Source organism: Orcinus orca, chromosome 16, assembly GCF_937001465.1.
Source record: "Orcinus orca chromosome 16, mOrcOrc1.1, whole genome shotgun sequence".
Lineage (NCBI taxonomy): Eukaryota > Metazoa > Chordata > Mammalia > Artiodactyla > Delphinidae > Orcinus > Orcinus orca.
In genome coordinates, this window is record NC_064574.1 from 70,263,889 (window position 1) to 70,335,977 (window position 72,089).

A 72,089-nucleotide genomic window follows, 5' to 3' on the forward strand; every position below is an offset into this window, starting at 1 on the left:
ACCCTTTCCTCTGTCGATGGACGCTTAGGCTGCTTCCGTGTCTTGGCTCTTGCAAACAGGCTCACTCACTCTTTCTGAGGCTCTTCCTCCCCTTGGCTTTCATGGCACCACAGTCACATGGTTCTCCAGTTTCTTCTCCCTGTTCCTTCTGCAGAGTCATTCCCCAGTGCCTGGCCGTGAAATACTGAAGTTACTCAAGACTTGGAAGTAGGCCCTCATCTCCTCTCATTATAAATCTCCCGAAGTCATCACATCCACACCCATGGCTTCACTTGCCATCTCTGTGCTCCACTGGGCACACGCTTTCCTCTCAGTCAGTAACTACGGCGGAATGGGATGGTCATGGGCCACGTGTGGCCTAAGCTAATCACGGTCTGTGACCTGGGCCTGAGCACATGGATCCTCCAAACACGGGGTCGTGACATTTAAAAAAAGGGAGGCATGACTCTTAGGTTGGCAACTAACTGGACAGCCAGAAATGAGGATACCATCCTTAACCTCTCTCCCTATAAACAATCCCTTCCCCTACCTAATCCATTACTGAGTCTGGTGTATTGCCTCCTGAGCATCCCTCAAATCCACTCCCTTGTCTCTTGCTCCATCTTTAGCACCTATTCCAGGCCAATTTTGCCCCTTTCCTGGATGAAGGCGGCAACCTCACAACTGCCCCGCCACCCCCGCCTTGATCTATGCTACCTCCTCCCGCAGGGCCCCCTTGATTCAGCAACCACAAACTGACCCAGGTGTCTTCCTGCTGAAACTCTGAGTGCTGGCTGCTCTCACGAGGAAGCGGGCCCTGCCCGGACTGCCTCCTGCTGGCAGCTCCTCTGTGCTCCCCCTCACTCTCTCCACGGCAACCAGTTACTAACATGGGCCACACTGCCTCCCGCCGCAGGTCTTTGCACATGCTGTGTCCTCCTCCTAGACTGATCCCATTTCTCCTTTTATCTACCTAACTCCTTTTCATTCCGCAGATCTTAGCTCAAACATTACCTCCTCAGGGAAGCCTTCCTTGATCTCCTGACTAGGTCAGGCGCCCATATAACACACTTGTAGCCCTGTGTAACTTTCCTTCATGAGCACTTACTTTTACTGTCATCTCAATGTTCCGAGTATGATTCTTCGAGCAACAAGAACAGAGATATGCCACTCGATCACACTTACTTCTTCCTTGAAACAATCCCAGGATGTAGGTTCGACTACCCTCAGAGGCGAAAACTTGTTCAAGACTCACAGCTAGAAAAGACTGAGCAGAGATTTGAACCCGGGTTGATCTGACCCTAGAGTTGAACTCACTTCCTTTCATCAGTGGTTGTCTAACTGGACTCCATGAGGCCCTGGGATTCAGCAGGTGTAAAGCCTCAGGGAATAAGGGAAAGCTAAGCAGAGTCAGTACCCTGTACTTTTTGTCCAATCTTTACCGACCCGTGTCCCTCCAAGAAGCATGAGCCTTTCTTTCCTCTCCTTATCCAGAGCCTTCATCCTGCACCATGTACCCTGGTTAATCTTGAACTTGGCTTCCCAACTTGTTCTTGGCTTCCCCAGGTCCTGTCCCCGTCTCTGGTCCAAGGCCTCCTGCCTACCCCTTGGATTGGAGATTCTTGGTACCAGCTTCTCAGCTCTTCTCAGAAGCTCTTCTCAGCTTCTCCTTCCTGGCCCAGCACCCAGTGGTCAACACACTCCCTTGGTTCACCTTACCCTGTGAGTGGGACTGGGGTACATGGTGGCTTTTAATAGTCAGTAATAACTTTGGCAGCTGAATTAGTCTTTCTCTCCACTCCCAAGTCCTTGGGGACTTTGATGTCCATTGTGAATGAGCCAGTCAACATCTTCAACCTCTCCAACTCCAATGGACCTCACTTTCCTTCCACTTCGACCACCCACACCCATGATTATGACGTGCCAACTTTTGCTTGAACTTGAATCCCAGGCCCCTACTTATCAACCACAACCTCCTATCATGGCAACCAAGCCCTCCCCTTATGTTACTCTCTATAGCTTCCATCTCTTCTTGACCACTCTCCATCAGTTATCCCCTCTAACTTGTTTTTCAACCCCTCCTTCTTATTCATCCTCACCATTCAATCATGACGGATTCTGTTCAGTCTGGAAAAATCTAAATCCCTCCTGGAGCAGATGCTCTTGGTGTCTGATCCAGTCCCCTCAGTTTTTTACTATTGGCATCACTCCAATCCAACTTCCCACTGCCACCACCTTTGTCTCTTTGCCTGAGGACTCCATCTGGCTGCCAGAGCCCACTCTCCCCATGCACACGGCAGGCCAAGTGTCTGGAAATTAATGCTTCCTCAACCAACGAGGAAGAGTCCTCAACCGATGACCGTGGGAATTGGTGGATAAAGACCCCAGCTCCCTCGCCTCTTGCGGACAGTAACTCAGGTGCATGTTCTGAATTGCCTTCTCTAGTTACCCAATGGGATTAAGTTCCATTTTCCCTCAGTGGTTACTTGCTTGCTGGCACACCCCTGACTGATTCCCTTACCTTTACGTCTCACTTCTTCACTCCCCTACTCGTGTTTCCTGGGATCACCTCCAAAATAAACTACTGGCACTTAATCCTGTCTCGTGTCTGCCCAATCCAACATCTCCTCTGGGTACTGCTCCTCTATTGCTTCCCTTTCTTGGACCAGCACCTACACCTATACTCTTCTCTCTTCCATTCACTCTGCAACCCACTGCAGTCTGGCTACCACCCCCAATGTCCCGTCAAAACCGTTTTTTCCTAAATATACAAGAGGCCTTCCATTTTATTTGGCCTCTGCACAGCTTTCAACATGTTGCCACTCTCTTCTCAGAACTCTTTCCTTCCTCGGCTTCGTGACATCACTCTCTCTCTGCTTTTCCTTCTACCTCTCTGCCATTCCTCATCAAGTTCTTTCTCAGCTCCTCAGAACTACAACTGCCCTTTAAATGCTGAGATTCCTAAAGGCCCCACCACCCTTGGCCTTCTCCTCTTCCTCTGAGGTTACACACTCTCCCGGATGATACCTTCCAATTGAGTCCCAGTTGACTTTCCAGTTGCTCCGCCCACACAGAGCACAATTCCAAGGGTCAGATCTCAACTCCAGCTGCCAATCAAATCTCTCCAACATGTCCTAAACCCAAATCATTCTTTCCCCGCCCCTCTCTGGTTAATGTCATAACCATCCAACCAGTCACCCAGCCCACTTGGAGTCCTCTTAAACTGCTTCCCCTAATTCGGTCGGGATGCATGATTGACCACCCAGTCGTGTCGATCTGGCCTCCTGAATCTCTGTCCTCTCCATCTCCATGATCATGACCGTGGGCCCAGGTTTCTGCAATAGCCTCCTTGCCAGTTTCTCTGACTCCGGTTATCCCAATCCAACCCATCCTCTACACCGCTGGCAGAGTAATTCCTTCTGAAGCACAAATAGGAGGCCCTCCTTCTCCTGCTTGAAACCCTCACTGCCCTCAGATAAGGTTCTGATCCCTTAACAGGATTCCAGGACCCTGCATGACCTAGCTCCTGGCCACCTCTCCAGCCACACCTCTCACCACTTTGCACGTTAGTGACTCTAACCTGGCTGAATATTAGCATTATCCGGAGAGCTTTAAAACAAGATACCAAAGCCTCGACCCCACCTCCAGAAATTATGACGTATGTGGTCAGCGACGAGTTGCGGGCACTGGTATTTACCACGCTGATTATTAACTGTCTCACCACCTCAAATAGGTGGTGACTTTCATAGGGAGTCTTTCATCACTCCAACAGCAGGCTCGATACAGGTTCATTGAATGGATGAATTAATGAATGATCCCCAGTCCCCTGTGGCCATGGGAATAGGAACTTGTCTTTTCACTGCTTCCTCCTCCTCCCATAGTTTGATGCCAAAGCACGTAGTAAGTGCTCAATAAATATTTGTTGAGTGGATTAATAAATATCAGACGTGGAGAGACGAGCATCCACGCTGCCCTCATTTTTACAGGAGAGCTCTGGGGAGCAGAGACAAATCAAATTAAACTTCCTACAGTTTTGCTAAAATGGAATTTGCCAAAGACGTCCTGAGAAATGGATTTAATTAGGTCTGTTAATAGGGGAGTCATTGGTGGCTAAGATTTAAAGCTGAGGCTGAAAAAGGTATCAATAATTTTACCGTTTTAAATTATACAGGAGGTTATTTCTCACTCCTGCCTTAATTATGACAATGCAACTTGATGAAACCTCAGCTTTGGTTTCAGAGGCAAGACCTGATATTTCATTGAAACGGAGCATCAGAGGTATGGCAACTGTACTCGACTGGCTCAGCCCAGGTGTGCTGACCGTGGAAGAAGTGGACAAGGGGCCCTGCACAGCCAGATCTCATTAACTAACGACTGTCAGTACAACCCCGTGTGGCTTTTAATTGCAAGAAATATCCAGGAGAGGGAAAGGTGCGGCCGGCCTCTAATGATGGAGTGAAATTCTGCATAGGTTTTCAGAGCCCAGTAGATTTCTTGCATTTCATCCCCTCATTAGGCAGTTTTAGAGACCTGAGTTCTAATTAGTTCCACCGTCAGATCCTGAAAGGGGCACACCCTTCTTCTTTAGCTCACCACTATCAGAAATACTCAGCTGTCGCCAAAGGATGGAGCCAAGTAAAAGCAGCTGTTTGGGGTTCTAGCTTCCTTCAGATACAAAGACCCTTGAATACCCACTGGAAGACAATATGTTCTCTGGGGACTCAGAAAATGAGCCTGGATACATGGTAGGGCATCATTCATTCTACAAATCTTTCTTGAATGTAACTATGTGTCAGGCACCCTTCCGGGCAGAGCTGGGACTAGGGTGAGGCAAGCGAGGCTCTCAGGGGCACAATTTGAGAGAGGGACCAAAAAACGCAGGCATCAAGATAATCAATATTTTAATACAATATTATTAAAAATAAAAATTAATGCAGGGGCTTCCCTGGTGGTGCAGTGGTTAAGAATCTGCCTGCCAATGCAGGGGACACGGGTTCGAGCCCTGGTCCAGGAAGATCCCACATGCCGCGGAGCAACTAAGCCCGTGCGCCACAACTACTGAGCCTGCGCTCTAGAGCCCGTGAGCCACAGCTGCTGAGCCCACGTGCCTAGAGCCCGTGCTCCGCAACAAGAGAAGCCACCGCAATGAGAAGCCCACATACCGCAACAAAGACCCAATGCAGCCCAAAATAAATGAATAAAATAAATAAATTTCTTTTTAAAAATTAATTCAAATATATATATATATAATGAACAAAATATCAAATTTTTAACTAAAGACAGGATCTAAGGACCTACGCCTAAGGCGGTCCTCGCAGGACCTGCCTCTCCTGCCTCACCCCAGCCCCAGCCCTGGTGCTAGGCACTGGGGATACAGCGAGGAATTGGTCAAAACCCCTCCTCACGTAAATGTTCAAGTGGCTAGGAGACAATGAACAAAATAACCAAGTCAAATATATAAGGCTGGTGGAGGGTGTTATGGAGAGATATAAAGCAGAGAAGGGGAAAATTCCATAGCAAACATCTCAAAACCCCCTCCCCAGTCCGGACTTTCTACTTCCTGGTATAGTAGGAAGAACAGGGACTCCCAGCCCAGTCCGAGGGGCAGATCCCAGACCCACCAGCCACCTGAACTAGGTCTTAGGGCACTTCAGTCACTTGCTTTCCAGGCTTCACTCACGCTCTACCATCTGAGGAATGGAAAGGCGGGAGTTCATAACAAGGGTCACAGTTGTGAGCAATCGCTCTGCATGGAGCCCTGTGCTGAGCTCATGAAGTTCATTCCCTCATTCACGCCTCACCACGATCCAGTGGCAGTGGGTATTTCTACGGTGTGGAAAGCAGACACTTCACGTTGAACCCAGGGCAGGGTGAGGCTTTGAGGCTCTTCAGGCCAAATTCCCAGCCGTGATGCTGCCCACCTCAAACTGCAGCAGGGTCTGCGCCTGAGTAACCGGGAGCAAGCCCCTGGATCCTTCTGAGCCTCGCTGTCCTCATCTGAAAAATGGGGATAATGATGCTCCCCCGACCCAGGACCGATGAAGCCATGCGTCTGGCATCCAGTGGGTGCCCCTCCTCCCCCTGGCCCCTGCCCTGGGCAGTGATACCAGTCTCCAAGGCAATGGGGCAGAATCAACCAGTGAAGTTCAAACGCGGCCCATTTCCTATTTTCCTGACAGCCTATTTCATGGATCACAGAGACCCAAGCACAGCTGCTCATTCAACGGAGGAAAGAATGAATTCATTTTCATTTTCATTCCTTAATAACTGATGTGACCTATTCTCTGCTGATCTCTCCTCTCCGAGGCTGCAGCCCTTCCCTTTAAATTTGGCCAGAGAGAGGGAATGTGCATCAATGACAGAACGTGCTGCCCGGAGAATGCTGGGAGCCACATCAGCGCCGTGCAGTTTTAAGTCCAAATGAAAGATATTATGTCACGTTGTTTGAATTAAACAGAATTAAACTATAGTCCTAGATCATTAAAAATGAACCAATCTGCGGGACAGCTTCCAAGTGCTTGGCACTCAGTGCCCCAAAAGGTGCCCAGCTCCCCCAGGGTTGTTTTTTTTTTTAACACCTTTATTGGAGTATAATTGCTTTACAATGGTGTGTTAGTTTCTGCTGTATAACAAAGTAAATCAGCTATACGTATACATATATCCCCATATCCCCTCCCTCTTGTGTCTCCCTCCCTCCCACCCTCCCTATCCCACCCCTCTAGGTGGCCACAAAGCACCGAGCTGATCTCCCTGTCCCACAGGGTTTTATGTCCTCATTTTCTGCCAATAATTCCTCCTCTCTGTGAACGTGAGGGAATAATTTGCTCAAAAGGCCATCACCCATCAGCGGTGGCCACATTCCGCAGGCAGCCCTGCTGTGCTAACTCAGGGCCAGCCCTGCCCTCGCTGGCGCTCTCCCCCCGGGCTCAGGCAGGCAAGGCAGCCTGGCAGCGGGGATGCACTGGTCGGCCCCAGCATAGGGACCAAGAGAGACTTTCAGAAGGAGGATGCTGAGCCAAGCCCCGGCTATTCACGTGGTCCTGCTGCATCTGCAGGTACCAATCCTGAAGTTACCTGTGCTAGAAAGGAAGAGCACTCTGCTCACTGGCGTGCTCTCTGCCCTTCACCCTGGACACATCCCCAGGTGTTCCCTACAGTCCTCAGGCCCAGAGTGCAGGTACCTGAGGCAGGTGGGGCGGGAAGCAGAAGGAATGTGAGTCCCAACAGGCTCACCATTAATTCCCAGCATCGGTGCACCTGCCCTGTTTTGCATTCGTGAAGGGACAGAGACAGTCTCGAGCCCCAGACTACCTGCTCGGTGTCCGCCCCTGCCTCCCTCCTGCCCGTCCCCTAAAGCTAGACCTTGTCCCTGCTTCCTACAAGAGCTGGCTCCCACCACGCCCCTTCCTCTGGATCACCTCCAAGCCACTGCTCTGTCCCTTCCCTGCCAGTCCCTGGTGGGGAATGCAGGATTGTGGGAACAAGAAGTCAGACAGCCGTGAGATGCCCTCATACCCCGGAAGGATCAGAATTTCCGAAGCAAAAGAGATGCCTCTGTGTACAGCAGAGGGAAATGGCCCCGGGCAATGGGAAAGGAATTCATAATAAACACGACAGTGGTGATTGGCCCTGCTGACAGCCAAGGGGCGGGGCCGCTCACTCTCCAAGGAGCACCTGCCTTCTCCCCTCACCCTGCATCCCAAACAGAGCCAGCCAGCCCTCTCAGACCCATCACAGTCAGGCTAAGCACCAGGGCCATCCCTCTCCCAAGTGTTAGGCAAGAGTTGCATTGAATCTTTATGCTTCTTGATCTTCTGAGGATCACGGACACCCTGGAGAATTTGATGAAAGCTGTGACTCCTCCCTTAGGGGAGAAATAAGCATACTTGTAGCTCAGTGCAAATTCTGTACACAATTTCAATGAATTCCCCGAGTCCTTAAAACCCACCTATGAACGCTTTGGGGGGGGGGGGGTCAATGAATTTCTCAATTCAGTCATTCAGTGAACATCTATTAAGTATCGGCTAATAAGTGCCACGCTTGGCGTTCTCACAGTACTACTTAATCAGATTTGCACACAGAATCACCTACAAAAAAGCACAGGTAGCCAAGCCTCTCTCCCAGCACAGCAGTTCTCAATGCTGACTGCACGTTGGAATCATGTTGGAGAGCTTTTCAAAATTCTGATGCCAAAGTCTCACCCCAGGCCAATTCATCAGAACCGCTGCGAGTGGGACCCAGGTGATCTCAGGTGATCCTGAGGAGCAGCCAAGGGAGAGCCACTGTCCTCAACAATCCAAACACTTATGAAAAGCTCCCTGCGTGGTTATGATGTACATCTGAAGGTGGTCGATTCACTCACTCAGTAAATGCTTAATGAGCATCTATTACGTTATGTGCCAGGCACTAGGCTGGGTATCAGGGGCAGAGCAGAAAGTAAGAAATCAAAATCTCTGCCCTCATGAGGTTGACATTGCAGCAGAGGGAACCAAAAGCAATAAATAACCAGTACGTAAAAATCATCGCAAATCATAATTAAAGCCACAAGGCCCATAAATTAGGATGTGGCCTGAAGAATAATAGAGGGATCTTCTTAGGGAGGCCAGGGAAAGCTTAATGAGTGATACTGGAGCTGAAGCCTGAAGGGACCAAGGAAAGAGCATTCCAGGCGGTGGGAACTGCCAGTGCAAAGGCCCTGTGGCAGGTAAGAGCTCGGAATAAGAAAGCGGCCAGTGTGGCTGGGTATCCGAGGTAAGGACGGGGTAGGGTGTGACGTGGGATGAGGCTAAGAGCAGGAGCTCCACCAGGCAGGGCCATGGAAAAATTGAGGTTAGACTCCTGACTGTGAAATTCTCTGCAGTCCTCACAAGTGGCTCAGCGAGGAGTAAGCGGCTCAGAAGATGAAGTGACGTGAGGAAACACAGCACATAAGGGCCTCAGCTGGGATGCACGGCCAGGTCTCCTGACCTGGCAAAGCAGAGGCCACAGGCCTCTTTGAAAGTGGTTCCCACCTCTTCTGGCCATGATCCCTTTATGAGAAGATTTGCCACTAGGACCTCGAAAAATGCAGACATGAGGACCCAGAAAACCCAGACTTCACCCAGAGTGGTTACTGCCAACAGAAGTAAGAAAGATCTTTAAGAAGTACACACTTTGTCAAAATCATCGATGGATAGCCCTATCTGCAGCAACAACCATCAGCAGAAGAGTCACACGTAGCCAACTACACCGAGAATCAGCAATGGATGATGAGACCATCTACACTGAAAACCATTCTTGGGAAGAATACGATCGAGAGCCGTCAGTGCTGGGTCCACCTGTGTTAAGACCACCAGTGGCAATAACATCAGTCCTGTGAACCCCCGTGACGAGCCATCCCTGACAGCATCCCTCCATGGCAAAACCATCTCTGTTGAGAACCATCGTTGGTGGGCTCACCTGTGCACAAACTCATCAGGGGGGACAACTGTTCCACGATGAAACCATCCTAAGTGGGGAACACCATCTACAACCAACACCAACCATGATGAGCTCAGAAGACACAACCACCAACCACAGATGGGAATGTCCACGTCGAGAGCCAGCTGAAGTGGGTGCTATCCAGGGAGCTCTGTGCCAAGCACGCTCTGCGGCACGCGCTGCCCACAGGAGCCAGGAGCATCTAGAGAGGACAGCTGTGATGACTGCATCAGTGGAGCCCCATCCCTGAGGAGCGTCACCCAAGGAAGCGTCACACTTTCACTTTGAACACTGTTTCCAGACAGCTTCAGGCCAGGATCTTCCCAGGAGCAAATGCTCCCTGACGTCCATCCATGTCTCTGTTGCGGGGGCGGGGAGGGAATGAGTGTGTCCTCGGAGGGACAGAAGCCAGAACAGTCATGAAGACATCCACTGGGTACCAGAAGGAAAGCTGAGGGGGCACCAAAGACAATAAAAGGTGTCTGGAGAGGCTGTGTGTGTGTGTGTGTGTGTGTGTGTGTGTGTGTGTGTGTGTGAGAGTCTGTGTGCGTTCCTGGCACAGCTACCATGACAGTGGGCCACGATCGTACTGAAGAACCGTGGAAGGAGTAGGGTTTAGCTACCAACTCTGCTACTTCTAAGCAAAATCCTCACACTTTCTGAGCCTCAGCTTGCTCATATGGAAAATGAGACCAGTCACCCCTATTTCACACGTGCATAGGATGGTTACGTGGATTACACGAAAATGTATTTTAAGTACCTGGCTAGTAATAGACATCGTTTGTTCCCTTCCCTTTTTTGCCCATCTGTAAAATGGGCACAGTGGTTTCTGCCTTGTTTCACTCACAGGCACAAATTAGACTGCTTAATAGAGCATCTGCTTAGGAGTCAAGACGGTTCAGCAGACGGGTTTGAGGAGGGGTGAGTTTTTCTGGGTTTGAGGGTGCCACGTGTCTGGACGGGTGGGTTCCTTCCCCTCAATCATGAGCACCCCTTTGGAGGACAGTCTCCCTGACCTTCCTGGCTCTTCACAAAGTGACCTAAATATGTTTTCCCTACCTCAACTCCGGCTACTTCCTCCTAACCCTCTAGGTGCTGTCACAAACCTGAGTTCAAGCCTCTGGGCCTTTGCACACACTCTTCCCTCTGCCTGCCATAATTTGCATGCAGTATAATTTCCATACAATATAATTCACCCTTTTTTAGTGTACAGTTCTATGCTTTTTGACAAACACACACATGCAGTCATGGTGATTCACCATCACCCCCAGAATACCAACTAGTTCCATCATCCCCCGCAAAGTCCCCTCATGCCCCTTTGTATCCGTCCTTCCTCCCACCTCCACAATCACTGACCAGTTTTCTGTCCCTACAGTTTTCCAGAATGTCACGTACATGGAATCGCACAGTATGAGCCTGGCTGCTGTCACTTAGCTGACGCCATTTGTGACCCACCAACATCGTTTATGTTCGTCCTGAGTAGGGTCCATGGTTTACCAGTCCTCTGGCTGAGAGGCACTCTGCTTGTTTCCGTTTGGGGAGGTGATGAATCAGCTAATAAACGTTTATGTACCGGGTTTTGTGCGAACATAAGTTTATCATTTCACTTGGGTGAATGCCTAGGAGAAGAGGGCTGGGAGGCATGTGAGCGTGCTTCACTTTGCAGGAAAGTGCCAACTCCTTCTCCAAAGGAAGCTCTGCTTTACCGGAGCTTTGTATTTGCTAGCGCTTCGGTTTTTCATTTTAATGATCTAGCTCCCTGTTCATTATCGTAACAACACGAGGAAGTTTGTTTCAGCCTCCCATTATTAACTCCATTTTACATATGGGGAAACTGAGGCCCAGAAAGACAAACACTGTGTGGGTTAGTTGGCAGGGCTGGGATTTGAACACAGGCAGTGTGGCTCCGGAGTCCATGATCTTAACCATTGGCCTCTCTGCCCTCCCCTCTGTGCCTTGGACTCAGCGGGCCCCCAGCAAACCCAGGCCACAGGCCACACCAAACACAGGGCCCCCAGCCAGCTGTTTCTTGTCTCAGGCCCCTAAATATGATGCCTCCCCCTGGATGTGTCTGTCTCCCTGAGCGGAGGCGCCACTCCCACCCCATCTGATTTTTTTTTTTTTGGCCGTGCCATGGCTTGTGGGATCTTAGTTCCCTGACCAGGGATTGAACCCGGGCCCACGGCAGTGAAAGCATCGAGTCTTAACCACTGGACCGCCAGGGAATTCCCGGCCCCACCCCATCTATATCCTTGAGGCCCCATTCCTGTCAGCGGCACCAGTGATCGCCGAATGAATGAATGAATGAATGAGTGAGCAGGCAAGTGAGTGAAGGATGCGTGGCTGAATCAGAGGAAGAGAGCTGGGTCCTCCAAGGCCCGTTCTCCAGCGACTACAGCCCCCTGTCCCAAAACAAATGTAGCTCAGGATCCAAAAGTTAACTACCGCTTACTGTGCGCGCCCCAGCGCCCAGGACGGCTCCCTCCTCCTCTCACTGTCTGCCCGGCAGATGTGTGTTGGCCCAGCTCCCTCCCACCCCAGCACTGGGCACGCAGCAAGCACTTGAAGTGAGGATCATTTTTCATGTGGGCACAGTGATTTTTTTCTTTCCTGTCCACTAGCTCGGCGTTCAGGGTGCAACAGAGTTGGAATGATGGGTCGGCTGCAGGCGCTGGCTCCTGAATTATTAACTGGGCTGGGGAGAGAGCTGCTTACAAATGCTGTCTGTCCAGCAGACCGCGGCAGCCCTCAGACTTCAAACAGGCCTGGAGTGGGCAGGCAGGACAGGTTGCTGGGCCTCACATGCTGACCAAATCCAGGACCTCTGTTCCCCTGTGCTCCCTTGGCCTCCGTCCCCCAGCCCTGCCCGGAAGGAGGTCATCTTTCACGCTATGATGTGCCTGTTCTGTTGGATTCAAGCTCCTGACCTCTCCTCCTCTGCCCACTCCAAAACCAGTGGGTAAAATGGATGGAGTCTGGCGAGTATGGTTCTTTCTGAGCCAGGAGCTTGCTGGGTAAGCCGGATTCTCAGTCCACGGCTCATAATGGGCAGGGAGGGGGAGTAGGGCGTCCAAGGTCAGGTCCCCTAGAAGCAGAGCCTGAGCTGGGGGTTCTTGTTCCAGGGAGAAGGGAAGAGGAAAGCAGGTTGGGGAAGGGAAGGGCCTGGAGACCGGCCTCAGGCTGATCTCATGGTGAGGGGGAGGGAGTGGGAGGGGGGCAAGGGGCAGTGTTCTACAGTGTCAACTGCAACTCAGAGCTGGTCCCACCTTCAATCAAAGGGGAAGGGCCCTTCATGCCTCCATGCCTGGGTGAGGGGAACATAACCTCCCTGGTGGAATAGCTCCCATCCAACTAAGAGCAATTCTCCAGAGAAGGGACAGCTGTGAGTCACTAGTGGCAATGCCAGGCAGGCAGTCAGGTTGGCATGGTGGCCCCACACAGTGATCAGGAGCTCAGCTCCTTCCAGATCTCCATCCGCCATCCTTAGGATGGGACGCTCGTGCTCATGGTCCAAGATGGCTGTCCAAGCTCCAACCAACACATCTCCATCCAACACATCGAGGAGAGCAGGGGAGGAAGGAGGGAAGAAAAGCTTGGCCCTTCTTTTTTAAAAAAGGCTTCCTAAAAGTTCCATACAACAGGGCTATGCCTAGCAATAAGAGAGGTGAGGAAATTTGGTCTTTATTCTACGAAGCAATGTGTAGAAATGAAATTGGCATTCTGTTACTGGTAGGGGAGGAAGGAATGGATATTGAGGTACAAACTGCCCCCGATCAATTCTCCGCTTTTTACCTTCTAATAACATCACCCTTTCACTTAACACCTTTGGGGTATCTGGCGAAAATGGCCCCAATACCTAGCAACCCCTCCCACTAAGAGGAGGAGTCCATTTCTCCATCACCTGAATCTGGGTTGATCTTGTGATCTGCTCTGACCGACAGAAAGTGATGCTCCGCAGTTCCAAGTCTAGGTCGTCAGGGCCCTTGCAGTTTCCGCTCACACACTCTTCACTCTCCACAGCTATCATGGGATCAAGCTGGGCCAGGCTGGTACATGATGAAAGAATCCCCAGGTCCCCCAGCCGTCCCTGTCAAGGCCATCATAAACCAACCAGCCCCACGTGACCCACCAGTGACCACAGACACACGAACAAGCTCAGCCCAGATCAGCTGAGCCTGACCCAGACCAGAACCACCACCCACTGAGCCAAGTCAAACTGCTGACCGACAGGCTCCTGAGCTAACGTGGGTTTTTGAAGCCGTTATCTTTGGGGCTAGTTTGTTACACAGATAAAGCTAGCTGCTACTGCTCTGCTACTGGCCCCTTGCTCTCAGGATAAAGAACAGAATTCTCCCCGTGACCTCCACGGGGCTGGCCTCTGCTGACCATTCTGGCCTCATCTGTTCCTCCCTGTGGCGCCTTCACTTCCTCAGACCCCCTCACCCTGAGCCTCGGCACCAGCAAGTCTGGGACCCAGAATGTTCTCTGCGCCCCTCACTTGGTTACTGCCCACTCTTCCTTCAGACTCAGCTCACGCGTCCCTCCCCTGGCAGAGGCTTCCCTGGCCCCTGGGGCACGCTCTCAGGCCACCGCGCCCCTCCCGGTCACAGCACTTCATTCAAGCTGTAACCTGACCCTTCCCTGTGTGACTCTGATCAAAATCTGCCTTTAGCTCCACAAGGACAGGGACTTGCTCTTCGTTGGGTCTCCAGAGCCCAGAACAGCCTTTGCACAGTCGGGGCATCTTTGTGTCCCCAGCACCTAGAGCCAAGCCTTGCACACAGTGGGTGCTCAATGCATACTTCTGAATGAATCAGTTGAATCTGAGCATTGCAAGGCCAGCCAGTGGAAACTTGTCAAACCTCGACTGTAATGTTAGTTCTTAAAACACGAAAGGTCAAAAGTGAGAGCCATGGAGGTTGAAAGTGTCTCTCTCTCTCTCTCTCACACACACACACACACATGCACGTATGCACGTACGCACGCACACACGCACACACCAAGTCTGGCAAGGTCAAAAAAGTGACTGTTGACAGAGTCACCTCTCGGGCTCTAATGAGTCCCTAGGACCACCTGCTCTCCTCAATGGACTGTCAGTTGTGGTTTACGAAAACTTGCCTGGAATCCCTTTCTTTCTAAAGAAAATCCTTCACTTTCATATCACATCAGCTGTATGAGCACAAGGTGGCCTCATTCTAATCCTAGAATTCACAGCAACTTAGAGGACAGACGGGGTTCAGCATCCCTGGGCACAAGTCTCGGCTCTGCCACACACCAGCTCTGTGCCTCAGAACATGCAATTTAACCTCTCTAATCCTCAGTGTTCTCACCTGTAAAATGGGATGGAAATAGCACCTCCAGGGTAATCTGTGTCAAGCACATCTGTCTCAATGCACGGTCGGCCATCAATAAATGGTGACTATTTCTGCAGCAGACCCTGGGGCTGGCCTGACTCTCCTCCCAGGCAGCTCCCAGCTCAGGGTGTGTCCCGCTAGTTGCTAGTTTACATGTCTTTCTGCCCACCTCCCACCCTCCACCCCACCTCCAACCCCAGCCCTTAGCTCAGGGCCTGGCACAGAGCAGATGGTGATAAATGTCTGTTGAATGATGAAGTAAGAACCTGAAGAGGAAAGACGGAATTCAACTCATTCACACATTCAGTATTCACTAGGTGCTGAGCCCTGGGCCAGATGTCAGAGAACCAAACCAGAATGAGACCATTTCTGCCTTCCGGTTGCTCCTGGGCCGAAAGTCAGAAAGCACCAGCATGCAGATTTCACTTAAAGATCCAAGTGGCCGTCGGCCTGAGATCTGGCCACGTTCCCACCTGGCCGCAAGCTGCTGGAGCAGAGGTCCCTCTACTCCAAACTTGTTTTTTGCATGGCCTGTAAGCCGTTGAGTTTGCAGCCCTGGGCTGGAGGGAGAGGCAGATGGGTAGACAGTGCAGCAGAGGAGATGACGGAGCCAGAGGCGGCGTGAGGCCCTCACTCAGTCTGGGAAGACAGGGAGGCAGGCGAGGGAGGGACAGGCCATTTCTACTCAGACCACGCAGTGACAACGGGTAGGTCAGTCGCCTTCTCTGGCCTGAGTTTACTCCAGAGTTACATGACGGGGCTCTGCTAGATCAATGGCTTTTATATATATCTGTAAAAGTACTTGAAACCGTTCTCCCAACCCCACCCCAAAAGAAAGGAGACACGTGCGCAGATAGAGGCTGAGCTTGCACAGCAGGGGGGCAGTGGGCAAGACCCGAGCCATTTGTCCCCCACCTGGAGCCCCAGGCCACAGGGATCTGGGAAGAACAGTGGAAAAGATGGTTCTGGCACTTGGGATTCTGAAACCACGTCTCATCAGTCCTCTGAGGCTCAAACCAGGGGTCAAAAACCCACGAGTGCCAGGCCCAGGCCCAAGCCAAGCGCGAGGGACCACAGGAGTCCCCGTTACTTGTCACGGCATCTTAGGCTGTGACATCTTGGAAGACAGCATCTTCCAACCCAGATAGATAAATCTGGCTTATGTATCAAGTACTTATTTTTTATTTCCATCAAGAAATACGTGCTCTTCCATTTGTCTGCTAATACATGGCCCTCTAGGTCTATCTTTGACTTTTTTTTCTGTTTTTGATTAAGATGTAATATCAAAAAATGGCTTTCTTCCTTGGTTGGTAGAAGAAAAATGTGGTGCAGGGATCATGACAGACAGAAGCTACCATCAGCCTCAGGACAGGAAGGTGACAGGGAACAGTCGGGACTGGGGTGAACTGGGACCCGCCGAGCCCTGTCTCAGGAGCAGTTACCACTTAGCACCAGCCAATGGCCGCTTCGCAGGAAGGTGGCGCCAGTATTGCCGAGTCTGCTATTTCCAGAAAATTGGAAACTGGACTTTTTGTGAGAAATCTCCTGATTTTTAATGATTATTTCCTTTTTTTTTCAAACAACACACTGTTCTGGCAAAACATGTCCATAGATCCAGATTTATCCTAGGAGTCACCAGTTTCTGACCTCCACTCTAATAAGTCTGGTTTATGAAGCTGGTTCTCCTTGGAGATTGGCTGGCTTCCCACACTAAACTTGGCAGTGTCCCGTTTGAGCTGACAAGTTGGCAAAAGAAGTGAGTGGAGGTCCTTCTTGGGAACCCCACACAAACTCCCTCCCGTCCACACCCCACCCCCTCCCCCGAGAACAGATGTAATGGATGAACAGAAACAAAAAGGCAGCTTGAGATTGGACAGACTTTAGAGACATAAAGAATGATTCTTTTCCTGCAAAGGATGACAGGCAATCAGTTTGACCAGGGTGAGAAGTGTTTAAACCAATGCCCTGAGGGTTAACTATAGAAAACAAGAACGACCAAGTGCTCCAGCCAGCAGTCCCAGTATCTTTTTAAAACAAATCCAATCGCATTTCCAGCACCTTGCTTAAACCTTCAATGGCTTCCCCCTTGCCCTCAGGGTAAAGACCAAATGCAAATGCCTTAACTTGACCTTGATGCCTTCCAGGATCCAGCCTTTTCTCCAACCCCTCCCACACAAGCCCATGACCCCATGTAGTCCCCACAAAAGTACCTTTCCTTCTCTTCTGGGGATTTTTACAAATTTTCTCTCAATCTGGAACACCCTCCTTCCCTTCTTTTCCTCCCCAACTCTCTCCAGAGGACTCAATTCAGGTGTCCCCTGCACCTTCCCTGATCTCACCCCAGGCTGAATTTAGGTGTCCATTCCCTGTACTCTCATGACCTTCTGCTTTGCTCCATCTTTGTCCAAGTCTCCTGGGTTGTAATTGTCCACTTCCTTGGCAGTTTTCTCCTCTGTGGGGGCAATATCCCCAGCACTTAGCGCAGAGCAGCCACTCAAATGTGTGCTAAAGGAAGAAAGGAGGGAGGTCTGTAAATGGAATAAACCCCTTCCTACAAAGGCTTTGGGGTACAGATCTCCCTGGAAACAGAGGCCTCAGTGGGTGCTCAAAGTCCCTTCCATCACGTGGATTTCAAAGCATCAGAGTCAGTTCAAAGATGGCAGGACTTCTACTCAGAGAGGGACAGAATTTATCAATGATCACACAGCAACATGCAGGCAAAACTCCAATGAAAACTCAAATCAGGACTCTGCTGTGTTCTTGGCTCTTATTTACTTTCTCAAATGCCCCTTCCCCCACCGAGGGGTCAGGAAAAAGTCGAGGTGACGGGGCTGGTGGCAGTGGTGGGGAGGACAGAAAATACAGAAGGTATTTTCTCTTCTAGGTCTTCGTAGGCACTGGCTTCATGAATTATTCATCAGGAAATCTGCTTGAGGTAGTATCTTAGCCTTAATTTTCAATTCCCCTAAAGCTGGCCAATTCTCTGCTGAAAAACCTCTCAATTATTAATGTTTCTAAAACAATATTTGTTCTCTCTGCATCTAGCAACAAGCCAAGGCCTCATAGCTAGTGATCCTAACCCGAAAATCCCAGAGAGAGGCTGGACTTGCTGATGAGGCATTTCAAGGGGGTCAGGGGGGTGTTTGGCTGCAGCAACAGCCAGACGGAGAACATTAAGCCCACGTAGAGAACAGGTACTTAACAGTTTCCTGTTATCAGGAATTCCCAGGACAAAAGAAACTACAATAAAAGCAAAAACAATTACTATGTATTGGTCGCTTATGTGCCAAGAGGGAGGCTAAACACTTTACTTTTACTTATTTAAGTCTTACAAAAACTCCACGGGGTAATATTTCTCATCCCCATCTTACAGATGAAGAAACTGAGGCTCAGAGAGGCCCGTGGTTCCACAGTTCACAGCTCAGGAGAACGCGATTAGGACTCAAGTCTATATGACTCCATGGCCAGTACATTCTCTATCTTGACACAATGGTGTCAACTGGGATTTTAGTTGCATACAAGGAAGAAGTTTCTGGAAGCAAATTATGTTACTTTCAAAGAGCATTTGCAACAAGGCACTGATGGAAGGGCGATATGGATGAGATGAAATTCGGTTGGTGTGACAGTGGAAGTGGGGAGATCTCTGGAGCCCCCGTAGGGACTGCTCTCCTTTACTGTAATACAGCCTAGACTGCCCAGGTCTCGTTGGTGGCAGATGGGAGGAGGGGTAGGAGACAAACTCAAAAAGCAGTGACAAAAGGCGTGTGTGTGCCACCTTTAACACTCAGACTCAATCATGGACAAAGGGCATGGTGGTGGTGCTGGAGCCTGGCTGAATAGAGGACCCAGGCTGCAGAGCCAGGCCAGCCTGGGATGGCGTCCCCAGCTGAACTACCCCTATCCTCTCTGCCTCTCATTTGCCACATTTGTGAAATAGGGTAATGCCAGTCCCTCCCCCATGGGGTTGTGTGCCCATGACGAGACTGACACACAGTGAGAGACCAGCAAATGCCAGCCCCCCTTTCCTTTTCCCTCTGCTGAGCAAGAGGCTAACATTTTCAAAAAGACTTGCTAAGGAAAAGGGGAAGGACAGAAAGGAAACAGAGAAAACACTTCTTTTTCAAGCCTCTTTAGTTGCAAGGGGAAAAAATCCACTCAAAAGGGATTGAGGCAAAAGGAGGAAGTGAGGGAGAAAAGGAACAGCTTACTGAGCACAAGGCGATCTCTCACAGGATGCAGGACCCTGGGCCGGGTCTAGCAGAGCCTCACGGGCCAGAAGCACCGCTTCTCTCAATGTCTGCTTCTTCTCCAGAACTCCAATATCTCCTCTTCCTGTCCTTTCCTGCATTTCTTTCCCTCTCCTCTCTCTGCAAACCTGCTTTCTTGGCTTTTCTGCGGATAGAGTTGGACACTGCATGGCTCCCTGGTTTTCGAGCTCTTTTTCAAGGTCTCAGCAGCCTGATTGGCAACGCTTACGTCTCAATTCCAAATTCTGATTGGCCCTGCATACTGTCAGGTATACAATCTGATTGGCTGGGCCAATCAGATGTGGCCAGCAGGGAGGGTGTGGCTTAGTAGAAACATTGCGTCTGGGGCCTCTGTCCTTAGGGAACTTAAAACCAAACTAAGAATCCACTACACCCCCACCAGAATGTCTGAAATTAATGCCTTACAATACCAAATGGTGACAAGACTCTGCAGCAACGGGAGCTCACATACACTGCTAGTGGAGTGTAAAACGGCACATCCATTTGGGGAGATTTTTTGATAGTATCTGCCAAAGCTGAATATATCCCTACCCTTTGACCTGGCAATTCCACTCCTAGGTATATATCCAAGAGAAATGATTGCTACCTCCAGCAAAAGGAATGTACAAAATGACCATAGCTCCAACTGGAAAATGTTCATAACTCCAAACTGGAAAAAAAAAAATCTCCACCAACAGTAAAATGGACAAATTGTGGCACATTCATATGATGGAATATTGTACAGCAGTGAAAAAAGAATGAATATTGCCACACATAACAACATCGATGAATCTCATAGGAATAACGTTTAGCAAAAGAAGCCATACACAAGAGAGTATATACTATAGGATTCTGTTTACAAAAAAGTTTATCCATGGTGATAGAGACCATAGTATGAGTTATCTTTGGGGAGTATCAACTGCAAGAGGGCACAAGGGAACCTCCTAGGGTGTTATAAATATTCTATATCTTTTTCTTGGTGGTGGTTATATTAAAAAAATATCACCAGGCTAAACATTTAAGATTTGTGCCCTTTACTACACATAATTCCTCAATTAAAAAAACAAACTTGTGGGACTTCCCTGGTGGCACAGTGGTTAAGAATCTACCTGCCAATGCAGGGGACACGGGTTCGAGCCCTGGTCTGGGAAGATCCCACATGCCGTGGAGCAACTAAGCCTGTGTGCCACAACTACTGAGCCTGAGCTCTAGAACCCACGAGCCACAACTACTGAAGCCTGTGCACCTAGAGCCCTTGCTCCGCAACAAGAGAAGCCACTGCAATGAGAAGCCCACGCACTGCAACGAAGAGTAGCTCCCGCTCACCACAACTAGAGAAAGCCTGTGCGCAGCAACAAAGACCCAACACAGCCAAAAATTAATTAATTAATTAATTAAAAAACTTCTATAACACATAAATATAGAATCAACTACATAACCACCCCATCAGCAATACAGTCACCTTTGTCTGAAATAGAGATAAGCACAGGATATATAAACACATGTATACATATGTTACATACATATATGTTTTCTATATTTCACTTGATAAAATATTGACACCAGTAGACTGTAAAATAAATGACATATATAGATAATGTATACCCAGAGAAACCACTAAAAAAAAGATACATCCTCAAAAACACTATAGATAGAATTCTAAAAACTGTTCAAGTAACCTACAGGAAGGCAGGAAAAAGAAAAGAGAGAAATGAAAAAAGAGAACAAACATAAAACAAAAGATGAAAAGACAAACTTAAGCCCTAACACAGCAGTAATTACATTAAATATAAGTAGCCTAAATACATCAATTAAAAGACAGAGTTTGTTAGAGTGACCTAACTACATGCTCTCTACAAGAAACTCCCTTCAAATATAACAATATAGGTAAGTTAAAAATAAAAGAATGGAAATATATGCATCCTGAAAATTTTAACTAAAAAATCAAGATAAAGTATAATTCAGAGCAAAAATAATTAACAGAGACAGAAGGGAACACCACACAAAGATAAAAGAATCTACCACGAAGACATAACAATCCTAAATATGTATGCACCAAACAGAGCTACAAAATATATACAGCAAAACCTGACAGAACTGAAAGGAGAAATAGATACACGAGCACAATTGGAGACATCAACACCCCCTCTCAACAACTGATAAAACAACTATTCAGAAAATCAACAAAATCTTCTTCTAGTCAGAAGAACTCAACAATATCATCAACCAGCAGAATTTAGTTGACATTTACAGAACACTCCACCCAACATCAACATAATACACATTCGAGTGCTCACAAAACATATACCCAAATAGATCATATTCTAGGCGTCAAAACAAACCTCAATAAATTTAAAAGCATTAAATCATACAGAGTGTGTTCTCTGGGTGTAGTAGAATCAAACTAGAAATCAATAACAGAAGTAGAACAGCAAAATTCCTAAGCTTTTGAAAACTAAACAACGCACTTTTAAATAATCCATGAGTCAAAGTGGAAGTCTCAAGGGAAATTTAAAAATATATTGAACTGAATGAAAATGAAAACACAGTATGACAAAATTTGTGGATACAGATAAAGAAATGTTGAGAGAGAATTCATAGCACTAAATACTTACATGAAAAAAGAGTAAAACTCTCAGATCTAGGAACTAGAAAAAAAGAGCAAAATAAACCCAAAGAAAGCAGAAGAAATATAAAAACAGAAATCAAAACTGAAAACAATAACAATAGGGAACATCAATAAAACAAAATTTGGTTCTTTAAAAAAATCAATAAAATTGATAAACTTCTAGGAAGACTGACAAAACAAAAAGAGAGAAGATACAAATTGCCAAATTTAGGAATGAAACAGCAATATCACTACAGACCCTGCAAACATCAAAAGGATAATAAAAAAGGAATAGTACAAACAACACATACAATCTACACCCAGAAAGCTGGTAACAAATAAAATGAACCAATTTCTTGAAAAACACAAACTACCTAAACTCACTCAAAATGAAATAGGTAGGAGGCTTCCGGGAAGATGGCGGAAGAGTAAGACGCGGAGATCACCTTCCTCCCCACAGATACACCAGAAATACATCTACACGTGGAACAACTCCTACAGAACACCTACTGAATGCTGGCAGAAGACCTCAGACCTCCCAAAAGGCAAGAAACCGCCCACGTACCTGGGTAGGACAAAAGAAAAAAGAATAAACAGAGACAGAAGAATAGGGACGGCACCTGCACCAGTGGGAGGGAGCTGTGAAGGAGGAAATGTTTCCACACACTAGGAAGCCCCTTTGCGGGCGGAGACTGCGGGTGGAAGAGGGGGAAAGCTTCGGCGCCGCGGAGGAGAGCGCAGCCACAGGGGTGCGGAGGGCAAAGCGGAGAGATTCCCGCGCAGAGGATCAGGGCCGACCGGCACTCAGCAGCCCGAGAGGCTTGTCTGCTCACCCGCCGGGGCGGGCGGGGCTGGGAGTTAAGGCTTGGGCTTCGGTCGGAGCGCCGGGAGAGGACTGGCGGCGTGAACACAGCCTGCAGGGCGTTAGTGCGCCACGGCTAGCCGGGAGGGAGTCCGGGGAAAAGTCTGGACCTGCCGAAGAGGCAAGAGACTTGTTCTTACCTCTTTGTTTCCTGGTGCGCAAGGAGAGGGGATTAAGATGGCTGCTTGAAGGAGCTCCAGAGACGGGCGCGAGCCGCGGCTAAAAGTGCGGAGCCCAGAGACAGACATGAGACGCTAAGGCCGCTGCTGCCGCCACCAAGAAGCCTGTGTGCGAGCACAGGTCACTCTCCACACCCCCTTCCGGGGAGCCTGTGCAGCCCGCCACTGCCAGGGTCCCGGGATCCAGGGGCAACTCCTCCAGGAGAACGCACGGCGCGCCTCAGGCTGGCAACGTCACGCCGGCCTCTGCCGCCACAGGCCCGCCCCGCCCTCTGCGCCCCTCCCTCCCCCGGCCTGAGTGAGCCAGAGCCCCCGAATCAGCGGCTCCTTTAACCCCGTCCTGCCTGAGCGAAGAACAGACGCCCTCCAGCGACCTACACGCAGAGGCGGGGCCAAATCCAAAGCTGAGCCCCTGGGAGCTGTGAGAACAAAGAAGAGAAAGGGAAATCTCTCCCAGCAGCCTCAGGAGCAGCGGATTAAAGCTCCACAATCAACTTGATGTACCTGCATCTGTGGAATACATGAATAGACAACGATTCATCCCAAATTGAGAAGGTGGACTTGAGAGCAAGATTTATCATTTTTTCCCCTTTTCCTCTTTTTGTGAGTGTGTATGTGTATGCTTCTCTGTGAGATTTTGTCTGTATAGCTTTACTTTCACCATTTGTCCTAGGATTCTATCCATCCGTTTTTTTTGTTTGTTTAATTTTTTTTCTTTTTTTCTCTTAATTATTTTTTTATTTTAATAACTTTATTATATTTTATTTTATTTTACTTTATCTCCTTTCTTTTTTTCCTTCCTTCCCTCCTTCCTTCCTCCCTCCCTCCCTCCCTCCTTTCTTCTTTCTTTCTCTCTTTCTACTTCTACTAATTCTTTCTTTCTACTTTTTCTCCCTTTTATTCTGAGCCATGTGGATGAAAGGCTCTTGGTGCTGCAGCCAGGAGTCAGTGCTGTGCCTCTGAGGTGGGAGAGCCAACTTCAGGACACTGGTCCACAAGAGACTTCCCAGCTCCACATAATATCAAACGGCGAAAATCTCCCAGAGATCTCCATCTCAACACCAGCATGCAGCTTCACTCAACGACCAGCAAGCTACAGTGCTGGACACCCTATGCAAACAACTAGTGAGACAGGAACACAACCCCACCCATTAGCAGAGAGGCTGCCTAAAATCATAACAAGTCCACAGACACCCCAAAACACACCACCAGACGTGGACCTGCCCACCAGAAAGACAAGATCCAGCCTCATCCACCAGAACACAGGCACTACTCCCCTCCACCAGGAAGCCTACACAAGCCACTGAACCAACCTTAGCCACTGGGGACAGACACCAAAAACAACGGGAACTGTGAACCTGCAGCCTGCAAAAAGGAGACCCCAAACACAGTAAGATAAGCAAAATGAGAAGACAGAAAAACACACAGCAGATGAAGGAGCAAGGTAAAAACCCACCAGACCTAACAAATGAAGAGGAAATAGGCAGTCTACCTGAAAAAGAATTCAGAATAATGATAGTAAAGATGATCCAAAATCTTGGAAATAGAATAGACAAAATGCAAGAAACATTTAACAAGGACCTAGAAGAACTAAAGATGAAACAAACAACGATGAACAATACAATAAATGAAATTAAAAATACTCTAGATGGGATCAATAGCAGAATAACTGAGGCAGAAGAACGGATAAGTGACCTGGAAGATAAAATAGTGGAAATAACTACTGCAGAGCAGAGTAAAGAAAAAAGAATGAAAAGAACTGAGCACAGTCTCAGAGACCTCTGGGACAACATCAAACGCACCAACATTCGAATTATAGGGGTTCCAGAAGAAGAAGAGAAAAAGAAAGGGACTGAGAAAATATTTGAAGAGATTATAGTTGAAAACTTCCCTAATATGGGAAAGGAAATAGTTAATCAAGTCCAGGAAGCACAGAGAGTCCCATACAGGATAAATCCAAGGAGAAATACGCCAAGACACATATTAACCAAACTGTCAAAAATTAAATACAAAGAAAACATATTAAGAGCAGCAAGGGAAAAACAACAAATAACACACAAGGGAATCCCCATAAGGTTAACAGCTGATCTTTCAGCAGAAACTCTGCAAGCCAGAAGGGACTGGCAGGACATATTTAAAGTGATGAAGGAGAAAAACCTGCAACCAAGATTACCCTACCCAGCAAGGATCTCATTCAGATTTGATGGAGAAATTAAAACCTTTACAGACAAGCAAAAGCTGAGAGAGTTCAGCACCACCAAACCAGCCCTACAACAACTGTTAAAGGAACTTCTCTAGGCAAGAAACACAAGAGAAGGAAAAGACCTACGATAACGAACCCAAAACAATTAAGAAAATGGGAATAGGAACATACATAGTGATAATTACCTTAAATGTAAATGGACTAAATGCTCCCACCAAAAGACACAGATGGGCTGAATGGATACAAAAACAAGACCCATATATTTGCTGTCTACAAGAGACCCACTTCAGACCTAGAGACACATACAGACTGAAAGTAAGGGGATGGAAAAAGATATTTCATGCAAATGGAAACCAAAAGAAAGCTGGAGTAGCAATTCTCATATCAGACAAAATAGACTTTAAAATAAAGACTATTAGAAGAGACAAAGAAGGACACTACATAATGATCAAAGGATCGATCCAAGAAGAAGATATAACAATTGTAAATATTTATGCACCCAACATAGGAGCACCTCAATACATAAGGCAAATACTAACAGTCATAAAAGGGGAAATCGACAGTAACACATTCATAGTAGGGGACTTTAACACCCCACTTTCACCAATGGACAGATCATCCAAAATGAAAATAAATAAGGAAACACAAGCTTTAACTGATACATTAAACAAGATGGACTTAATTGATATTTATAGGACATTCCATCCAAAAACAACAGAATACACATTTTTCTCAAGTGCTCATGGAACATTCTCCAGGATAGATCATATCTTGGGTCACAAATCAAGCCTTGGTAAATTTAAGAAAATTGAAATTGTATCAAGTATTTTTTCCAACCACAACGCTATGAGACTAGATATCAATTACAGGAAAAGATCTGTAAAAAATACAAACACATGGAGGCTAAACAATACACTAGTTAATAACGAAGTGATCACTGAAGAAATCAAAGAGGAAATTAAAAAATACCTAGAAACAAATGACAATGGAGACACGACGACCCAAAATCTATGGGATGCAGCAAAAGCAGTTCTAAGAGGGAAGTTTATAGCAATACAATCCTACCTCAGGAAACAGGAAACATCTTGAATAAACAACCTAACCTTGCACCTAAAGCAACTAGAGAAAGAAGAACAAAAAAACCCCAAAGTTAGCAGAAGGAAAGAAATCATAAAAATCAGATCAGAAATAAATGAGAAAGAAATGAAGGAAACGATAGCAAAGATCAATAAAACTAAAAGCTGGTTCTTTGAGAAGATAAAATTGATAAACCATTAGCCAGACTCATCAAGAAAAAAAGGGAGAAGACTCAAATCAATAGAATTAGAAATGAAAAAGGAGAAGTAACAACTGACACTGCAGAAATACAAAGGATCATGAGAGATTACTACAAGCAACTCTATGCCAATAAAATGGGCAACCTGGAAGAAATGGACAAATTCTTAGAAAAGCACAACCTTCTGAGACTGAACCAGGAAGAAATAGAAGATATAAATAGACCAATCACAAGCACTGAAATTGAAACTGTGATTAAAAATCTTCCAACAAACAAAAGCCCAGGACCAGATGGCTTCACAGGCGAATTCTATCAAACATTTAGAGAAGAGTTAACACCTATCCTTCTCAAACTGTTCCAAAATATAGCAGAGGGAGGAACACTCCCAAACTCATTCTACAAGGCCACCATCACCCTGATACCAAAACCAGACAAGGAGGTCACAAAGAAAGAAAACTACAGGTCAATATCACTGATGAACATAGATGCAAAAATCCTCGACAAAATACTAGCAAACAGAATCCAACAGCACATTAAAAGGATCATACACCATGATCAAGTGGGTTTATTCCAGGAATGCAAGGATTCTTCAATATACGCAAATCAATCAACGTGATACACCATATTAACAAATTGAAGGAGAAAAACCATATGATCATCTCAATAGATGCAGAGAAAGCTTTCGACAAAATTCAACACCCATTTATGATAAAAACCCTGCAGAAAGTAGGCATAGAGGGAACCTTCCTCAACATAATAAAGGCCATATATGACAAACCCACAGCCAACATCGTCCTCAATGGTAAAAAACTGAAAGCATTTCCACTCAGATCAGGAACAAGACAAGGTTGCCCACTCTCACCACTCTTATTCAACATAGTTTTGGAAGTTTTAGCCACTGCAATCAGAGAAGAAAAGGAAATAAAAGGTATCCAAATCGGAAAAGAAGAAGTAAAGCTGTCACTGTTTGCAGATGACATGATCCTATACATAGAGAATCCTAAAGATGCTACCAGAAAACTACTAGAGCTAATCAATGAATTTGGTAAAGTAGCAGCATACAAAATTAATGCACAGAAATCTCTGGCATTCCTGTACACTAATGATGAAAAATCTGAAAGTGAAATCAAGAAAACACTCCCATTTACGATTGCAACAAAAAGAATAAAATATCTAGGAATAAACCTACCTAAGGAGATAAAAGACCTGTATGCAGAAAATTATAAGACACTGATGAAAGAAATTAAAGATGATACAAATAGATGGAGACATATACCATGTTCTTGGATTGGAAGAATCAACATTGTGAAAATGACTCTACTACCCAAAGCAATCTACAGATTCAATGCAATCCCTATCAGACTACCACTGGCATTTTTCACAGAACTAGAACAAAAACTTTCACAATTTGTATGGAAACACAAAAGACCCCGAATAGCCAAAGCAATCTTGAGAACGAAAAACAGAGCTGGAGGAATCAGGATCCCTGACTTCAGACTATACTACAAAGCTACAGTAATCAAGACAGTATGGTACTGGCACAAAAACAGAAAGATCAATGGAACAGGATAGAAAGCCCAGAGATAAACCCACGCACATATGGTCACCTTACCTTTGATAAAGGAGGCAGGAATGTACAGTGGAGAAAGGACAGCCTCTTCAATAAGTGGTGCTGGGAAAACTGGACAGGTACATGTAAAAGTATGAGATTAGATCACTCCCTAACACCATACACAAAAATAAGCTCAAAATGGATTAAAGACCTAAATGTAAGGCCTGAAACTATCAAACTCTTAGAGGAAAACATAGGCAGAACACTCTATGACATAAATCACAGCAAGATCCTTTTTGACCCACCTCCTAGAGAAATGGAAATAAAAATAAACAAATGGGACCTAATGAAACTTCAAAGCTTTTGCACAGCAAAGGAAACCATAAACAAGACCAAAAGACAACCCTCAGAATGGGAGAAAATATTTGCAAATGAAGCAACTGACAAAGGATTAATCTCCAAAATTTATAAGCAGCTCATGCAGCTCAATAACAAAAAACCAAACAACCCAATCCAAAAATGGGCAGAAGACCTAAATAGACATTTCTCCAAAGAAGATATACAGACTGCCAACAAACACGTGAAAGAATGCTCAACATCATTAATCATTAGAGAAATGCAAATCAAAACTACAATGAGATATCATCTCACACCAGTCAGAATGGCCATCATCAAAAAATCTAGAAACAATAAATGCTGGAGAGGGTGTGGAGAAAAGGGAACCGTCTTGCACTGCTGGTGGGAATGTAAATTGATACAGCCACTGTGAACAGTATGGAGGTTCCTTAAAAACCTACAAATCGAACTACCATATGACCCAGCAATCCCACTACTGGGCATATACTCTGAGAAAACCAGAATTCAAAAAGAGTCATGTACCAAAATGTTCATTGCAGCTCTATTTACAATAGCCTGGAGATGGAAACAACCTAAGTGTCCATCATCGGATGAATGGATAAAGAAGATGTGGCACATATATACAATGGAATATTACTCAGCCATAAAAAGAAACAAAATTGAGCTATTTGTAATGAGGTGGATAGAACTAGAGTCTGTCATACAGAGTGAAGTAAGTCAGAAAGAGAAAGACAGACACCGTATGCTAACACATATATATGGAATTTAAGGAAAAAAATGTCATGAAGACCCTAGGGGTAAGACAGGAATAAAGACACAGACCTACTAGAGAATGGACTTGAGGATATGGGGAGGGGGAAGGGTAAGCTATGACAAAGCGAGAGAGAGGCATGGACATATATACACTACCAAACGTAAGGTAGATAGCTAGTGGGAAGCAGCCACATAGCACAGGGAGATCAGCTCGGTGCTTTGTGACCGCCTGAAGGGGTGGGATAGGGAGGGTGGGAGGGAGGGAGATGCAAGAGGGAAGAGATATGGGAACATATGTATATGTATAACTGATTCACTTTGTTATAAAGCAGAAACTAACACAACATTGTAAAGCAATTGTACTCCAATAAAGATGTAAAAAGAAATAAAATAATTTTTTTTAAAAAAAGGAATTGGTAATTTGAATAGACCTGGAACTGCTAAGAAAAGTGAATTTATAATTTTAAAATTCCCCAAAAGAAGTCTCCAGGCTTAGATGGTTTCACTGGAGAATTTTATCAAGTATTTAAAGAAAAAGTAATAATAATTCTACACAATCTCTTCTAGTAAATAGAAGAGAGGGCACTTCCAATTCATTTTATGAAGCTAGTATTTCATTGACACCAATGTCAGACAAAAACAGTACAACAGAAAGAAAACTACAGATCATTATTACTCATGAATAGAGATGCAAATACCCTTAATAAAGTATCAGCAGATAGAATTCAGCAATATATAAGAAAAAAGGACACACCTTGACCAAGTGTGGTTTATTCAAGTGACGCAAGGCTGATTCAATATTTGAAAATCAATCAACATAATCTGTGTTAACAAGCTAACAAATAGAAATCACATGGCCATATCAGTTGATAAAGAAAAGCATTTGACAAAATCCAACACTCATTCATGATTTGGAAAAAAACCCTCTGAGAATACTATAAATAAATGGGAATTTCCTCAACTTCATAAAGAGCATCTACAAAAAAACTATAACTAATACTATACCTAATGATTCAAGACCTAATACTTTCTCCCTAAGTTCTGGAAAAAGTCAAGGATGTCCACTCTCACCACTCTTATTCAACATAGTGCTAAAATTTCTAACAAGTGCAATTAAGCAAGAAAAGGAAATAAAATGCATATAGATCAAAAAGAAGAAATAAAACAGTCCCTATTTGCAGATGACATGATTATCTACACAGAAAATGCCAAGGAGTCTTTAAAAAAAGAAGAAGAAAGAAAAAGAAAAAACTCCTAAGCCAATAAGGAAGTTTAGCTAAGTTTGCAGGACACACGGTAAACATACAAAAATGTTTAGCATTTCTGTATACTAGTAATGAACACATAGACACTGAAATTTAAGATACTATACCATTTTCAATTGCCCTCTCCCCCTCAAAATGAAATACTTAAGTGTAAATATAATAACATACATACAGTATGGACTCTTATCCTGAAAACTACAAAATACTGATGAAAGAAATCAAAGAGGATGTAAATAAAAGGAGAGAAATACCATTTTCACAGATTGGAAGAACTCAACAAAGAAATGATATCAGTTCATCCCAATTTGATATTCAGTTTTAACACAATTCTTATCAAAATCACAGAAAGAGTTTTTGTAGATGTAGACAAGATTATGCTAAAATTTAAATGGCAAGACAAAGAACCAGAATAATTAAAACAATTTTGAAAAGGAAGAATGAAGTGGGAGGAATAAGTCTACCTAATTTCAAGCCTTATTATATAACTACAGAAATCAAGATCATTGACAATAATAGAGGAAAGACAGCACAATGCATAAAAAGAAAAAAGTGATACATTGAACATCATAAAAATTAAAAAACCTTTTCTCTGTGAAAGACTCTGTAAACAATGAAAAGACAAGCTACAGATTGGGAGAAAACATTTGCAAACCACATATGCAACAAAGGACTAGTATCTAAAATATGTAGGGTTTCCCTGGTGGCGCAGTGGTTGAGAGTCTGCCTGCTGATGCAGGGGACACGGGTTCGTGCCCCGGTCTGGGAAGATCCCACATGCCGCAGAGTGTCTGGGCCCGTGAGCCATGGCCGCCGAGCCTGCACGTCCGGAGCCTGTGCTCCGCAACGGGAGAGGCCACAACAGTGAGAGGCCCGCGTACCGAAAAATAAAAAACAAAAAAAACCTAAAATATGTAAAGGATTATCAAATCCAATAATAAGAAAACAAACAATCTAAATAGAAAAAGGGCAAAAGAGATAAACAAAAATTCCACCGAAGAGGATATACAGATGGCAAATAAGCACATGAAAAGATGTTCCAACATCATTAGCCATTAGGGAAATGCAAATTAAAATTACAAGACTACATACCTGTCTGAATGGCTAAAATAGAAATTAGTGACAAAACTAAATACTGGTGAGGATGTGGAGAATTTGGATCACTCATACCTGTGGGTGAAAATGTAAAATGGTACAGCCACTCTGGGAAACAGTCTGACAATTACTTATAAAAATACACATGTGACTACCAGATGACCCAGCAGTTATACTCCTGGGCATTTATTCTAGAGAAATGAAAATGTGTATTCCCACAAAACCCTGTATACAAATGTTCATAGCAGCTTTATTCATAATAGTGATACATTCCAGATGTCTTTCAATTGGTGAATGGATAAACAAACTGTGGTACATCCATACAGTGGAATACTGCTCAGCAGCAAAAAGGAATAAACTATTGATACATGTAACAACTTGGATGAATCTCCAAAGTGTTACGTTAAGTGAAAAAAAAAAAATCTCAAAAGTTACATACTGTGTGATTCCATTTACGTAACATTCTTGAAATGATAAAATTATAGAACTAAAGAACAGATTAGTGGTAGCCAGAGAAAGGGCAATACAAGAGATCCTTGTGGTGATGGAAATGTTCTGTATCTGGACCATAGCAATGGCAGTGTTCTGGTTGTGATTTGTACTGTGGTTAAGGAAGTCATTGCTATTGGAGGAACCTGCGAAAGGGGTATACATGGGCTCTCTTTGTACTATTTCTTACACCTGCATGTGAATCTACAATTATCTCAAAATAAAAAGTTAATTTATTGTTCTTAACCACAAGAAAAAAAAGCCCTCTAAACTCCCCTACCTCACCCTAGTTCTGGCCCTAGTCTTAAACCTAGACTCAGTTTAAGGCTTTTCCTCACAATTTTGGCAAATTGACCATTAGAAGGATGACTAATTGGGGGCAAATTGTCTTTGATGACTTGGCTTTGGATGAACTAGCCTACACTCCAGTTACTCAGGGTTAGGAAGAAAGAGGCTGAGGGTGTATATTAGGACTGGATAATACCAGTCTTCAGAGCCGCTTTAAGGAACCTGGACACTGTCCTTGGGACAATGAGGGGTGTATTAGTCAGCTCATAATACCAAAACAAAGTGCCACGGACTGAGTGGCTTAAACAACAGAAATTTATGTTCTCACCATTCTTGAGGCTTAGAAGTGTGATATCAAGGTGTCAGCAGAGTTGGTTTCTTCTGAGGCCTCTCCCTTTGGTTTGTAGATGGCCCTCTTCTTGTGTCCTCACATGGTCCTTCCTCTGTGTATCTGTGTCCTAATCTCTTCTGATTGAAGACAGCAGTCATATTGGATTAGGGCCCACTCCCAATGACCTCATGTTAACTTTACCTCTTTAAAGATGGTATCCCCAAGTACAGTCACATTCTGAGCTACTGGGGATTAGGATTTCAACACATGCATTTGGCGGGGAGGGGATGTAATTCAGCGCATAACAAGGAGTTATTAAATGATTGAAACACGGGGTTAGTGAGGTGATTCATATTTGTGTTATTTGTCTTGTCCTCTGGCTTCAGTGTGGAAAACTGATAGAAGGTAAGAAGGGAGGTGAGAAGACTGATAAGGAGGCTGTCACCATCGTCCAGATAAAAGAAGATGGGGGTCTGCACTGAGGCAGATGCACTGGAAGTGGAGAGAAATTTACAAATCCAAGGTGTCATAGTCAGGGCTGCCCTAAAAGCAGACTACAGACATGGACTTGGATACAGGTAGTTTATCTGGGAGATGATCTCAGGAAGCACCATGAGGAAGGTGGGAAAGGGAGGCAAGAAAAGGAGATGAACCTATAAAGGGTATGCCAAGGAGCAAATTCCCCCTGTGGGCACCTGGAGCTCAGTCTCACTGGGAACCATCTGAAGAACCAAGTAAACTGCCCACTGGAGACAGAACTGGCCCACGGGAGGACAGGGAGCCTGAGTAATTTATCCACCAACTCTCATCCCCCATTGGTTGGAGACGGCCCCCAGGGGTCCGCACACATCTGAGTAGTATATACACACAGCCGAGTGACCTTTGGAGGCTGTGAAGCACTGTCGTCTAATAGAACTTTCTGCAATAAGGGAAATGTTCTACATTGATGCTGCCCAATATGGTAGCCACTAGCCAGCCACACGTGGCCACTCAGCACGTGAAGTGCAGCCGGTGTGACTGAGAAACTGAATTTTTCATTTTACTTAATTTTAATGAACGTAAATTTATATAGTCATATGTGGGAGTGGCCATCTTATTGCCCAGCACAGCTTCGGAGAACGCAGAGACCTCACAGAACACAGGACCTGGGGCAGGAGCAGGGAACTGTCCACCACAGCAGTTCTGAATCAGGCTGGCTGAGTGGGTCCGACAAAGAGAGGGAGAATCAACAGGACTTGGTATTTAGTTGCATATGGAGTTGGGGGCTGTGCTGGTGGCTCCAAGTAGGGTGTGCTACAATTGGCCAAAGGCTGTGCAGGTGGTGTTTCCAGGGGCTGAGCTAACTAGTGCCATGGGGCGCACTTTGGACCCTTACTATGTCTGCTGCTAGAAAGGGTCCAGAGGATCAAATAATGGTTCCCTCACTGCTCTTCCAAACAGGACTAAGCCTCCCTTACAAAGGACAGGGCAGTCAATCCTGAAGGAGGCAGTTTAAGGGGAGAAATATTAGTGTATCTGGGGTCTCTTGTGAATATTTTGTGGTGTTCTAAAAATGAACATAATTAAAAGCAGCATTTCTTTCAGAAAATCAAAACAAGGTCCCCACCTAAAGAAAGTGATGTGGGTAGATGCGCGTTGGTAATAGACTTGGCAGTGCTCTTGCAGTGCCTACGTGCTGACACGCTATAATTTTTTCTTGATGGTTAGACATACTCTGTTGTTATTCAATCTGACTCCTCTGAGACTGTTGCCAGTAGTCCAATTAAATAGTTAGCTAAATATATTAGTGCACATTGCCGTGTGTTTGGCCCTAACGAGGTTTACAGGAAATGCATTTCCCAGGCCACAAGGGCTCCAGAGGTGGGAATTGCTGATGGCTCTGCTCTCCTTGGCCATCGTCGCTGGCCCCAGGCCAGCTATCCCTGAGAAAGAGTCTCTGATAAACCAAGATGACAGAGCTAGAGCAAGGAGTTGGGGAGCGGCCCTTGGTTTCCTGAAGAGAAATAATCAGTCTTGGGCCTGCTCCAGCTGCCATAACAAAATACCACGGACTGGGTAGCTTAAACACAAAAATGCATTTTCTCACAGTTCTAGAGGGTAGAAGTCCAAGATCAAGGTATCAGAAATTTTGGTTTCTGTTTTCCTGGCTTGTAGATGGCCACCTTCTTCCTTGGCACGCAGAGAAAGGGAGATAGAACTCTAATGTCCCTTCCTCTTCTTATAAGGACATCAGTCCCATGGGATTAGGGCCTCGCCCTTATGAACTCATTTAATTTAGTTATCTCCTTCAAGGCCCTATCTCCAAGTACAGTCACATTGGGTGTTAGGGTTTCAACATATGAATTGGGTATGGGGCACAATTCAGTCCATAAAAGGGTGGTTGAAGACACCAGTTAGAACAAGCAGAAAGCAAACTGGATCTTGGTCACCTCTGCTTAGAAGGATGCATCCTGACAGAAACATCCCATGCTCACACAACCAATGTTTATTGAGCACCTACTATATACCAGACATCGAGTTGGTGCTGCAGCTACTGTGGTGAGCAAGAGGGGTTTACTTCTCTTGGAATCTAGTAGGTCCAAGAGAAAGTGCAGGACACCATGAGAACACACACATCAGAGCATCCCTAGTCCTGACCTGGACAGCCCTAGCAGGCTTCTCCAAGGAAGCAACATTTAAGCTGAGACCCAGTAAATGATTATGGATCATTTTTCCAGGGGAAGGAAGTGGGAATGGCAGTGGAGTGCTGTTCCTGACAGTGGGGACAAAACCTATGCAATGACCTTGAGGTAAGAGAGCACGGCTCATTAGAAGAACAGAGAAGTCAGGGTGTCTAGAGCAAAACCCTTCCTTCCCAGCCCACGACAGCACCAGGGCATCATGGGCACCCACCCTCATGGGTCGGATGCTGGATGTTGCTAAGATGTTCACTGGCCAAGATTCAGGCTTTACTTTCTAAAGTTCTCTCTGGCCCTGAGAGGCTAAGACAGTTAGGGTGAGTGGTGTCCTTTCATATCCGCAAAGTTGGTGGAATCATCCCAGACAGACCCTTGCTAGCCTGAACCTGGGGAAGTGGCCTCTTGAAGCCCATAGTGACTCCCAAAACACCATCTGTGAGAGGCCAGATGTGGCCAGGTAGTTGGCTTTTATAAAGCCAGGTAAGAGGCAGCACTTTGACCTGACCACATCTTCGGTGGCATCCCAGAAAGCCAGGACACAGCCCCCAAGTCAGGGAGTTCCTATATAGTACAGTGAATGGGAACTGGGGCCCTAGAGTCAGAAGGACCAGGATTTGAGTCCTACTTCTGCCTCTTCTGGCAAGGTGACCTTGGGAAAGTTGCTCACCTCTCTGAGTCTCAGTTTCCCCATCTGAAAAATGGGAATTTATTCCACAAATATTGACTGGCTGCCTGTGTGGCAGATGCTGTGCTGGGTGTCTGTGATACAATGGTAAACCCAATAGACACAGGTCGCTTTTGGTCTAGCAGGGGAGCAGACAATCAATCCACAGATGAGGATAACATGTGACCGGAACAATAATGGAAACCCACAGAGTGAGAGGATGAAGACAACAGGAATGAGGAGGAGGGGCATCCATTCATACAAGGTGTCAGAGAAGGCTTCTCGGAGGAGGTGACATGTGAGCCAAGACCAGAAGATGAGCAACAGTCCCTAACTCCCAGGGCGGGTGTAAGAACTAAATGAAACACTGTCCACAAAGTGCCAAGCATGGTGCCTGCACATAGGCAGAGCTCAAAAAAATACTGACTTTATCATCAGCCACTAAACCATAAGCTCCTTTGTTTGCCAGAATACAACACATACAGAGCTGACTAAGTTAACAAGCTTCTTTTTTTCTTATGCTATCGTGTTGCTGGTAAAGTCTTTATCTGGCCTTCATTTCTGAAGGACAGTTTGCCAAGGGTTAAACTTATAGCCAACAATAATGTCTTGTACACTTAAAATTTGTTAAGAGGATAGATCTCACTTTAAGTGTTCTTATCACAATAAAATAAAATTTAAAAGAGTTTACCAAATTAATACATTTATAATAGTAATGGTACTAGTAGTAGGAAGAAGAAGAAGAATTGCTAGTAGTTCTAAGAGTAGTAGTATTAACAGTGGTAGTAATAACAGTAGGAATATCAGCAACTCCTGCTACCGCCGACCCTTTCAACAGGGGCGCCATGTTGCAAGGGTAGGAATGTGAGATTTCAAGTCAGTCAAAGCCACACTTGAATAATCCTGGCCCCACTACGTGGTTACTGTGAAGCACTGAAACTCACTTCCCTAAGCCTCAGTTTCCTCAACTATATATGGTAGGGATAACAGAGTGCATCTCTCAGGGCAGCTGTAGGGACTGGGGAGGTGTATGTATGGTGACTCAGACAGAGTAGGCCCACAATACGTGGTGATTCTCCACATGCCAAGCACGTCCTGCCCAGTAACTGAACTCTAGGCATCTGACACTCAACCACCATCCTTAGGGAGAGATGGGGAAGCCAGCTGGGCATGTGTGGGTCAGGCCTTGCAGCTGCCAGCAACTTATGCTCACCAGGCAGCCACTGCTAATCTGGGTTGGGGTAGCTCACTTCGCTAAACGCTCTCAGACTTATCTGGTCCGGGAACTAGACCCCTTGGGAAATTGCTAGATTGAACTAAACTAAGTAAAAGTTTTCCACAGGACTGAAATTCCAGTGGGCAGAGAAATGTTTTCTGACACATTTAACTGTCAAAATAATGCATATCTATCAATCAACAAGAAAAAGCAAAACTATAAAATAGAACACTGACAGGGACCTACTACATAGCCCAGGAACTATACTCAATATTATATAATAACCTATAAGGGAAAAGAATCTGAAAAAGAATATATATATATATATATATAATATACGTATGTATGTATAACTGAATCACTGTGCTGTACACCTGAAACTTACACGATATTGTAAATCAACTATACTTCAATTAAAAATGTTTTTAAAAATCCATTGACACGGCTTCCCTGGTGGCGCAGTGGTTGAGAGTCCGCCTGCCGATGCAGGGGACATGGGTTTGTGCCCCGGTCCGGGAAGATCCCACATGCCGCGGAGCGGCTGGGCCCGTGAGCCATGGTCGCTGAGCCTGCGCGTCCGGAGCCTGTGCTCCGCAACGGGAGAGGCCACAGCAGTGAGAGGCCCGCGTACTGCAAAAAAAAAAAAAAAAAAAAAAAAAAAAAAAAAATCCATTGACAAGTAAAAAAAAAGAGAGAGAGAAAAAAGAAAAACAACCCAAAATGGACAAAGTATATAAATAGGCAACTCACACATAACAAAGACTTTGGACCAACTAACACACAAAAAGATCCTCGGCCCAGCAAGGATCTATGGAGATTAAAGAGAAGCCCTTTCAGACCTATCAAAGGGACAAAAAATTAGATCAAAAGTGGCCAGGGTTGGTGACAGTGTAGGGAAATGGGTACTTTCATGTACTGTTGCTAGAAGTGAAAAATGGTAGTTTTGGGGAGGGCAATCTGACAGTGCCTGTTAAAATCTGAAATTAGGATATTATTTTAGCCACTGCTAAGTGAGTATCCTAGAGAAATACTCATATCCGGGCCCAAGGAGGCATAAAATAGGGATGGTCACCACAAGCATCATTTGTAAGAGCAAACAGTTGAAAACGGTGCAATGTCTATAGATATAGGAATGACTAAATTAAAATAATACAATCATATAATGGAATATAATGAAGCAGATAAAAAGAGATAGATCTAGACGAATGACCACAGACAGAAGATGTCCAAGACATAGTAAGTGAAATCAGAGTGTTATAGAATAATACATATAGTATAATCTCATTTGTATTGGAACAAACAGAAGAAAATAATGTATTCCTATAGGAATGTATGTGCATGTGTATGTGCACAGATACATAGAAGAAGGTTGAAAGAAAACACAGTTAAATGATAACAGTTGTTACTTCTGGGGAGAAAGGGGGATGGATTGAGGGGGACTTCAAGTGGAAGTTTAGTATTAGCCATATCTGAATTTTTTTCAAGAATGCATGCATGTAAGGGAAGATAGTTACAGCATACAAAACAAATCAACAAAGGATTGTTATTCAAACTGTATTAAGAATTCTTATGAATTGGTAAGAAGACAAAACCCACTAAAAAAGTGGGGGAAAAAAGACATGAACAGGAATTTCCCAGAAGAGGAAACTCAAACAACTAATAATATAAAAATAAATAAATAAACTAAACCCAACCAAACAGAAACAAACACACAAACACGTAGATACATAGAACAGAGTAGCGGCTACCAGAGGCGAAGGGTCAGCAGGGCGGGGGGGGGGGAGTGTGAAATGGGTAAAGGGGTTAGCCGTATGGTGACGGACGGAAACGAAACTTTCGATGGTGAGCACACTGTACTGTACAGGGAAGTAGAAATACAATGTTGTACACGTGAAACATATAATCTTATAAACTAATGTTACCTCAATAACTAATAATTTAAAAGATGCAAATCTGACACACAGAAAACTCTTGGTACAACCTAGTATAATTTCAACATTCAACAGATGTGTGTTGAGTGCTTACCATGTGCCAGTATGGAACAAGGTCATGGCGGGTGGGGGAGGGGACTGATAATGGGGGAAGAAAGACACATTAAGAAATACGGGAAAAAAAAAGAAAAAACAGAAAAGAAATAGGAAATTTACAGATTAGGCTCAGCTCTGAAAATTTTTTAAAAGAAGAACTAGAACAGGAATGGGGAGTTGGCTGCCTTTAGATAGCCTTGATCAGAAGAATGTCTGTGAGGACACGACATTCGAACCGAAGGATCCAGTCGTGTGCAGAGCTGAGGAGAGAGTGTTCTAGCCCAGGAAGTATCAGAAACAGAAAGGACAAGGCCCAGTGCAGGGAGAAGCCTGTGGAAGTTTCTCAGCAAAGTGAGACAGGATCTGAGCTGTGTTTTAAAAAAATCCCCTGGTCCAAACCCATGGGATGTACAACACAAAGAGTGAACCAAGAAGTGTAAACTGTGGACTCTAGGTGGTAATGATGTGTCCATGTAGGTTCATCAGTTGTAACAAATGTACCATGTGGTGGGCAATGTTGATAACAGGGCAGGCTGTGCATGGTGCGGGGTGGTCTTTGGGAAATCGCTGGACCTTCCACTCAATTTTGCTGTGAACCTAAAACTGCTCTAAAAACATAAAATCTTCATTAAAAAACTAAACTACTGGGGCTTCCCTGGTGGCACAGTGGTTAAGAATCCGCCTGCCATTGCAGGGGACACGGGTTCGAGCCCTGGTCTGGGAAGATCCCACATGCCGCAGAGCAACTAAGCCCACACGCCACAACTACTGAGCCTGCGTGCCTGGAGCCCGCGCTGTGCAGCAAGAGAAGCCACCGCAAGGAGAAGCCCGTGCACCGCAACGAAGAGTAGCCCTGCTCGCCGCAACTAGAGAAAGCCCAAGCGCAGCAACGAAGACCCAACAAAAGCCAGATAAATTAATTAATTAAAAAAAAAACTAAACTACTGAATTGAAAACAAAATAATAAAAGTTGCAAATCATAAAAGCGCAAATTAAAACCACAACGAGATTTCAATTCCCACCAAACAGATGGGCAAAATTGTTAAGACATTCGCGGGCATCCCTGGTGGCGCAGTGGTTGAGAGCCCGCCTGCCGATGCAGGGGACACGGGTTCGTGCCCCGGTCTGGGAAGATCCCACATGCCGCGGAGCAGCTGGGCCCGTGAGCCATGGCCGCTGAGCCTGCGCGTCCGGAGCCTGTGCTCCGCAACAGGAGAGGCCACAACAGTGAGAGGCCCGCGTACCGCAAAAAAACAAACAAACAAAAAATAACGTTCGCAAATGCTAGCAGGGATGTGGAATCACAGGAATCCTCAGACACACTTGGTGAGGTGTTTGGTATAACCACTTTTGAAAACAGGTTGGATTTACCTCCCAAGTTTTACATAAGAAAATCCCATGACCCAGCAGTCATACTCCCGGGCACATACCTCGATAAACCCTTCAACAAGTGTGCCAGGAGACATAAATAGGAATGTCCCGCCAAACTAGTCCCCCCAAACGAAACAATTCATGTGTCCATCACCAACAGAATGGATACATGGTCTGCAGTCATTCACGCAACAGTATACCAGACAGCAGTAAAAATGAATTAAACCTTAGCACAAAATTCAAGATGGCGCTAATTTTTGGAAAGGGAGGGAAATTGTCACTGGGGAAAAGCACCTAGGAGGTTCTGAGGTACTGAGAAATGTTCTGCTTCTCAACCTGGGTCTTTATTTTACAGTTACTTTTTAAACTCTGTGTGTGCTTTATATACTATTTTTTTATTCTTTTTAAAATTTTTTATTGTATATTGGAGCATAGTTGATTTACAATGTTGTGTTAGTTTCAGGTGTACAGCAAAGTGATCCAGTTACACATCCATTTATCTATTCTTTTTCAGAGTCACACTATTTCTAACTTCTTCATTGGTATATTTGTATGGTGATCTGTGATCAGTGACCTTTGATGTTACTACTATGACTCACTGAAGGCTCAGATGATTGGTTAGCTTTTTTTAGCAAAAAAGTATTTTTAATTAAGGTATGTACATTTTTTAGACATAATGCTATTGCACACTTAGACTGCAGTAGAGTGGAAACATCACTTGTATATGTACTGGGAAACAAAAAAATTTTGTGTGACTTTCTTTATTGCATATTCACTTTATTGCAGTGGTCTGGAATCAAACCTGCAATATCTTTGAGGTCTGCCTGTGTTAATCAGGGTAGGCTATGATCTGCTGCAGTAAAAAGCAATCCCAAAATCTCAGTGGCTTAACACAATAAAGGGTTGTGTTCACACAAATCTACTCAAGGTCAGGACCACGTGTCAGGGCAACTGCCCTCCACATGCTAACTGCCTAGAACACATGGTTCCGTCACCTGGAGTGATGGGGGGGGTGGGAAGGGAGAGACTCCATAATTATCGAAGGACATTTCCCTGCTTCAGCCAGGAAGTGACACCCATCACTTCCACCCACATTTCAATGGCCAGAACTAGTCCCATGACCCTGCCTAACGTAGGGGACTGGAAAATGTTCTTGTCTGTGTAGGCAGGAAGGAGAAAAGACCAAAATATTTGTGCCTGTAGTAGAGTCAAGCACAGTGATACTAGGCAATTTGCTAAATCTCTCTGAGCCTTTGTTTCATGTCAAAAGGAGGGTTATGAATGTGTCTATTCCTGTGGCATGGCTGAAGGATGATGCACGAGACACACACACTGCGTCCTGCCTGATGCAGGGTAAGCACTCAGTGAATACCAGCTGCGACGTATCGAGACCTCCTGAAGTCACACAGAACACCCTTCCCACCTGGAAACGACTATGCTTGCCCCACATCAACCCCTGAGGCATCTCTTCTCTCAGGTGAAACAGTCCCAGCCCCACCCCATCCCACCCCCAAGTCCTTCTCATGATTTTCTCCCCAGAAGAGACCCTCAGAATCACTCACCACCCCTTCTTTACGTCTCTGCTATCTGACAGCCCTGGTGCCTCCAAACACTTGCTTTGTGACCCTTGCCAAGTGCACAGGCCTCTCTGGACCTCTGCTTCCTCGTCCATAAAATGAAGAACGGCAGCAGAGCTCCCTGCCTCGAATGAGGGGAGGTAATGTCAGCAGGAACCTGGACCTGGAGTCTTGAGAACTCAGGGGCTCCCCCCACCTTGTCTGGAGTCTTGAGAACTGCAGGAGCTCCCCCTAGTCTGATGGAAGGTCAGTCCTGCTCTAGCCCACGGGGAAGGAGGGGAGGGTGTTAGCAGAGCTCTCCGTTTTTCACAAGAAGGTGTGAAATCTGCCAGTTTTTAAATGTCAGCAACTACTTCTTAGGAAAACAATTAACCCTATGTATGCCAAACAACACATGTCAGTGGGGAGGGTTTGGCAAGCTTACAAGCTCTGGCTACACCTTAAGTCTTTGAGAAGCTAGAGGTGGGACGTTTTCCCTTTTAATAAATATTCCTGGACCCAAAGATCTTATTATTCCCCCTCTCAGGAGAAGAACCACAGGGGGTACAGGGAGAGAGGTCAGATTTGCTGGTGACGGTGATGTGTCTGCCTATAGGACTTGATCAAAACCAAATTCAATCAGCAGAAACATCCATGAAAAAACCTATACCAGTGCCCACTCCATGCCAGGCCTGGGACACTCAGAGAAGAATCAGATCCAGACCTCACCCGTGAGAAGCTCCCACACACAGGAGAAGACAGATAGAAACACAGGCCACTGAAACGGCAGATGTGGGGATGTGTGAGCCTGGGGTGTGTGGCTGGGAAGGGGGCATCAGCCCAGGTGCTAAGCTGTTTTCCAGGTGCGGGGGCGGCTGTGTATGCAAAGGCCTGGAGATGTGAATGTGCCTGTTCCTTGAAGAAAGAAGGAGCATTGCAGGGAGGCTGGAGCCTGGGGCTACGAGGGGAGTGGGAGGAAGGGAGACAGGTGGCTGGGGGAGGTCAAGATAAGTCCCCGCCCCACCCAGCTCCCTGGGGGTTCACCTGGCACAGAGCCTGGCACTAGCCGGCATCAATCAAAAAGTCTTCCCAGTTGGTTTCCACCCTAGCAGCCCATTAGAATCGCCCACAGAGCTGTCAGAAATTACCAGGGTAGGGGCCCCACCAGAATTTCTGGAGAAGACCAGGTAATCGATTCAAAAGGTTCGCCAGGTGATTGTAATGAGCAGCCTAAGTGGAGAACGAGGGAACGGGAGGCGACGCTCCGAGAATCCAGCGCTCACCAGGTGCCAAACCTTGGGCAAGGCTCCTCTGTGGACCGTCACTCCATCCTCACAGCAGGCCCGTGAAGCTGGTGCTGGTGTCCTCGCTGCCCAGATACGGAAGGGGCGATGCAGAAACGTTGACAACTTGCCCAGACACGTTTGGCCAGAGGTGGAATTTGTAGTCCAACTGCAGAATCCAGAAGGAAGGAAGGAAGTGAGAAAGAAAAGAGGGAAGGAGGAAGTTGAAAAGATGGATGGATGGAGGTATGGATGGAGAGAACGAATGGACGGTGGGCGGGCGGTGAAAAAATGAGAGGGAAGAAGGAAGAGAGGAATGAACGGAAAAGGGAAGAAGGAAGGCCGGGAAGGGAGAGAGTGAAGAAAAGTAGTATGCAGGGGTTGAAGCAATGAAGGAAGAAAGAATGCGTCAATTAAGGAAGTACAGTCAGGCCCTCCGTATCCGCAGGTTCCGCATGCGCGGATTCAACCAATCGCGGATCAAATTTTGGTTGAACCAGGGGATACTGAGGGCCAGCTGTATTACCTCACTGCATACAAGGGACTCGAGTGAGCATCCGCAGATTTTGGTATCCGCGGAGGTCCTGGAAGCAATCCCCCGCGGAAACCCGCTAGGGTAACAGAAGCAGCCTGAGATCTCAGGCCGGCGCCTTCCGCGGCCCCTGCAGCCCTGAGCCAACTCGCGTCACCGCCCCGCCGCCGCCTTTTGCATCCCTTCGCCCCTTCCGGGACGTGATCTGCGTACGCGACGCCGATCGGGCGGCCGCGCATCCGCAGGGCCCTGCTGCACCCTAGCGGCGGCGCGGGGCGCTGCAGCGCGGGGCGGCGACGGAACGCCGCGAGGACCACCCTCCCCAGGGACCCTCCGAGCCGCCCGCGTTCCCTAGCAACTGGCCCTAAATGCTAAGTCCCTCGCTCCGGCAAGCCGCCCGCCGGCTGCAAACTTTAGCATCTCTAGGCCTGGCATCCGCTGGAGGGAAGAGAGAGAGAAGCGTATCCTGTAGCTTTTTCCTGAAAAGGTTTTCTCTTCTCTCCTCCTGAAAAAGGATAATGAGGTGGGGGTGGGAGAAGGAAATGGTTTAAGTTTTAAACTGTGTCTGCCGCAGGCAACAATCCAAGAAAGGTTTTTCCCTGTTTTTAAAGAGTCACGTTTGAAGCATTGAGGGAAGCTCTTTGCTGCAGCCCAGCGGCCACTGCTAGACCTTGGAAAGTCTCTGCAGAGAACCTGCTGAGTTAGAGAGGGTCCCACGGAGGAACAGCACCGAGGCTTGACGGTGGCCGAGGTCAGTGGAATCGCCAAGACTAGCCCAGAACCCTTGAAAGGGCGTGGCTAATGTTGACTGAGGGCTTCCTCTTTGCCAGGCATTTTTCATATGTGGGCTCGTTTTAAACGCAGGGAGCCATGAGGTTGGTTTTATCCCCACTTCGCCGAGAGGAAACTGAGGCCCAGAGGAGTTAAGGGCCCAGAGCCAGTTAGTGGCAACACCCGGGTTTTAAGCCATGAAGTTCCACCCAGGGCTCACAGGCTTAAGGGCTCTACGGTAACTGCTAAAAATGGATGCTATCACCCCTCTCACCCAACAAATACACTGAGACCTCCAGAGGCTTATTCAAGGCCACTTGTGTACAGTCTGCTGCCCAGACCCTCCCTCCCACCCTCACACCCGAAATGTTCCCCTTGAACACCAGGAGCTAATCTCAGACAGCCCCCCGGGCTGGTGGAAGAGTGTTGGCAGCCGGCCTCCAAGGTGGCCCGAGGCTGTAGTCCCCGACAGCATCCCTGATGACACAAGCTGTGTGCAGGGGGCAAGGGAGCTCAGGGGCTGAGCCACAAACTCTTCCCCACCTGTCTCTTGCCTCCTCCACCGTGTCCAGAGGCAGAGAACTGACACATGAGGCTTCATTTCACCCAACGACTCGTTCATACAATCAGCTGATATTCATTGAGCATCTGCAGATGCCAGGCCCAGTGCTGGACAGTGCGGGGGTGGGGGGCAGCGGGGGGGGGGCAGCGGTGGGCAGGGTACTTCGTGATAAAGACAGGAAACAAACTAATCAACCAAGGAATGCACGAGATGATTTTGGATACTAAGTGCTGAGAAATGAATGAAACAAGTGATGCACTAGGAAGAGGCTGGGGGAGAGGGGAGCGGAACACTGCTATCAGTACCCTTGTTTGAATCCAGCTTTGCAGTTGCACCTCTTGGATTCTGAGGTGCATGCCTCTGTCTGCACCTGTCCCCCCCACCATGTGATGGCTTGAAGGCAGAGCCTGTCCTCCCATCCCTGTGCCCCTACCCCAGGGCTGGGTGCCGGGCAGCACCTCAGGGAAGGGAGCAGAGCTGATCTGGTACTTGCTGAGTGAGGGAGCCCAGAGATGGCTGAAGAGTTTACCTCATGACATTGAACTTGACACTAGTTTTGGGAAGAGAGATCCCAGTGACGGTCAGTGTTCTGAGCCCTTGCTCTGCTCAGTCATTTGCATGCCTCATCCCCATCAATCCTTGCAATAGCCTTTCAGATAGATACCATTACTAAACCCATTTTACAGATGTGGAAACTGAGGTCACATCTCTAAAGAAGGAGAGCCAAGATTTGAATGAAGACAGCCTGGGTTCAATACCATGATTCTAACCACTGCACCCTACATTCTGCCACCCAGCAGGCCTTACACTCAGTGGGAAATGTCTTGGGGGTGGAGGTGTTACCTTGAGCGAGTCACTTCCCCTCTCTGAGCCTCCGTTTCCTCAGGTCTGTGAAACGGGTGGAGCAGGGGGCCTACCCTGGCTGGGTTCATTTTGGGGATTCAATAAATAATGCAAGAAACCTACCCAGCAAGAAGCCTGGAATTCAGGAATAGGTTTTTTTAATTAAAGAATGAAGAAATAAATGAATGAGCATGTAAATGTTAGTTCCCTTCCTTGTTCTTCAATTCTGTAATAATGGAAAAAAAAAAAAAAAACTAAAAAGCTTCTGCTGGGTCTGCTGCTCTGCCCAAATTCCTGCACACAGCAGAGAGTCACATATCCCCTCAGGCGTCCCTAACAACGTGCACACGTTGCTGATGGGCTTGCAGCCTCTCTCTGGTTTGTGGCTAAAGTGTAAGGCAAGAGACCCCATCCAATTCCTTCTGCACAGCGTGTTCTTGAATCAGACAGACCCGGGTCTCCAAATCCCCATCTATCACCTACTTGCTGTGTGATCTTGGGCCGATGTCTTAACCTCTCTGATGCCTGAATTCTTCACTTGTTAAGAAGATACTGCCACATTGGGCTGTCCTAAGGAGGTCATCTAAATCCCCTTTCCCTGTGAAGCGGTGAGGGTAGGCAAAGGGAACAAATCCAGAAGGTGATGCTTCCACACACACATAGCTGTGAGCTCCCTGAGCTTTAAGTGAGGTTGAAATTGAGTCGTCCATTATTCTCTTCTTCACGCTCCTTTCTCATGTGGCCTTACCCCTCCCCCACGCCCAATCCACCCCATGGGTTTCACCTCAAAATATAACCCTGAGCCCATGCTCTTCTCTGCATCCTCACCACTCCGTCCCTGGTCCAATCTACTGTCATCAGCCACCTGGACAACTAGAAGAGCCTCCCAAACTGTGCTCCCCACCCTGGCCCTCCCCACCCAATCCACTCCCCAGAACTTGAGCCAGAGAGGTCAAGTTCATCCCAAATCAGATCACTCCTCATCTTAGACCCTGCAGTGGCCCCTCATTGAACTCAGAATAAAATGCACACTGGACCACCCCTTCCACGACTGGACTAGATCTTCTCTGTTTGTCCCCAGGTCACTCTCCATCCTTCCCCAGACTGTTTAGTGACCCAGAGGCTGACCTGAAGGGTCAACATCAACCTTTGCCCTCTGGCTTCTGGAGGTGCCAGCAGGAGATGGGGGCGGGAAGGAGGGAGGGGCTATCATTCCCAGCTTCCTCTCTGCTTGGCCGTGGGCTGGCATGGCTGGGTCCGTCTGATGAGAGCCACTGGTGGTCTCCTACAGCCATGACTATTTCTGGGTTCCCCTCACTGCTCCTCCCTGGCCCCGTCAGGGCTAGGGTGGCAACAAGGGCCCCACTGCTACTGGTGCCCAGGTGCCTCATGCCTCCTAATTAGTCTCCCTCAACCCCACCCAACCTCCATAAATAGTCCCCTCATTAAACTTTCATCACTTACCTCCCTGAGTGTGCCGTCTGTTTCCTGTCTGGACAGCAACCGATGCTAAGACCCTCAAGATCTACCCCCTACTTGGCTCTCCATCCTCTTCTCACTCTTCACTGCACTCTGGCCACACCTGGCTTCTTTCTGTCCCTCCACCACAGCAAGCTGCATTTGCCATTCCGTCCAGCCTGGGACACTGTTCCAGGTCTTCACACAGCTGGTCTCAGCCCAAATGTCACTCTTCAGGGAGACTTTTCTTAACCACCTATCACACATGCCCTAAAGTGTTTTTTTCTCCAAACACCTCAGACACCAAGATGTGTTGGGTATTTTCACACCAACAACCAATTCTGCAACTCTCCACTCACCAGCTGGGTGTCCTACAATTCAACACAATCTGACACGAAGCACCTGAGGTTAGCACAGACCCCACAGGTTAAGGGTCCTGTCCCACAAGACAGCCCCCACTTCAGACCCCAACTGCAAGCCACGGGCCTCCTGTACTCCTGACAGACTGGCTGTAAGTCAGGGGCTCCCACAACTCCCTCGCTGGGTTTGGCTAATGGTCAAATTACTCACAGAACTCAGGAAAACTGTTTACTTACGATTACTGGTTTATTATAAAGGATACAACTCAGGAACAGCCCGTGGAAGAGATGCACAGGGCAAGGCGTGGTGGAGGGGTGGTCCATGGACTTCCATGCCCTCTTCAGGCCCATCGCCACCCCTGCACCTTGATGTGTGACCAACCTGGAAGCTCTCCAAACCCCATCATTAGGATTTTTATGAAGGTTCCGTTACACAGGCACGATGGATTAAATCACTGGCGCTGGGAGACTGCACTCAAACTCCAGCCCCATCCCCTTCCTAGAGGTCAAGGGGTGGGGCTCAAAGTTCCAACCCTCTGTCATGCCTTGGTCTTTCTGGCAACCAGCCCCAATTCTGAAGGTATCTAGGCCACCCCCCCCCCAGTCATTCTTAGCATATAAAACAACACTCTTATCATAAGTCCCAAGGGTCTTAGAAGCTCTTGAATCAGGAACCAGGGACCACGACGAAATATTATAACAAAAGATGCACCTATCACCCCCCATCACTCAGAAAATTATAAGGATTTTAAGAGCTCTGTGCTAGGAAGTGAAGACAAAGACCAAATATATATATATTCATATTTCTCATTATCGCACAATATCACACATCCTAATCCATTTCCTTCACTGGATTTATACCAGTCCAAAATTAGCCCCCTCATTTATTTGTTGGCTTAGGTTTTTGACTATTTCCACCTATCAAAATGTTAGTTCCACAAGGCAGTCTTTTTGTTTACTGCTGGAGCCCCAGCGCCTAGTGCCACACCTGGAACATTGGAGGGATTCAGTAAATATTTATGGAATTAATACAAGAGGTATATGTTCACTTAGAAGAAGAGATGGAGGACACCCACTTGGGACCCTGGAAGGCAGTGGGAGCACTTGGGTATCTTTTCCAAGCCTCAAACCTTTTAGTGAATCCTCTGAGGGCCCCGGATCCCTTGTAGTTCAGTTACAATCCCAGGTGTGTTTTCTGAGAAGCAGGCGGATGTTGATAAAAGAGCCTAACTCAGGAGTCAGACATATCTGGGCCTCAAGCCTGGCTCTGCTATACCCTGTACTTCCCTGAACCTCAGTGTGGAATAAAAGCACTGAAGGAATGTGAGCTACTGAAATCATTATGCAAGTTTGCACATTGGGATCACCAAAGGAGCTTTAGAAAACACTGATGTAACGAAAGAGTAAAACCTATACTCTGAAAATTACAAAACATTGTTGAATGAAATTCAGGAAGACCTAAATAAATGAAAAGACATCCCATGTTCATAGATTAGAAGATTAAGTGTTGCCATTTTGACCAGACTTCCCAAACTGATCTATAGCCTCAGTGCAATCCCCATCAATATCCCAGCTGGCTGCTTCCTTAGAAATGGATAAGCTTATACTAAAATTCATATGGAAAGTCAAAAAATCAGCAATACAATCTTACAGTCTTGGAAGAAAAAGAGAAAGTTGGAGGATTCACAGTTTCCAATTTCAAAACTTACAACAATACTACAGTAGTTGAGACAGTGTGGCATTGGCATAAATATCAATGGAATAAAATTGGGAGTTCAGAAATACACCCATATATCCATGGGCAGTTGATTTTTGGCAAGGGAGAAAGAATAGTCTTTCCAACAAATAGTGCTGGGACAACTAGATATCCACACATAAAAGAGTAAATGAAGTTGAACCCCTACCTCACACCACATAAAAAATTACTCAAACTGGATCAAAGACCTAAAGGTAAGACTATCAAATATAAGACTATATAGTTGTTGTAAAACTATCACATTCTTTGAAGAAAACATAAGATGAAATCTTTGTGACCTTGAGTTTGGATCTTAGATATGACACCCAAATCACAAGCAACAAAAGAAAAACTAGATGAACTGGACTTAATCAAAATTAAAAACTTTGTACTTCAAATGACATCATCAAAAGAGTGAAAAGACAACCCACAGAATGAGAAAAAGGTTTTTCAAATTATATGTCTGACTTGTATGTAAACTAAATAAAGAATTATTACAACTCAACAATAAAAACATAACTCAATTTTTAAATGAGTAAAGAATCTGAGTAGCTATTTGTCCAAAGGAGATATACAAAAGGCCAATAAGCACATGAAAAGTTGCTTAACACCATTATGCATCAGAGAAATTCATATTGAAACCACAGTAAGATACCACTTTACACCTGATAGGAAGGCTATAAGCAAAAAGACAGATACCAATAAGTTCTGGTCGTTGTGTGAAACAAAGTGTAAGAAACCCTCTTGCCCTTCTGGTATGAATGGTGCAGCTGCTTTGGAAAACAGTCTGGCAGTTCCTCAAAAGGTTAAACATAAAGACATCATGTGACCCAGCAATTCCATTCCTAGTATATACCTAGGAGAAATGAAAACATAGATCCACACAAAATCTTGTACAGGAATATTTATAGTGGCATTATTCATAATAGCCAAAAAGTGGAAACAATCCCAATTTGCATCAGCTGATGAATGGATAAATAAAATGTGGTATATCTATATAATGGAATATTACTCGGCAATGAAAAGAAATGAAGTACTGATACATGCATGAGCCTTCAAAACATTATGCTAAGTGGAAGAAGCCAGTCTCAAAGGACCATATATTATATGATTCTATTTATAAGAAATGTCCAGAATAGACAAATCTATAGAGACAGAAAGTAGATTACTGGTTGCCTACAGCTAGGGTGGAGGGTGGAGGCAGGTGGGGGGATTTGGGAGTGACAGTGAAGGGGTGCATTGATATCTTCTTGGAGTAATGAAAGTGCTTTTCAGTTGATGGTGGTGATGGAGGCACAAGTCTGTAAATACAGTAAAAGGCATTAAATTGTAAGAGAGAAAGAGAGGAAGGAAGGAAGGAAAGGAGGAGGGGGCGAAGGTGGGAAAGGGGGAAGCAGGGAAGCGGGGAAGGGGGGGAGGGGGGAAGGAGGGAAGGAGGGAGGGAGGGGGAAAGGAAAGGAGAGGAAAGGAAAGGAAAGATGCTGACATTTAGACAATCTGCTTTAACTGGTCTGGAGGGCAAGTGTCTGCATCCATGCAGGCTCTGCTTACCAAGCCCTGAGCTCACAGGGCTGATCCTGCCCACAGGCATCTCCTTCTTCTAACTCACACTAAGGTCCTGTGGTGATGCTCCGGTAGCTGACTCAGTCCTGCCCTGAGGAAGGGATGGGATACTAACCTCCCCATCTTGCTCCATGAGACTCTGGCGAGCCTGACCCTCCCTGGTCCAGGGATAAGCACATGACCCAAGCCTGGCCAGTCAGGGTGCTCCATGCACCTGGATACAGTGATTGGCTCAAGGATAAGCATGTGACCTAAAATGATCCAATAAGATTCTCTCTCCCAAGAATTTGAATCTTGAATTAAGTGACACCGGTTGGAAAGTGGTTACAGCTAATTCATCCTGATGGAGAAGCTGCCCAGGCTCTGCCTCCCAGACCCCCAAGCAGCTATGACGGTTCAGCAGTTCCACACCCTTCTGACGAAGCGTGTGTTTTCTGCATATATCATTCTCTCTTGCTTGCAACTGCAGACTGGACCCTGATGCTCTGATTGGTACAGGATCTCCCCAGCCAGACACCCCTAGGCTCAGCCTACTGAAGCTTCCTCTCCACATTCTAGGAGGTATTTGTCTCTATGTGCTTCTTGGTACAAGGTCAGTTACAACTTTTCAGCAGTAACGCCGTCAACTGACCAAGAAGCACTTTCTGGTCTTCCTCCCCAGAATCCCAAAGTTGACCTGATCCACAGTGGGTACAGGGAAGGGACCCCAATGGATGTCAGGACACTAGCAGACTGTGGGACTTTGGGCAGGTTGTCACCCCTCTTAGGTCCTCCATTTCCAATTCAGAAAAATGAGAGGCTTGGACTGGACCCGACAGCTCCTATTACAGAGGCAGAGAGGGGTGGGATGGCAGAGTGGCTAGGAGGCTGGAGACTGCCTGCTTAGAATCCTAGCTCTGCCCCCTCCCTCGCCATGCAGCCCTAGGCCGGTAACTTCCCCTCTCTGTGCTTCAGCTTCTTCTGTAAATCAGTTTAGAAATAGGACTTGCCTCATTGGGTTGTTCTGAGGGTCAAATGATTTAATATTTGTGCTTAGAACAGTGACAGGCACATAAGTAAGGAGAGTAAAAAGCAGTCGTCCTGCACCTCTCATGACCCCTGCCAGCTATGGGCTCCTCTGGTCCAGAATGGGGCAAGGGAACAGGACCTCACAGGACATGTCACCCAGATGGCTATCTGTGTTCCGTTGACTCACGTGGTCCTCTGTCCTCAGGTCGTAGGTGTTTATGATGGGGGTGGGGAAAAGGAAGCTCTGGGTCTCTGAGCTTCCAAGGAAAGAGCAGTCTTTGACATTTGCCTCTTCCTCTGCACCCATCTTCAAGGGCTGTAGGATGGCAGGGTGGGACGAGCTTTTATAGCATGGTGAGTGAGACTCCTGGAAAAAGGAAGAAGGCTTCAGGAGGTAGTTAGGTTATACCATGGAAAGAGGAAGCGTTTCGGAGTCAGAGAGGCCCAAGTTGGACGTTCTGCTTCTGCCACTTTCTAGCTGTGTGACCTCGGGCAATTTCAGTTCTCTCATCTATAAACCTGGGAGACTAATGCCCTCCTGACAAGTGCAATGGCTGTCTTCATGGCTTTAAACTTCATTCAGTAGGAGGTATCTTCTCCTGCCCTGTTTGAAAACTACCCCAGGTCCCGTGGCTCTTCTGACCATGACTGTCCTTCTCCAAGGAAGCAACACTAGAATTGCAGCCTAACAAGACCAGTCATTGGTGCTCTGTTCATGGATGTAACCCAGCACCTAGAACAGTGGTCAATAAACATTTGCTGAAAGAATAAAATAGTTTCAGTTCAATAAGTAGAGTGTCCAGACCAAATTATTCATCCAACTCTGAGCTTGGTTTAACCATCAAGTCCTGAGGTTCTCCCAGGTCAAGCCTATGTCTGGGTGGAGGTTAGCCCTGGGACAGGGAACGTGACTGGCTTCTCTCTGCCTCCACTCTGCCTTCCCTGCCTGACATGGAGAGACTTCTCCCTTCTGGGGCTGGTGCTCAGAGAGGGAGGAGGGTAAGGGGGCAGGAAAGGTATTACTTGAACCCCTACTGTGCAAGCTGGCCTTGCCCCCTCTAGACTAGGCAGATGTTTAATACTGATACTTTCATAGGGGACTTGTTAGTGCTTTGGGGTTCCCTCCTGGAGCCTCACCAGCTGAAGTTTCCCTGTACTTGAGTGGATGCATCTTTGTCACAGTGGTCTTTCCTCAGCCCAATGCATTCACCTCCTTCTTCCAGGAGCTCCTGTCAGATGGGACCCACAATGATCCCATGTCAGGTCTCCCCCGCTGGGCTAGTCCATTGGAAACAGCCACACATCCATTGCCCTGAAACACTCTGGGAGTGCAGGCTAAACCCCTTCAAGCTCTCCTAGAGGAAGAGCTCCTAGGAAATGGTAGTACTCACCAAACATCCAGGTGCTCCTATGTTTCCCAGACTTCCTTGCAGTTGGATTAAAGCCATGTGACAAGTTCTGGCCAATGAAGTGAACAGGATTGCCATGTGTCCCTTCTGGACTGAGATGGTTAAGAACCTCAGAGGCTTCCACCCTCTAGCTCTCCTCCCTTGAGGGCCAAGTATTCTAGACAGCACTGCTATAAGATGGAAGAGAACAGCATCAGACTTCAACCTGAGCAGGAAATAAATCTTAGTTTGATTAAGCCACTGAGACTTCTGGGTTTATTTGTTACTGCATCAAAGACTGTCCTATCCTGACTAATACTCTCCACATACCAGTCTTACTTTTGTACTCCATACACCTATCTCTAGCTTTACAATGAAGAGAACAGCGCCTTTAACTCCTTAAGACAGGGAAAGAATAAGGCTCTCAGGATAGCTTTTTGTAAAGATATCTTCCTCACAAATTGTTTGCCTTCCTCTTCATTTTCAGTTCTTTTCTATTTCTGAAGTAGGTAAAAGGGGATTGAGAGTTGAGGTACATGTTTCCAACTATTTTATTTGTAAGTCTGCATACAGAGAATTGGCACCTCACTTTGAAATTGCTAATCTGTTTTATCCTGGTGCCTAATTGAAACCTCAGTTTTAACATCTAATTACACATGGCTGTTGTAAGATAACAAGATTGAATAATATTACCATTCTATGAGTGAAGTTATGCTGAACAAGTAATATTTATTATCACATTTAATCCTTCCAGCAACTCTGAGAGACAAGTTACTACTGTTATGAACTCCATTTTACAGATGAAGAAGCAGGTTTGGCGAGGTAAGTGACTTGCCCAAAGACACTAGGAAGTGTCACTAGGAAGTGTCAGAACAGGGATCGAACCCAAGTCAGATCGATGCCAAAGCCCCTGCTGTTAAGACATATAACCCTCCCTGCCCCCAATTCCTCAGCAACAAGCCAGGGGACTGAAGTCTCCTGGTGATAAGGGTCTATCTGCTGGTCAACAGTGGTAGTGACAAAACCAGCCTCTGTACCCAGGTTCCTGTCCCCAAAGCTGGCGACTACACTGCCTCCATGTTTGTGAGGTACCCAGTAGATAGTAGGGACATAGTGATGTCAGCATCCCCTTCCATCCACAAGGAAATTAACCCAGTTAACTAACGTGGCAACTTTCCTTCGGAGGAGCCCCACCTCTCTGGAAGATGCAACAGGCATACCCAAGGTTTCCTAGGATGTATACGCACACACACCCATTGCCATGACCATCCCTTAAGAAGCCCCATCTCTTTTAAGCCTCACTATCCTCAGAGAGATCTAATCCTATTCTCCCTCCTCCCATTGCCCCACACTGCTACCCTCCATTGGCGCTCACTCCAGACATATTATTCATGGTGAATTCATTTGTCCTAAATGCAGATGTAAGATGTAATTCCTCAAGAATTCAGATGTAATTTAAAGTTATTTTCCAATATCTAATTTGCCTTTTATTTATTTAGGGCAATATTTCAGCAGGCGCCTCCCAGCCAAAGTACCAGAGTTTATTTACAGTGCCAGGCCCAGCAACAGAGGGAAGCCATGCACCCGAGACACAGACATGACCAATTTAAAAAGTAATTACAACGTTGAACACAGCCTTAAATAAAAGCAAAAAGGCAGGAGACAGGAGGGGAAGCAAAAACATAAATTGGGAACAATACTGTTTTCCCCAGACGTTCTGTAATATTTGCAGCCTGCCTGGTACTGGCACCCTGCCCTGGCTGCCTCAGACACAAGCAAAGCAACCAGCAAGGAGGGATGGTGTAAAGAGGTGAAAAGAAGTTTCTAATTATGATAGATTATCTATCTGCCTGTTTGCCTGTCTGTCTTAATATCTTTCACTAGTGAGACCCCTCTTAAACTGGTTCTCAGGAGACGAATTAGTAAGCTATATTATGACAAGTAACCAAAACTCAGCCCAACTCAGACAGACCTAACTAGAAAATGAGTATCTTCTGGCTCATGAAAAAACCATCAGTAATGTTAGCTTCAGGTACAGTTAGATCTAGGTACTCAAAATCTTCAAGAATCTCTCCATCTCTATCTCTTGGCTCTGCTCCCTGCAGAGTTGACTTCATTCTCAGTCAGGCTTTCTCCACCTGGTGGCTACGATAGAATCCCAACAGCTTCAAGCCTACATCCTACCAGCTTAGCATTCTCAACAGAAAGGCAGTGCTTCCCATCATTCTAGCAAAAAATCTCAGGTCAGGCTTTCATTGGCCCTACCTGAGTCATGGCTGATCCCTGAACCAATCACTGTAGCTGGCGAGTTTCAGTCCCGTGATTGGCCAGGCCTTGGTCAGATTCTCACCCCTTGAGAACAGAGGTAAGACCAGTCTTGCCCAAACCACAGGGACTGACAGTGGGGGGAAGGGTGATTCCTGAAAAGAAAATTGAGGTTCTGTGAGAGTTGAAGAAGCAACGGGATGCTGGGCAGGCAAATGCAGCTGATTTCCACCACAGATACGAATGATTTCTGTCTGTTTCCAATCCTGTACTCTTCCTACATCATCTCTAGACCATGTTTAAAGATGTGTGAGCAGGACTTCCCTGGTGGTGCAGTGGGTAAGAATCCGCTTACCAATGCAGGGGACATGGGTTTGATCCCTGGTCCAGGAAGATCCCACATGCCACGGAGCAACTAAGCCCATGCGCCACAGCTACTGAAGTCCATGCACCTAGAGCCCATGAGCCACAACTACTGAGCCCACATGGCACAACTACTGAAGCCCACATGCCCCAGGGCCCGTGCTCCGCAACAACAGAAGCCACCATGATGAGAAGCCCACACACATCAACAAAGACCCAATGCAGCCAAAAATAAATTTAAAAAAAAAGAAAGAAAAGATGTGTGAGCAGAGTGTACTCTATGCTCCACTGTCAGGAGTATAATAGGACCGTCCTGAAGAACATCAAACCTTTGGGTTCCTCCCTCAACTTTACTTAAAGAGGTTGTCAATTACAGATAGCATGACTAGGAATAGAAGGCATTTTTCATCACTGAGGGTAGCCTGCAGCATAAGGATAGGTACAAAGCAAGTTGCCCTTCAAGTGGACTTCTTTCAAGATGTAACAAGAGCTTTGAGGTTTGAATGAGTCAAATAATAGCTAATTGTCTAATAATTAGGTCAGAGGGGAAGCATGAGGTAATACTTATGAACTGACTCCAAACCAGTGCCCCTGGGTCCAGCTTTTACCCAAAAAGTGACTGTGTATGTGAAGTGACAACATTGACCATAGAGATGTAACCCTGGGGCCTTGGCCAAGCATAGCACTGAAGGAGTCAGAACACCTTCTCTTGACAGATACCCAGAAACTAAACCCAGTGTAACCACAGAACAAATCATCCACAAGACTGTGCAGAATTTATCTTCAACGGTGACCCCTGTGGTAAGAAGAAGCAGCTGCAGCAGTGGACCTACCAGACTCCTGCTCTTGCTTTGTCTGGGTTGGAGGAAGACATATCTCCTTGTGAACTAAAAATATTTTTGAGGTTCAGAGAGCATTCCAGGGAGAGGTGGGGGCAAGGAAAGAAACTTAAGAGGACAGTGATAAGTGCCCTACTAATAAGGCAAGTGAGTGCTGCTGAAGCAATTGGTCAGAAAGATACAAGCACTCGCTCTTATTTATGCCGCACTTTGGTGTGGGGTCCATAGAATGTTTTCCATAAAAACAGTTTATATAGTAGAGTTGAAGTATCGCGGATAACAATGAGGCAATGAGAAAAAGTTTTAATCACAGAAGTCAGATTTCCATATTAGAAAGATACTCTGGCACTACGTTGGATAGAAATAGGGAGACCATTTTTGCAGGAGATCAGCTGAGAAATTATGAGGACCTAGACTGAAGAAATATAAGGAAAGATGAGGACACAACTTGAAGAGGTATGCAGGAGGGAGAATCAATCGGATTTAGTGATTGAGTAGATGTGGAAGGGTGAGGATGTGTGGAGAGGGAAAGAGGAGAACCAGGATCCAAGGAAGGGAGGGAATAGCATCCCCAGGGTACAGAAAGGTAATGAATGTTGAGCTGGTGTGCTTACGGTAGTAATGATGCTGATACTGACGGTGGTGTTGAAGGCTCTGGTGATGATATGGTGGTGACTGTGATGATGATAGTGATGATGGAGATGATAGAAGTGGTGATGCGACAGCGGTGATGGTGTGGTATTGATAAAACTGGTTTAAGGAGTGATGATGGTGATGATGGAGGTGATGGTGGTGCTGATGTTAATGGTGATGATGGAGGTGATGGTGGTGGTGATGGTGATAAAACTGGTTAGAGAGGAGATCATGGTCATAGTGGTAGTGGTAGTGGCAGCCGTGATTATGATGATGATGACTATAATAGAATTATAATCAAGATGTTATAACCAGAAAACCTAGACGTGAAAGTGGCCACACTCAGCATTGGCCACTCCGGCTGCCCCATCTTGACACCAAGCACCTACTAGGGAAGATCCTACCTTCTCCCGGCCTCATCCATGAAACAAAAATCACACCTCTCTTCTCCCATCACGATGGTAGGTATCACTCTCACGCTGTAATCACTCAATGGGAAATAAACTATAAGTGAGCACTGGAACCAGCAATTCCCCCCACAGCAGGGAATATCCATTATTTACCCATAAAAATATTTCAAGGGTTATTAGCATGTAAACTGTGATTAATTAAATTCACAAAAAATTGTTTCCGATGCATGCAAATGCAGCGGCTCCTGCTGGGTGGGGCTGAGACTTTACTCTCTCTGTGGCTGCTTGGGGGAAGTTGCTCAGCTTGTCCCTGACTCCAAAACTTCAGAAAAAGGAAAACTATAGGGTCCATATTAAATGAGGTTCTGCCCTGAGCTCTTCCAGACTCATCTCTCTTCCAGACTCATCTCTCTAGATCAGGTCTACACAATTAAGGGGATACGTTGGGTTGCTGGTTTCCCTATTTAGGAATTTATTCACACCCATGAGTTTTGATGGGGCCTGAAGGTCATGGAGCTTGAAGGAACCAAAAGGGAGAAAATCAGTTATCAGTGGTCCACTCTGCCCACTGAGTCCAGGAAAGGGCCAAGACTACCTCCCAGTTCTTCTTTTCTAGGGCTTTCTGTATGCCTCCTTAAATTCTTACAGGGTTTTCCTGAGGTCAGCAAGACCCTAGATTGCATACCCAAAGGAAGATGGCCCAGAATTTGTGGCCAGAAGAAAAGGGCGAAGGAAGACGGAGGGATCAGACTGAGTGGTGTTGCAGTGACCTTCAGCATCGAAAAGGTTTGTCCATTGTCTCTGTCTTTTAAGCCTCCAAAGATCCACCTGGCTGACTCTCTAGGCATTTGGTGCTACAAAGGGTCCACAAGAATTTCAGTTATCCGAGAACCCATACAGGTCCCCAGCACCCACCCTGGTACAGCCAGTCCCCAACAAGGGTTGTTCTCCCTGCAGCCTCCACGAGTTCAGTCATTGTTTCTCCAATCCCGGCAGGGCCCACCTCAGCCCAGACGTGTGCCCAGGTCAGGATGTTTGGAGAAGAAACAGACTGTGTGTGCCTGGGTGGAGTCCCTGCGAGGTCTGCAGCTCAGGGACACGCCCTGTCCTGCTAGGACCCGCCCACATCCAGATGCCACGAACACTTGCCCGCACCATCTATGGGCGGCCAGATGCTCTGTTGTGCGTTTTCACTCACAGCTGTGTAAGTGGTGGCGTTACTCAGGTTTTCCTGATGAGGAAATGGGGTCAGCCATGCCTTGAGGACACCACCCATACCAGGTGCCTTTGACAAGACAGGCAAACTCCCCAACACACACCCCGATGCCCCACCCTGCGGCCAGCTGTGTACACAGCAAGACAAGGTCAGATAGTTTCACTGTCCCCCAGAACACTTCCCTGATTCTTTTCTTTTAATTGAAGTATAGTTGATTTACAATGTTGTATTAATTAGTGCTGTACAGCAAAGTGACTCAGTTATACATATATATACATTCTTTTTCATTATGGTTTATCACAGGATATTGAATATAGTTCCCTGTGCTATACAGTAGGACCTTGTTGTTTATATAAATGTCTTTTTTTTTCTTTTGGCCGTGCCACATGGCTTGTGAGATCTCAGTTCCCCCGACCAGGGATTGAACCCAGGACACGGCACTGAAAGCCCAGAATCCTAACACTAGGCCACCAGGGAACTAACTACCTTAATTCTTGAGGGCAGGTTTTGGCCCAATGTCCTGGGGCCTGATTGCCAATCCTGAATCTTCTGTACCATTTCTCCCAGAGGCTCAGGAGGCTGCTTTGAGTGAGGCAACGTGGAAGTTCTCAGATGCAACTCCCTTGGAGAATGGGGAAAGGGCTTTCTGAAGGAATGGAGTCTCAGGAAGGGTCAGGACAGGAAGATGAAAAGACTGACCCCCGAAGTCAGGACGAAGGAGTCAAGGGGAGCACAGCCTGGCACATAAAAGGGGTCATGAAGACATAACTGTCCCCGAGCCCCTGGCCTCAAGCAATCCCAACTCCACTGCCACCGCAGCCGGCCTAAGATCTGGGCGCCCAAATACCAGGGGCTTCTGGGCACCAAGGGACCCACCTGGACCCACATCCGCACAGCTGCAGGGTCTGTGAAGGGGAGTTCTGACACGTTAGGGTCTCGGGAGCCCAATGATAACACTGGGGCGACCTAATAGTTGACAGAATTGGAAAAAAACAAGGCAGAACTCAGTAGGGAAACTCTCAAGTCTCCTGTGTCTTAACAACCCCCTGCAGTCCTTGCCATGCAGAATGAGGCCGAAAAATTCTACACTTGCACTGTCAGGTTCCTTTTGTCCTTCTGGTGTGCAACCAATCTCTTTGAAAGACTTGACCTCTGCCGTTTATCCAGGTCATTCCTGTCCATAGTGTTTTGGAGTCCTCTTACGGGGACCCAGCCCCACTACCTCATAAATAACTTCTAGGTCACCTGGGATCTTCACAGACTCAATACTGACATCGCACTTGACTGGGCTGGTGTCTTGGACGATGGTGGTGGTTCCAAAACCTGGTCGGGTATCCAAATCTCCCGGGGATTTTTTTTCTCTGCTATTAACAAATAAAGGGAGAAGTACAACATATAAATGGTAATCAAGTGAAACAGTATCAGAGGGCACAGAGTCAAAAGGTAACTTTCCCACCTAATTCAGTCAACCAGTCCCCATTTTCAATCCCCGCAGGTGATCACTGGAACAGTTTCAGGGGTATCCCTTCTAGAGAGAGTCACGAATATACAAGCATCCAGCTCCCCCAGCTTCTCCTCCCACCTCCAGAGGGAGACACACCATCAAGACTCTCACCATCTTGCTTTTTCCTCTTAGTATTTATTGGAGAACATGCCATAACTACATGTGTAAATCTGTCTCATAACTATAAATAGCTATGGATACCGTAATTTATTTAATGAGTCCCCGTCTGACGGACCTTTAATAAGTTATTAAATGCATCACATTTAATCCTCACAATCTCCTCTGAGACATGTTATTCCTGTTGAACAATCCAGTGCAGTTCAAAGGTGATCCGTGTACCAACTAAAATGATTAGGAATCCTGTGATATTGTGATTTATAATAAGATATATATATATATATTTGACTTTTGTCCCTATTTCTGGCACAGAGCTCCTAAAACCCTTGGAATTTCCTAGGTGATAAGAGCAATAAAAGTATCTTGATATTTATAACAAACCCCTTTTGACCACACCTGAGTTTATGTTAATGAGATAATGGAGAGCACCCAAGAATGGGGGCTGGGTGTCAGGGGAACCAACCTCGCGATTGGAGGGTTGGACCGTTCAGTCCCACCTCCTGACCTTCGGGGAAGGGAGAGGGGCTGGAAGTTGGATCAATCCCCAGTGGCCAATGATTTAATCAATCATGCTTACGTAGGGAAGCCTCCATTAAAAACCCAAAAAGACTGGATTCGGAGAGCTTCCGGGTTGGGGAACACACGGAGATTTGGAGAGAGTGGTGCGTTCAGAAAGTGTGGAAGTTCTGCAGCCCCTTCCCCATGATTTGCCCTGAGCATCTCTTCCATCTGGCTGTTGTTGCGTTACATCCTTTTACAATAAACCAGCAATCTAATAAGTAAAATGTTTCTCTCAGTTCTGTAAGAGGTCCAGCAAATTAATGGAACCTAAGGAGGGGGTCTTGGGAACCTCTGGCTTATGGCCAGTCTGAAGCACAGGTGACAACCTGGATTGTGATTGGTGTCTGCCGTGGGGCAGTCTTGTAGGACTGAACCCTTCACCTGTGGCATCTGATGCTATCTCCAGGTAGATAGTGTCAGAATTGAGTTGAATTGTAGGACACCCAGCTGGTGTTCAATAATTGCTTGGTGTGAAGTTGGCCTCCGAATCAGAAGTCCTCAATCCTGGCCGCACAGCAGAATTACCCAGGGAGCCAGGCTGTCCCTCACAGCTTCTGGGCTGAGGTCTGCGCTCCACCCCCTCCTCTGCCTTAGCTGCTGGAGGCTATGTGAGGTCCAGCCCGGCTTTGTAGTGATCAATCCATCCGTTTTTATTTTATGTTAAAGTTGTTCTTCCTGCCGACCACCACTGCCTCCGAGCTATTTCAGGACATTAACCTTTATGGCTGGCCCTCCTCTGCCACTGTTTCTTGGGGTGGCATTTTACTCCACTCAGAAGACCCGGGGACAAAGTAGCGACAGTAACTGTGCAGTTAACACTCCAGGACCCCTGAAGTGCCTCCTTCCCAGCTGGGACTGGTGGCCTTCGGTTCTGTCCCCTAGATGGTGATGGAGGCAGACACAACTGCAGAGAAAGACACCAAGAGGGGTCGAGAGGACGGAGACAGATACCGAGAGAAGCAGAGAGACAGAAAGCTGTACCCTCGTCCCACCTATCCAAAGACGACTTGTATGAATTGGCTCAAGCACATCTTAAATCAGGTAAATAATCATTTATTAAGACACTACTATCAATAAAAAGCATCACCCAGATTGCCTACTGGATGCCAAAGGTAATACAGACCTTGCCTCTGGTTCTCTCTGAAATCCTACAAGGAGGTATTATTGTGAAGAAACTAAACTACAGCCCAGAGAATTAAGCGCCTTACTCAAGTATATCAGTCAGTGTAGGCTAGGTCATGCTGTGTAAAAAACAGTCCCCCAAATCCCAGTCATAAAGCATCAGACAGCAGTAAACTATCTCCTTCTCAAGCTGCGTGTCCAACAAGGCACGGCAGCGACTCTGCTCCATGTCACCTTCTTTCATGGACACTGTGCTTCATCCCCAAGATAGCCCCTTAGAGGATGCAGGACCTAGTCCCCAGTGATGTGTTGGTAAATGTTTAATAATAATTCTCTGGGAGAAAAAAATATAAATACACACATTTATTACAAATTTTGCTGATATGAAGAATGTATAGTGTACTGTTTATATATGATAATAAAATAGGTAACACTTTTTATTGTCAATTCCATATAGCCCAATAATTCTCACAGAATGCTTTTATTGATCTTTATTGAACTCATACATCCACAGCCACCTATAGTTGCAATTCAACTATTATTTGACTTTTTTTTTTTTTACTATTCACAATGTAACAGCTACCAGTGACATTTAGTTTAGTCTGCCTTTTTTCCATCACTTTCTCCAGTCTAGACAATCAACCAAACAAAGGAAAAAGCCCTGATGTGTAGCATTTGCCAGTTTCTGTGGTATAAATACTCCCACTAGGGTGGATCTCAAGCTGCCGAGGTCACTGAATGCAGAGCTGGAGTTGTGTGATAGCACACGCTGTGTAGTATTTCCACCAGACAATGATGGAAATCAGCTCAAGAGCTCAGGTAAAATAAAATAAAACAATCAGGAAGTGATGAGTCTTGAGTATTTATTACCTTTGTTTTTAATAAAATGTATTTATACGTTTATGTAATTTAATTTTTAATGATGACTATGTTTAGCAGCTGGCTCGCCAAATTCCTGACACTTCTTCCTGATAGGCCAGGATGTGGTGAGATCTCCATTCATGGTTCCAGACAGACATTACCAATCGGTCATAGGAAGCACAAAGTTTAAAACCATTTGCCTCTCTGAAATCCTCCGATTTAAATATAAGGAAACTGAGGCCAGAGTAGAAAAGATCATAACCCACATACATGGTAAGTCAGTTTGGCCACATTGTCGCTCCAGCAAAGACATACGTCCTGGGAGGACAGCTACCTAAAGCACCCTGAGTGCTCATTGCTAGGAGGTAGAAAGCCAGCCTCAGCCCAGAGCTTTCCCCCTTGCTTGGTTGATAATAATAATAATAATAATTTTCACAGGCTGCAGAAGCTGGCTCCTTGGGGATTCCCTGGTGGTCCAGTGGTTAGAACTCCACGCTTCCATTGCAGGGGGCACGGGGTCAATCCCTGGTGGGGGAACTAAGATTCCACATGCCATGTGGCGCTCCCCCCAGAAAAGAAGCGGGCACCACTGCTATTCTCCAGCTGCTGGAAGCGCTGCCCTCAGCCCGCAGCTGTGCTCCCTCTGCAGGAATTGCTCTCAGCTGAAGAGCTCCACCGCCTCCAAGGTTGCATTCCCTTCCTAGTGTGTGTTTTGCAAGGACAGGTTCATATTTTAGCCCATTTTGTGAGCCCCACTGTGCTTTATTCTGTTGTTCTATGCAATTTGACTACTAATGAAAACAATACGGATGCATTGTTGCTGCATTGGTGTAATGTGTGGTTTTGCACTTAATAGAGGTATTCGGATGATCTAGTTATAAATGTGCACGAAAAGCCTCCTCTACTAGTCTAACTGCTTTCAGTGAGTCTCACCAGTGGCTTTACATCTGCAGAGCATTGTGGACTAGGCCGACTTTTTTTTTTTATTATTATATGTGTTTATTTATTTATACTGTGTTGGGTCTTCGTTTCTGCGAGAGGGCTTTCTCTAGTTGTGGCAAGCGGGGGCCACTCTTCATCGCGGTGCGCAGGCCTCTCACTATCGCGGCCTCTGTTGTTGCGGAGCGCAGTCTCCAGACGCATGGCTCAGTAATTGTGGCTCACGGGCCCAGTTGCTCCGCGGCATGTGGGATCCTCCCAGACCAGGTCTCGAACCCGTGTCCCCTGCGTTGGCAGGCAGATTCTGAACCACTGTGCCACCAGGGAAGCCCTAGGCTGACTTTTTGAGAGGATTGAAATTGCTTCATATTGTGATCCTAAATTTTATACTCACTATATTCCCTAAAGTATGCCTTTATAAATATTTTATGACCAGGAAAGACAGAAGTTCCTGGGGGTAACTTACATTCAGTGAGTGATTGATATGAAGGTATAAAAGCTCAGACCATTGCCCCAACTTGGGACATCTCTGAAGGACCACCCCAGCTTCAGAGCTCTTGCTTTCCTCCCTTCATCCATGAGTGTGGATCCCAAGAGCATTACCTGGTAAACTTCATGTGTGCTAATCTCCATCTCAGACTCAGCTTCCCAGGGAGACCAGCCTTCACTCTGGGGTCCAGGTGATGGCTAAGCACATCTGGAACATTTTTGTCGGTCATCATGGAAAAAGGAAAGAAACGTTTCTGAGGGATCTCACTTCTGCTCACAGCCCATTGGTCAGAGCTAATCACATGATCCTACAACCATACTATCTAGTTCCCCCCAAATGGGAGCTCCAGAATACTTGGCAAACAGCACCGGTGATTACCACTGCACAGACACACGGCTGGGAAATAGCAGCTCTGGGATAGAACTCCAGGTTTCTCTGACCACAGAGTCTATGGTCTTTCCTCCAGGCCATTTGAGGAGTGAAACTCCTCACTAGGTCCTAAGAATATGAAGATGAGTAATATTCATTCCCCACCCCGAGCTCCACACTGAAGCACCCACAACATGAAAGCTGATATATAGACTTGTCAGGTCAGAAATCCACACAGTGACTGAATCTTAGTACTCTCAAGAGACGCCTAAGAGACTACTAGTTTAGGTCGGCAGATACACTCCATCCTCCCACGTCACATACATTGCAGACATCACTAATCCATCATGACACTTCTTCCTGATAGGCCAGGATGTGGTGAGATCTCCATTCATGGTTCCAGACAGACATTACCAATCGGTCATAGGAAGCACAAAGTTTAAAACCATTTGCCTCTCTGAAATCCTCCGACTTAAATATAAGGAAACTGAGGCCAGAGAAGAAAAGATCATAACCCTCATACATGGTAAGTCAGTTTGGCCACATTGTTGCTCCAGCAAGGACATATGTCCTGGGAGGACAGCTACCTAAAGCACCCTGAGTGCTCATCGCTAGGAGGTAGAAAGCCAGCCTCAGCCCAGAGCTTTCCCCCTTGCTTGGTTGATAATAACTAATAGCCAAACACAATGATATTTGCCATCTATAGGGCACATTCCATGTGTGACCCCCAGTGGTAAATCCTTGAAATGCATTCATCATTTCTCATCCTTACACCATCCTCAGGTGGTTGTTAGCAATAGGTAGCATGATGTCTGCCCATTTCAAGATGGAGAACCGGAGACTCAGAGAGTGATGGTAGGAAGTCTCTCCTGCAGTGAGTGTTTATTACGTGGCAGGTTCTATCTCTTTTGATCCTCACAACAGCCCTTTGAATGGGGTAGTATCATCTCTCATTTTGCAGATAGAGAACCTAGAGCCCAGTGAGGTTGTGTCTGTGACCTAATGTCACAGAGGTGGGATTGGAATCCAGACAGTCTGACTCTACCATCCGGCTCATGACAGTAGATGGTGGTTAATAGAGAAGTTAGGACTTGAACCTCCTGTTAATCTGATGCCCTCAACCACTAAGCTTTACTGGGAGTGCCCACTGCCCATCTGAGGGTGGTGCTAAGGAGAGACTTGGAGCTGGGTCTGGAATGCAGAGACCTTGCAGTCTGCAGAGCAGGGCAGAGCAAGAGAGTCGGATGGTTCACCCCAGGCAAGAGGTAACCGGCCAATAGGAAGCTGTGATCAGAGGAATGGCGTGTTCTGATTGGCCAAATCTCAAGCCCACCCCCGGGCTATACATCCCCACGGCTGAGTGCAACGCCTGGCAAAGATTAGGCGCCAGAGAAATGATTGCTGAGTGATTGTTTCAGTTTACGTTTACTGCATAGAGAACCACCCCTAAATGTAGTGGCTCAAAACAACAGTCACTGTATTTAGCTCATGGATTCAGTAGATTTACTGGGCTGGCTCATTGGAGCTGGGTGGTCGAAGGGGGTTCACCCACGTGTTAGCAAGCTGGTTACCATCAGCTGGGCGGCTCAACCGTGTTCCACGCCGTCTCTGCTCATCCAGCAGGCTAGCCTGGGCTTTTCCACGTGGAGTCTCAGGGCAGCACGAGGGGACTAACCTCAGCTGGCACTGCCTTTGCTAACATCCCATTGGCCAAAGGCCATCCCATAACTGAGCTCAAATCCGCAATTTGGAGTAGACTTCACTTCTTAGTGGAAGAAGTGCATCACAGAGGGACTGGATACAGGGATAGGAAGAATTTGTGCCCGTTTTTGTTGCAACCTCCCACAGTGATTGAATAAACAAGTAGATGAATAAATAGAAAGGCAGAAAGGAACTAATGAAAAGGTTATGTCCAGATTGAGCCCCTGAACTCCGTCCGACCTCGGAACCTCTTATATTCCTCTGTCCTTGGCAAGGAGCAGGGGACGGAGCACAGACGTGCGTCAGATGGGATGAAGTGGCTGGGGAGAGGCCAGCAGGAGCGAGGGGCTGAGCAGATCCACGTGCCCAGGCCCCAGCTAGCCCAGGGAGGAGAAACAGGCTTGTGTGGTCTGCAGGTTCCTGCGTACCACCCTCCCCCCTCCCCCTCCCCCAAATCTGCATCCCTGCCTCTTGCCCCAGCCATCCCTCTGCCCACCTGAGCATTCTTCCAACTCCCCTGTGCCCCTTATGATGCACAGTGCTGGGGTTTGTAATTGCTGTAGTGATTACTTACAGCCATTACATTAAGTTTTAAAATGCTCCCTTCAAATGGAACAATGTTTTTTCAAAGTCAACAGCTGGTTCACAGCTTGAGTGCAACCATTAGGATAAATTAAATAAAAAGGGTAATAAAATCATGGTCTAAATTTAATTTCTGAAGAGTGCATAGGCTCAAAAAAGAAAGAGCATTTAAATAATGCCTTTAAAATGCAGCCAGAAAAGCTGATGTTAATTCACTCCCTGATTATGTCAGCTAATGGGCACGCTGGCACAATTACCCACATAATTGCCCTGGTGTGGACAAAGCCCGGAGCTCACTCCCAGGGTTCCTTTGTACAGCCCACAGGGTCCACAATGGGAAGGGGTTCTCAGACAGGTGGCTGTATATGCAGACATCCCCACAAACTGGCTAACATGCACACACACATACACACATACACACACACACACACACACACGTGCACATCTGCTATAAGGGACCAATTGTCCCTTGAAGCAAAATAACAGCAAAGATAATGTACAGGGCAGGCCCCCATCCCAAAGCATCTTCTCATTACCTGCAGCCACCTGAGGCTACCTGCTGTTACCTGGCAGGCTGGCTGGAGCGTCTTTGAACTTGCTTGTATGCAAGTTGCAACATTCAGCCACTAAAACCCTTTGCCTCTGAAGGGTGGCAGAATATGCCACCCCAAAATATGCCATTTTGGCATAAGGATTCTTTTGAGCTGAAGGCAACTGAAAAAAAAAAAGATACAAGAAAATCTCTCCATCCTTCTCCTATTTGCCTAAAAGCAGAACATAAATTTGTAAAGGTGTCCCTACTCTCTACCGGGAAGAACAGAAGTTAATCACTGGAGACAACTCTAGAATCTTACGAGCATGGAGATGACACTAGAGGAATCTACACAACAAACCTTACTAACTAGCTCTCATCTTCCATTAGTTTCCCCATAGTTACCTCCCCACAGTTTGCTGCCCTAGAAACTCAAAGTCCTTTTCCTTCTCATGTCACTCTAGCACTATATGGTGCCTGTGTTAAGATGCTATGTAAGCCCAAGTCCTGACCACTCCTTTGAGTTACTCAGCACTGGACACTCCCATGAGTATGCTAGACGTACATGTTAATAAACTTCTGTTTATCTCTTGTGGGTCTAATTCACAGGGCCCCAGACAATGAATCTAAGATGGGTAGAGGAAGAAAGCATTTTCTTCCTCCCCTACACCTCAAGGGCAACTTGCCTCATAACCCACCTAAAAAGACCCATCCAGCACTTCCTCCGGGATCAAGCCCTACATACCAATTTGGAGCCAGCCTGGACTTGAATCCCACTTCTGCCACCTACTTGCCATGTGGACTTGAACAGTGATCAGCTCATTTTCCAAAGCCTCAAGTTCCTCCTCTGTAAAAAGGAAACTCATCCATTCTTTCATACAGTCAGTAAATATGTACTGAGCACCTAGTCTGAGCTGGTACCTGGGACACAGCAATGAATCAGTCGGACAGAAATCTCTGCCTGAAGGAATGTAGATCCTAGTGGACCAGACAAACAATGAACACAATCAGGAAGAATATGTATAGACTGGGAGAAAGTAATTCATGTTTGGGGGAAAATAAGGTAGGGGAAGGAGGGAGGGGGTGTTGTAATTTTAAATAAGGTGTTTGGGGGAAGGCCCTGCTGAGAGGGAGCAATTGGAGTAAAGCCTGAAGGAGGGCAGGGAGCCAGACACATGGATATTGAGTGAAGAGCATCTGGGTAGAGGAACAAAAATGCAAAGGCCCTGAGGCAGGAAGGAGGCCAGTGTGTCTGGAACAGAGTGAGCAGGAGAGTGGTAGGAAACAAGGTGAGAGAGCCACCAGGGGAATAATAAGATCCAATTCAAAGGGCTAATCCCTTCATTCAACCAGTATTTACTGAGTATTCAGAACACACATTAGACAGGTTTGTTGTGAGAGTTAAGTCAGATCAAGTGAGGGCAGTTCCTGGCACCTACTAAGCTCTCAATACACGGGAACCACTATTACTGCAGAGGGGTGGACCCCCCTGCATCCTGGGCAGGTGGAGGTGGACACACTGTTCAGGAAAGCCTGAGTCCTGGCTCTGCTTTCTGCCCCCGGCTGAGGAGACAGCCTCACTGCCAGTGAGCCTGGCTCCAAAGCCAGAGCCTGAAGGTGTAAACAGCCCTTTACCAGGGTGCCCGGGTTGTTGGGGCATTTCTCCCCAGCTGTCGGTCCAGGTATGGAAGGTCTGCATCACAGCAGAACTCTGCTGTCTCCTCATCCCTTAAAAGAACCATTCTGTGCAGAGAGGGACACAGGAACTGGTCCCATGGAGGGAACCAGGGGAGGGCATAAGAAATCAAGAGAAGATGCTCCCACTCTGGGGACTGCCTTGTGCAGCCTTGGTTAAAGAAATCGGTCCCTTGTAGCAGGTGTGCACACACGTGTGTGTGTGCAGGCAGTGGTCTCTTTCTCCAAATCTGTAGTCTACCTACTACCCGGCAACTCTTCCTTTCCTTGTTAGCACCCAGCCTGGGCCCCGGGGTTCGTTCACCACTTGAGTCGGCCACAAGCGGGCTCTCAAGGCTCCCCTTTCCTCTCCCTCCTCCCATTAATGTATCAGGCCAAGGCCCCACATCACACACACAGGCGCGTGCGTGCACACACCTCCTTCTCCATCTTCTCTCAATTCTTACTCTTGAAAGTACTGCTCCCAGGGCTGGCGTGGTAAGAGGTAACCTGGGGTCTCCTCTGGCTTTTTAAGGATGGCCACCCTGGGCTGGTCTGGTGGGTCATACAGACCACTTCTACAGAAGCACTCAGGTAGATGCTTCCTTTTTCCACTACTATGCCTTAAGGTAGTCTCTCCTCACCTGAGTGATATAAGACCTTAAAGAAAGAGTAGCTGGGCTTCCCTGGTGGCACAGTGGTTGAGAGTCCGCCTGCCGATGTAGGGGACGCGGGTTCGTGCCCAGGTCCGGGAAGATCCCACATGCCCCGGAGCGGCTGGGCCCGTGAGCCATAGCCGCTGAGCCTGCGCATCCGGAGCCTGTGCTCCGCAACAGGAGAAGCCACAGCAGCGAGAGGCCCGCGTACCGCAAAAAAAAAAAAAAAAAAAAAGGCAAGCATATGATTGTGACATTCTTATTGGGGCCATAGGTATGAATTGTTCTATAACTCCTGAAATAGAAGATATGCCCCATTTCTCTGGATGTCTAAATCAAGTCATACCCCCATTGGTTAGATAATAAATTCAATAGTGGTCAATTTCTGGAGTCTTCTCCTTTCTGTGGATCATACAAGGATTCCAGGGTTTGGTCCAAAATAATTAGAAAGGATTCAGTTTTCAGGTCTTGTGATCTTCATCCCCTCAGTTACTGCTTGTAGCTGTAGAGCACAGGGACTAAGAATAGACTCTATGGCTTATGGCCTCTATTTAAATCCCAGTTCTCCCTTTCACTGGCAGTGTGACCTTGGGCAAGTTGTGCCTCAGTGTCCTCATCTGTAAAATGGGAGTAATACTGAGACCTATAACTTAGCGTATTTAATACAATGAAACCTGGCACTAGTGAATGACTGATAAATGTTTGCTACTGACGTTGTCACCATCATGCACTATGCCCCCACCAACAACTGCTCTTTGGGATGGGTGACAGATGCCCATCAAGGGTTCTCTTCAGTGATGCAGGCCTGTTTCGGGCCCCAGGGACCCCATTCCCAAGATTGCAGGACTGAGAGTCCAGCTTCCACAGCCCTCATGGAGCCACCCCACTGACGACCTACCACCTGGAGGGCCCTTTGCAAGGGCCACCACCTTCAGAACCTCAGCATCTCCTCACCCAGTCCCAGAGGCCAAACTATCTCTTTCCCCTGCAAGCATGAGCCCCTTGCACCTCTGCATCCCAGATGAGCCAGCTCCACTCCAGGGAGCCTCAGACACCCAGGGTTCTCATCACCCACATCAGAGTCTCCTGAAGTGTCTGTTTAAAATGCAGAGTCCTGGGCCCACCCCAGAACCGGGGCCCAGGAATCTGTGTTTTCAGCCAGACCTCTGCCTTCTGCCCTTCTGCTCTCAGGGGGTGTGGAACCTCTGATTTTGCAGCAGGTCCTGGGGAAATGGGAAGAAACATTCCTCTCATTCCTTTCTGACGAGCCTAAAGCAGTTGAGGAAAAAGAGGCAAAAAGACACCAATTAATTTTTCAGTAATTCACACTGCTCCCTAGGAATAACTTTGAATCAGCTCTCATTTTGTTGAACTTAATCATTCTTTGACCTCGGTACTTTAATGGCTTTTAATATCAACGGGTTGTGATCAGCCTCCCCTCTAGTTACAGCCCCCGCCCACACATTTGGGAGGCCAGGAATAGAGTATCACTGTTTAACCCTCAGAAAACTTCCTGCCCACCGAACCTTGTCCAGAACCCTGAAACAGCGCGTCCCATTTTATGAAAATATGCATTACGTGACTTGGAAAACGGCGATTTAAAAATATTAATAAAGACTTGCCGTATGTTCGGATTTTGAAATAATGCAGATCTTGCTTTGCATTTATCCCTCTGGGAAATTTAGTCTTGAATAATGCATGGCTTCAGGAATGAATCCCTTGCATAAATCTGATCAGAGCCGATCTGCTCTAATGTTGGGGGAGGGACCCCAACACTTAACCCTTTCTTCCCCTCCCCTGCCCTCCCCGTGTCCCCCACAGGAACCTGTAGCCCAGAGGTGGCCTGGGTGTCCATTCAGTTTTTTTGATAAGATTTCCTGACCAATCATTCTGCTGAGACCTGCCCTCTCATCCACTCAATCCCAATATGTTAAGCACCTACTGTGT